The sequence below is a fragment of the Zingiber officinale genome, chromosome 4A (assembly GCF_018446385.1).
Source record: "Zingiber officinale cultivar Zhangliang chromosome 4A, Zo_v1.1, whole genome shotgun sequence".
In the NCBI taxonomy this organism is placed as follows: Eukaryota; Viridiplantae; Streptophyta; class Magnoliopsida; order Zingiberales; family Zingiberaceae; genus Zingiber; species Zingiber officinale.
Genome location: NC_055992.1, coordinates 32,155,991 through 32,228,079, shown reverse-complemented (window position 1 = coordinate 32,228,079; position 72,089 = coordinate 32,155,991). Strand labels below are relative to the sequence as shown.

At 36.8% G+C, this 72,089-nt stretch overlaps 2 protein-coding genes across 3 annotated transcripts in view; both read left to right on the top strand.

Annotated features, from left to right (window-relative positions):
• LOC121969785 (pentatricopeptide repeat-containing protein At5g50990-like) overlaps positions 1-1,879 on the top strand; it is a 2,113-nt gene extending 234 nt beyond the window's left edge. The window contains exons 1-2 of the mRNA XM_042520031.1: positions 1-1,511; positions 1,605-1,879. The exon at positions 1-1,511 is cut by the window's left edge and continues 234 nt beyond it. Coding sequence (XP_042375965.1) covers positions 1-1,511; positions 1,605-1,659 — 1,566 coding nt within the window. The 3' untranslated portion in view covers positions 1,660-1,879. The remainder of the gene's footprint in view (positions 1,512-1,604) is intronic.
• Positions 1,880-26,146: 24,267 nt separating this feature from the next.
• Positions 26,147-54,679, top strand: LOC121969784. 2 transcript variants are annotated; one of them, XM_042520030.1, is made up of 5 exons: positions 26,147-26,344; positions 26,434-26,577; positions 50,722-50,837; positions 53,908-54,200; positions 54,294-54,679. In XM_042520030.1, exons 1-5 carry the CDS (start codon positions 26,198-26,200, stop codon positions 54,491-54,493), a joined length of 900 nt encoding a protein of 299 aa, XP_042375964.1. In that variant the 5' UTR covers positions 26,147-26,197; the 3' UTR covers positions 54,494-54,679. The 2 variants fall into 2 exon arrangements, with proteins under 2 accessions (XP_042375964.1, XP_042375963.1); XM_042520029.1 differs by having other exon boundaries at positions 26,147-26,362.
• Positions 54,680-72,089: the final 17,410 nt, after the last annotated feature.

The following is a 72,089-nucleotide window of genomic DNA, read 5'->3' as shown; positions in this document are numbered from 1 at the left end:
CGCTTCACCTTCGTCCTCGCCCTCCAAGCCTGCCTCCGTTCCTCCAACCTCACTGCCGCCGCCCAGCTGCATGCCCGGATTCTCAAAATTGGATTCCAAACCGATGCCTCCGTCGTCCCTCCCCTTTCTCACCTCTACCTCAGGCACCGACACGTCGACGAAGCCCTGCTGCTTCTGGCCGAGGCCTTCGCCGGGTCCATCGATGTCGTCAGTGGCAACCTCCTGATTGCCGAACTCTTCAAGAACCGAGAGTTCGAGAAGGCAAATCGAGTCTTCAAGCAGATGCCGACCAAGGACATAGTTTCCTGGAACTCCATGATCGCCGGGTGCGTCCAGAACTCGCGCCCCAGGGAGGCCCTGAGCTTCTTCGAACGTATGCTCGCTTCCGGATCGGAGCCCGACGGCTTTTCCTTCTCGGCGGCGCTCTCTGCATGCGCTCGCGTCGGCGCCCGCGGTCTCGGCGAAAGACTCCACCGCCTGATGCTGGAGAAGAGGATCGACCTAAATTACATTCTTTGCTCGGCCTTAATCGACATGTACGCCAAGTGCGGGAACATCGACGCGGCCAGAGCAGTGTTCAACGGCGTCTGCAGAGACAGTATTTCAATCTGGAATTCGATGATCACCGGCTTAGCAATTCACGGGCTCGGATCTAACGTGCTGGAGTTGTTCTCCCGGATGCAGACCGAGGGGCTGGCACCAGATGCAGTCACGTTTCTCTCAGTTCTGACAGCGTGCAGCCATGCGGGTATGGTCGAAGAGGCTCGCCGTCATTTTAGAAACATGAACGAGGTGCACGGAATTGAGCCAAGAATGCAACATTATGGAGCGATGGTGGACGCATTGGCTCGAGCAGGCCTCCTAGACCAAGCCTACGAGACTATAAGGGGAATGCCGATGGAGCCTGACAGCGTAACATGGAGGATACTTCTAAGTGCTTGCAGGAGGCATCACAGGGCGGACTTGGGTGAGATAGCAATCAGTCACATGGTGAATCATGGCAGTGGAGACTACGTAATGATGTGGAGAATCTATTCAGCGAAGGGAAAATGGACTGACGCAGCTGGAGTTTGGGACTCCATGAAGGAGAACAAAGTCCGGAAGAAACGAGGAATGAGTTGGGTGGAAGTGGGGGGAGATGTGCACCAGTTCAAGGCTGGTGACCGGCTGCACGCCGAGGCGAAGGATATCTACAGAGTGTTGTATGGCTTGACCCAAAGAGTAAAACTGGAAGGATTCCGCCCTATGACCGAGCTTGTGTCCATGGATGTTTTGGAGGAGGAAAGGGAGGAGAACCTCAACTTGCACAGTGAGAAGCTAGCCATTGCTTATTGTGTCCTGAAAACTGGGCTTGGCACAGAGATCAGGGTGTCAAAGAACCTTCAGACATGTGAGGACTGTCATGAATGGATTAAGATTGTATCAAAGGTGCTTCATAGGGTGATTTTAGTTAGAGATAGGATCCGTTTTCACCGGTTTGAGAAAGGTACTTGTTCATGTAATGACTACTGGTAAGCTTCCAATTCAAATCACTGATTCGAATTTGATCAAGCTGCTTAATCTCTTTGATCGACTGCATGTGTTTGTTTCTGACCTGACTGTAGTTCCTTAGTGAGATGGATTTTCTACTTCTCTCACACTTCAGAGATCTATTCTTAACGAAGACCTTTTTCAAATTGCTGCAAAGAATTGAATTTCCTAGTGATAGTAGCTGCAACAAAACTGAAGAGGATGGAGAGCCAACCAAAATCAACTCCTCAAGGTTGATTCATGGGGAAATCAGATAAATTATGTTTGGGTTTTATTCATCTCTTCAGTTTAAAAATATTACATTGGAATTATGTTCTGGACAAATTACTGATCGGTAAACAAAAATTCCTTAATTTCATAGGCATCTCTCATAATATTCCTATAGCTCAATGTAAGTTTCTTTTCTGTAGTTCGTAGCCGTACTAGAGCAAGAGAAACCATTGATCTCAGCAACATGAGGAGGATACAATAAGATACCAATTTGCTAGAATAATTTTGTTCACATGCTCTTTATTAGCATATGGATATAAATGCATGACTAGTTACACAACTTTTAATTGTTTTACAAATGATTCCTTTTCTCAACTCCCTACTAGAACTATATTACCCAACTGACTCTACAAGCATGCCATTTCGTAAACACCCAAAATCGTATAGGATACCATATCAAAACATTACCAACACATTACAGAAAATCTTATTCTGCAGCTCTTAGTCATTACTCTGGCCTTGATGTGAGTAATTGTGGAAGTCTTTTTCCTTTTTTTTGTAAATGTGATATTTTCATTAGTCATTACTTTGCTTTGAGAATGTGTTGTATGCTAAATTTCGAAGCTCTGCAAAGTTAAAGCACTAGTATAATATCCAACGAAAAACAATCTAAGCAACAAAAAGTCTTCATAGAGTTTTTGTTTGTATGTGCTTACTAAGAAGCAAAACTTTGAAGGAGTTCTGATGGAAGGATGCGAGCTGTTATTTTACATATTATTATAGTCCAGAGACTCAATGGAGGGAAAAAGCTACCTAATTCATTCATTTCAAAACTTATAATATAAGAAGAAGTCATATTAAGATATTCCATTAGGTTGAAAGATTCATGTTCCATTGGATTTATGCAACAGTTCGAATGGCTTACTGACAACAAAACCAACTACCCCTTATATCTTCCATGTACTTGTGTTAAACATCTAATGCTCCAAAACATGAACTTTGAGTCATTCCCCCATTTTCTTGATGATCGCAAGCATAGCTTTGTCCAAAAAAGTCGCAGACCTAGATTCATGCCCATCTTGCATACTCATCCATTCCAGATAACATAAAATTTATCTGTGATGGAATATATTGTGTAAATTAAATAATAAGTATTCAAAGTTGCGCACAAGCCTCATTTCGAATGAATCCTTTGTTAGAATATTTGATTTTTAGCAGGCTAATTTGAAGTCTGGTCTCTTCTATGATTGGATGTAGTAATATTGCATCAACAATTATACATTAGGCATGTATTAAACCATATAGCCCATTTGTTTAAATATAGAAGAGGATATAATAAGGGATTGAGCCCAATGACATAGGAATATTCATATAGCCTATTTGTTTAAAGACTTGGTTGTTGTAGCCTATTTGTTTGCCACTTACAAAGGTCCTCCTATCATTAGCCTGATCTACTACAATTTCATTATAGAGGTTACTAAAAATTTACTTCCACTTGCTATGGTGAAACTAGTGAGAACAGAAACCAGTGAAACTTGTCCTCATATCTAGTTTAGAGATTCAGCACTTGCTATATGACCAAACCATGGTCACTACAAAGACATAAATTCGAAGTTCATGGTTCCTGAAGAATTGAGATTTAATTGTCCATTTACACTTTATGTATGTGTGTGCTTATATCAGATTTGCAATAGATGAATTATTTGATTACCTTCTGTATATCATTGCATTCCTTTGCATCTCTTTGGATATATTCTTGAAAATATTATGCTATTTCTATCCTGTTCAAATAAGACTCCATCTTAGCTTTTCAATTGGAGAACTTGGTCCCATCAAAGAAGAGTGGTCAGGCTGTGCAACGTTCCTCTTTCCTCTTACATTGTCATCTCTTGTTGTTGCTCCTTTTGCAATTAGTACTCTAAGAGTAGTTAAACTCTAATACTAGGATCGTCGAAGACACTAGAAGGGGAGAGTCAATTGCTCATTTGTGTTGCTCAATTTTATTTTTTTACATGAAAAGATCATTTACTTATGACCTTTTAATTTCTTTTTGTGTAAACCTTCTCTTAAATTTTTCTTTTTTTTTATGTATAACAAAGGAGGAGAATATGCAAAATTAAATTAGACCCTCCTTAATATGGATATGAAGTGAATTGAATTTTATGTAAACAAGTTATCAAATATCAGAAAATTTCATAAACCTCTAAAAAAATTTAAATTTTTTAAATTTTATAGAAATATTTGTTTAACCCATTTCTACTTAAAAAATGGATTTTACTTAAAAATCATTCCAATTCCCAAGTTGAACAACACTATCTAAATTGGTTTAAAGAACCTTGATCTTAAGTTATTAGTTTTGGTTGCTTTTCCTTGTGTCCGTCAAGTTCAAATTGACATGTGTTGACTTCATCTATTTATTTGGCATTTTACACAATTTAAGTCCCATTTCATGCTTCTTCAACATATATCCATGCTCTTTGCATGAAATTTAAACTAACTCCCTAGGATAAGCTCACTATTCAAACTCATGTGCCAATATTCTTTGATTATGATATCTAAATATATTGGCACTCTCTAAAACCTTTCTAGTAACCCAAGCATCACTTCTTTGGGATCATCCTTACTTGACTCATGAGTCATGAAGCTCTCCCAAGATCTTTCATCTCTAGTCATCTTTCTAAGTCAACATGCCTTCTTGGCATTGCTCCCTCCTAGATGGCTCCTCCTTACCATAATCAAATGTCGTCCCGACATAAAATGGTAACTTGGCCTTAGATGATGAGGATGGGTATCCTAGCCTTTGCCTTTCTAGCTTCCCCTTAGGGGGCCCATTACTGAATTGTTCAAGGTTTTTTCCAAGTCTTAAAGCTTTGCATTCGAAGTTTAGTTTTCCAATTCTAATTTTCTACTCCTAGAATTTTTCATACCTCCCTTGGACATTCCTCTTTCTAGGCATATGAGGTGGGTTTTTTTTTTCTATTTTGCTCTCCCTAAATAAAGTTGTCTTATCATGAGGTGTTCTCCTAGATATCTAAATGTATAATTTTGCATAGATAAACAACTATAAGTGTTACTCCTATGCATGGAGGAAACAACTCTTGAATTTAAATTCAAATTAGGGATTATCTTCTTTTTTATCTTATTATCTTAGAAGTTCTTATATGACATGAGCCTCCCTATGTCCCTTGGATCGGCTCCCATTTGGATATTGATTATTGTAATGTTTATCTTATTGCGTGCAAAGTATACAACATAGTCCTTGACCACCCGTACAATGGGTTCAACTTCCTTGAGTTTGCCCTTGATTCCATCTTTTGGTGTCACTTTGACTTTCTTATTTTTCAAAGTAAGATATATACTTTTGTAGTGCTCTTTCTCCCTACACTCAAAACATACAAATGACTTATTTTTAGAAATTGGAATTTATACACCATCTTTGTGTTGGCACCTCAATGCTTGGAGTGACATTTTCTTCTTCATCACCACTAGAAGGAGATGACGTGGGTGACTCATTTTTATTGACTCTAAATGTTGAGACTTCTTATATTTCTAGTGTTAAAGACCTCTCCTCTCTTGAAGTGGATGTTTCTTCGGTTTCTATCTTGGATGAATAAATTGATACTTGCTTAGCCTCCACCTTGGATGTTGAGTCTCTCACAATCTCTAAGTTTTTTTTATTCTTGGACCAATGAGTCTTCCTCCTTGGTTTCTTTCTTTGTTGTGCTAGTGATGGGATCTCATGAATTTTGATTAACTTCATCCATAAGTCATGAGTGTCATTGTATTCACCTAGTTTGCACAAAACATTTTTAGGTAACAAATTAACCAAAATCTTATTGACCTTATCATATGCCTTGAATCTTTGCACTTGTTCTTTTTGTTGGGATCGAAATATAGCTCGGCGCGATCTCGTGCTCGTCGTTGCTTGCTTCTTGCGATGATGTGCAGCGGAAAATACTAAGAAACAAATACACAACACTAACACTAGGGATTTACTTGGTATCCACCTCAAGAAGAGGTGACTAATCCAAGGATTCACACACTCACACACCCTACACTATGTAAACACTCCTTTTTGGTAACTACCGAAGGCGGAGAAGCCCTACAAGCTCACAATACAAGAAGAAAGGAAAGGAAAATACAATACAAGCAAAAGCTTAAAGATATGCTCAAGAAACTCTAACCCTAGCTTCTTCCTCGCCTCTTGACTTGGACGTGCAACAGCACAAGCCTCCAAGAACCTTCAAGATCTGGCGTGAGAGCTGTGGAGAAGTGGCTGTGAAGTCGATGTAGAGAAAGAATCGAAGCCGTGGGAGTTCTGCCGAGAGAAATGCTCGTCAACAGCTAAATACGACTCCAACGGTCGAATCCCAATCGATTGGATTGCTCCCAATCGATTGGGGAGGCTTTAGATCGATCGGTCGATCGATCCAGAGCGCATCTATGCTCTCGGGAATTGCCTGGATCGATCGGCCGATCGATCCAGGGCTTATCACGTAAAATCGCACCTCCCAATCAATCGTCCGATCGATTGGAGGCTCTCAATCAATCGGCTGATCGATTGGGAGGCTTTCTGTTCGCGCGACACTTCTTCTCAATCGATCCACTGATCGATTGGGAGGAGGTTTGTCGCGGGGACTCACCCAATCGATCAGCCGATCGATTGGGCATGAGCCAATCAATCAGCTGATCGATCCAGCTCCTGTTTTTGCCTAAAAAATAAGTCCAAAGTCCCCGACACCAACATCTGGTCAACCATGACCTGTTGGTACATCATGCCTAGCATCCGGTCACTCTTGACCTGCTAGGACTCCCTCACCAAGTGTCCGGTCAATCCCTTTGACCCACTTAGACTTTTCTCCTCGTGCCAAGTGTCCAGTCATACTTGACCCACTTGGATTTATCTCCACCAAGTGTCCGATCAACCTTGATCCACCTAGATTTCCCGTGCCAAGTATCCGGCCAATCCCTTTGACCTACTTGGACTTCCTAACACCAGATGCCTGATCAAACTTGATCCATCTGGATTTCCTGTGCCTGGCTTCTCTCACCAGGACTTTCACCTAGCTTCACTCACTAGGACTTCTCATTTGCCTGGCTTCACTCACCAGGACTTTCCATACTGCCTAGCTTCACTCACTAGGTCTTTCCATACTGCCTAGCTTCACTCACTAGGTTTTTCACCTGGCTTCACTCACCAGGATTTTCCAGCTGCCCGGCTTCACTCACCGGGACTTTCACCTAGCTTCACTCACTAGGATTTCCCATCTGCCTGGCTTCACTCACCAGGACTTTCTTTCTGCCTAGCTTCATTCACTAGGACTTTCCAGTCAACATTGACCTACTTGACTCTCCTTCACAATCTCCCCACATGAACAATCGCACCAACAATCTCTATGTGTTGTCTACATGTATTGTCAAACATCGAAACCCAAACATCAAGACTCGAGCTTGACCCAATTCAAGCTCAGTCAATCAGGTCAACCTTGACCTAGGAAATATTGCACCAACAATCTCCCCCTTTTTGATGTTTGACAATACCTTTAAGTTAGGCTAATCTCATAGCCTCAACTCTCTTTCATGCCAATGTAAGAATGATGGTTTCCTTCATTCTCCTCCTTTTCTAGAGGACAAACTCCCTCTTAGGTAATGAAGGTCTAACTTAACCACACATTCTCCCCCTATTGGTACATATCAAAAACTCTCCCCCTGAAAAGTTACCCAACGTTGTTTACAACTTTACTTGTTGTTCACAACACAATAACGAAGGTCTCATACCCTTCATTATTCTAAACGCTCATCCTTGAACATATACCACTTAGTATATTCACACACGATTCAAATGAAAGTCTCATACCCTTCATTGTCATCAAAAGCTCATCCGTGAGCATACACCACTTGAATAATGAAGATATTCACTCTCCATTATATTCAAATGCCCAACCTTGAGCATTTTCGCTAAAGAAGGTTAATCACCTTCCAAGGTGTATGAAAAATAGATTTTCATGTCCTTAAAGAGCAACTCCCCCTAAAGACATGCACGTAATTTCTGTCATTGCACCAACAATGACTTGGAATCCCTAAACCTTTAAGAAACTCAAATTTAGAAGTTTTGAGGTTCATAAATTCAATATAGAATCCGAACATCAACCTAAACCTCTACTTAGTCTTCCTTAATCAATCCATCCTTGTTTTCATCATGAAAACTCCCTCTAAATGTATACAAATGCGTCTTGAGGAGTAAGGAATGGTTATATAAACTAAAAATGGTTCAAGATGCTGAAAATAAGCTTTCCCAGCTAAAATCAGCATCCCCAATCGATTGGGGTTGGATCCTAATCGATTGAACCCTGCTGAATCGATCCATTGATCGATTCAGACTGCGTGAATCGATCGGTTGATCGATCTAGCGAGCTTCTGCTCGCAGGAAAAACTCCTCTCAATCGACCGCCCGATCGATTGAGGCACTTCAATCGATCGGGTGATCGATTGGAGCACTGAAAAACTGAAAATTTATTCCAATGAATTTTAAAAACTCCCCTAAAATTCTACAAAAATTGAAAAATCATGAAAATTCATGTAGACATTCCTTAGGGCATATATTATCAAGGAAAAATAGTTTTCTATGAAAATACTTTCTATTTTCAAAGATTGACACAAACTTGGAAACTTGTAAAAAGTTTAGTGTTTTCTTTCAAGTTTGTGTTCAACTATTCAATGATGATTACTATCAAAAGATAGTCTTCATCAAGGCTTTCCAAAAACATTTTAAAATCATTTTCAAAATCAATTTCCAACCATGTTCTTTGGGCTCAATGCACATGACTTGTACATTAGCTTTTACAATGATTGGAAAACACATAACTATGTGTTTTGATGAACTTAAAACTCAAAAAATGCACTAAATCAACATCTTGAGTTTTGTTCATCATCCTAACATCTCACTTGTATTTAATGTGTATGAAACCACATACAAGTCACCTTATAGTTCTTAGTGAGATGTAAACTTTAGTTTTGCCCTAATTTAGGGATCATGCATATCTATCTAAGCATTTTGAGGTTTGGAACATCCACCAAGGATGTTATTTGTTAATAAATGTCATTTGTTCTTAATTTCAAGGAATTTAAAAATTATGCATGATGCGATATGACATACATCAAAGATAAATAATTTTCAAAAGAAAATTTCCTAGAACTACATGATGTATGTATGACATGACATTGTATTTTTATGTTTTTCATAATAAGTCATGAGTGCAAGAATAAATATGATGTCATGACATATGATGGGCAAACAAAGCAGGACAAATTAGCATAAATAAAATACCTAAAATAGCTATATAAGTATCCTTAACCCTTAGCTAACTTAAATTTAAAGCCTAGATTGCTCATTACTTCCCAAGAAAATGCCAAACCCTAATTTTTGACATTTCTTTTGATTTTCCTAATTTGTGCCAATTTAAATTAAACATATTCCTCAAATTTTGACATATATTACTCTTTTAAAGAGTAACAAATTAAAATAAGGCTTAGACTTGCTTTTAACTTCCCAATAAAATGCCAACATCCCAACTTGGCATTTCTTTAGACTTGATTTCTTGTGCCAATTAAAATTATATTCAAATACTCAAATTATGGCACATCTTACTCTTTCCAAGAGTAACTCATTTATCCATATCATTTTCAAAAGTTAACAATAACCTTGAAAATGCTCTTAGAGTGTCAACTTCATCATGATTGGATTAACTACCCTTTCAATTAGAGTTGACACTTTCTAACCCATCTAAGAGGTAGAGAAAATGCTCCTAGGAACCCAAAACCTATTGGTGCTCCTTGGATGCTCTAGGTATTTACTAGGAATAGCCTTCCTAGATACCTTCCTAGTGACCTTGTTAGATTTCTTAGAAGCCTTGGTCACATCTCCTATGTCAACTCTAGGGATTTCTTCCCTTGTGACCTTCTTTGTGACTTTCTTAGACTTTTTAGAAGTCTTAGTCACGTTTGTTGTTGCAAAAATACTTCTAGGGATAACTTCCCTTGTATTTTTGACTTGACCTTTTGACCTAGGGTTGGTTTCATAATTATATGGAACCATATGGTAAGAAGGCACATCCTTTTTTGTTTTGGGTTTGTATCTCAAACCCCTATGGGCCTATGGCCTTTGGATGACCCTTGTTGTGCTAAGCCTAGGTTTTGCTCATTTTGCCCTTTTAGGATATTTTCCATCCTTTTTAGGGTCTTTTTCATTTTATCAAGCCTTGACCTTAAGACTTGATTTTCTTCCCATAAATTCCTAGATTTTGATTTTTCTTTAAATCCTTGAGCATTTTTATTTCTAGGCTTGTAAATATGGTCCTTAGTGTTATTGTCTAACCTTTCACCTACCTTCCTAACCCTAGTTGTGGTAGTCTTAGCATGGAGAGTCATATGTTTTTCTTTAATGCTATCATGCTCCCTATTTTTATGGTAAATAGCATTAAAATGATAAAAATTGGAATTAGCATCCTTTTTACCATTATCTAAAGGGTTACGCTCAATAAATGATACCTTTCGTTTTACCTTTGAGGCTCCCCCTTGACTCATGCTTCCTCCTTGAGCCTTGACCGCTTTCTTCCCCTTAGGACATTGACTTCTATAATGTCCTCTTTGGTTGCACAAAAAGCACACAATGTGCTCCTTGTTCTTCTTTGTTGTGGGGACGGTCTCCTTTGGCTTCTCCTTGCCCTTTGGTGCCACTTGACCCTTCTTCTTGGCCAATTTAGGGCACTTGCTCTTGTAGTGCACATGTTCCCTACATTCTAAACATATGATATGATCTTTATTTTTAAATGAAGTATTTATACCTTCACATGTAGGGATGACACTTGATCCTCCATTTGATGTCTCTTGATTTTTGGAAGATACATCATCTTCTTCTCCTTTTGACCCGGATGTAGAAGCTTCTCCTTCTTCTTGATCCGGCGTCACTGAAAATCGTTCCCCCTCAATCCTAGAGGTGGAGCCTTCATCATCTTCATCTTGTACATGGAACAGAGAGTATGCTCCCTCTTTGCCCTTTTCATTGCATTCTCTCGAGGATGATGCTTCTTGGACTTCTTCTTCGGAAGTTGAGCATCCCTCAACTTCGGAGTCCTCTTCCTTTTGATCTTGACCCACGGAGTCACCCTCTTTGGATTCTTCTTGAATTGGTACAATGGAGGGGATCTCACGAATCGTTGCCAATTTGCTCTAAAGCTCCTTGGCATCTTTGAATTCTCCAACTTGAGCCAAAATATTGTTTGACAATAAATTGACTAAAAGCTTGGTCACTTTGTCATTAGCCTCACACCTTTGGATTTGTTCTTGGCTCCACTTGCTCCTCTCGAGAATTTTGCCCTTTGAATTTGTTAGAGTCTCAAAACCTTCCATGAGAGCAAACCATTTCTCTATCTCCACCATCAAGAAATTCTCGATCCTTGATCTCCAAAGATCGAAGCTCATCATTGTGAACGGTGAAGGCACCCTTGTATCAAATTCAAGTCCATCTTGGAATTTCATTTGAAGTTGAGCTTCTTGAATGAAGTCTTCGACTTGTAAAATTGCTCTAACTTCTTCACCCTCTAGCTTTTTACCCCTTCCGGCGATGATTCCGGTAAAGAGCAACATTGCTCTAATACCACTTGTTGGGACCGAAATGTAGCTAGAGGGGGGGTGAATAGCTCGGCATGATCTCGTGATCGTCGTTGCTTGCTTCTTGCGATGATGTGCAGCGGAAAATACAAAGAAACAAATACACAATGCTAACACTAGGGATTTACTTGGTATCCACCTCAAGAAGAGGTGATTAATCCAAGGATCCACACACTCACGCACCCTCCACTATGTAAACACTCCTTTTCGGTAACTACCGAAGGCAGAGAAGCCCTACAAGCTCACAATACAAGAAGAAAGGAAAGGGAAATATAATACAAGCAAAAGCTTACAAGATATGCTCAAGAAACCCTAACCCTAGCTTCTTCCTCGCCTCTTGACTTGGACGTGCAACAGCACAAGCCTCCAAGAACCTTCAAGATCTGGCGTGAGAGATGTGGAGAAGTGGCTGTGAAGTCGCTGTAGAGAAAGAATTGAAGTCGTGGGAGTTCTGCCGAGAGAAATGCTCGCCAACAGCTAAATACGACTCCAACGGTCGAATCCCAATCGATTGGATTGCTCCCAATCGATTGGGGAGGCTTTAGATCAATCGGTCGATCGATCCAGAGCGCCTCTGTGCTCTCGAGAATTGCCTGGATTGATCGACCGATCGATCCAGGGCTTATCGCGAGAAATCGCACCTCCCAATCAATCGCCCGATCGATTGGGAGGCTTTCTGTTCACGCGACACTTCTTCTCAATCGATCCACTGATCGATTGGGAGGAGGTTTATCGCGGGGACTCACCCAATCGATCAGCCGATCGATTGGGCATGAGCCAATCGATCGGCTGATCGATCCAGCTCTTGTTTTTTTTTTCCAAAAAACAAGTCCAAAGTCCTCGACACCAACATCCGGTCAACCATGACATGTTGGTACATCATGTCTAGCATCCGGTCACCCTTGACCTGCTAGGAGTCCATCACCAAGTGTCCGATCAATCCCTTTGACCCACTTAGACTTTTCTCCTCGTGCCAAGTGTCCAGTCATACATGACCCACTTAGACTTATCTCCACTAAGTGTCCGATCAACCTTGATCCACCTAGATTTCCCGTGCCAAGTATCCGGTTAATCCCTTTGACCTACTTGGATTTCCTAACACCAGATGTCTGATCAAACTTGATCCATCTGGATTTCCTGTGCCTGGCTTCTCTCACCAGGACTTTCACCTAGCTTCACTCACTAGGACTTCTCATTTGCCTTACTTCACTCACCAGGACTTTCCATACTGCCTAGCTTCACTCACTAGGTCTTTCACCTGGCTTCACTCACCAGGATTTTCCAGCTGCCCGGCTTCACTCACCGGGACTTTCACCTAGCTTCACTCACTAGGATTTCCCATCTGTCTAGCTTCACTCACCAGGACTTTCTTTCTGCCTAGCTTCACTCACTAGGACTTTCCAGTCAAATATCTAGTCAACTTTGACCTACTTGACTCTCTTTCACAATCTCCCCACATGAACAATCACACCAACAATCTCTATGTTTGTCTACATGTATTGTCAAACATCGAAACCCAAACATCAAGACTCGAGCTTGACCCAATTTAAGCTCAATCAATCAGGTCAACCTTGACCTAGGGAATATTGCATCAACACTTTTGCCCACTTATTCTTCTTAAGCAGTGTTCCTTTCTTATCTCTTTCAAACATCTTAGTCATTCAATGTTTATTTAAAAGAATATTTTCATTCATACCTTCCAATAAACAAATCATACCAATTAAAGGACAGTGGAAATCATGTGTCATAATCGTGTTCATCTTTGAACTTCATCTTAATTCTAGCCTTGTGCCCCCTTAGTAGTTAGTTCTCAAAGAGAAACCTATTCTGATATCATTCTTAGCATGATAGATAGTAGCTAGGGGTGTGAATATATGCTTTAGTAATTTATTTACTTTTGTTCTCACCTATAATGAGTTAGAACAGTGGAACAAAAAATAAATAACTTAAAACATGAACAAATAGAAACACAAATCATTTACATGGTTCAAAAACCTTGGTTTATACTCCACGGCCTATGATCTTTTAGGCTAATCACTCTTGAAATCCCACTACTTTTCTCCTTCAAAAATGTTTTACAAGTGAAAAAAATGTTTTACAAATATGTTCAAGTTACAATAACCACAAGAAAATATAAATAAAAGAATACAATGTAAATGAAAAATTACACAATGAAAACCTTTCTTATTATTGCTTCTTGATCACTTGGCTGAGCATTAGAACCTTGGTTAGGCCATTCTCACAACCCTTGTAGAAGCTTTCACGAAGCACTACTTGAGCACTTTAAATGGCTCCCTTGAAGCTCTTTTTATAAGGTTGTTGTTTGTTTGGATTATGCCCATCAATTAATTATGTACTTATCATCAATCAACTGACGTGTCTTGTTACTTCACTATTGTTCGTGTTGGCCCTGTGACAGGTTGACGGGGATGCTGGGGGCGAGCGTATTCGCCTTTTGCCATCTTATTACTTTACTATTGTTGTGCAACTTTTCATCAGCAGTCAATTATTCTAGCTCATGATATAGGCATTAGCCTATTGGGCTAGTCAATTTCTTTTAACTAGTTGACTAATATAGTCTATTGATCTTCAGTTAGAAAAAAACAAAGCATATGGTTCATTCTATTTTCTATTTGAGTCTACTATACAGTTGACTATCGTAACTCCAAATTTAACCTAACTATATCATTATGATTTTAGATTCATTAGTCAACTAATACTACTTTATCAGTCGGCTAGTATTATGATTCTAGCCTTACTAAGATTGAATTTGTGCCCAAAGAGCTTTTGTCTTGGGAAATTCTTTGTATCCCTAGTGCAAGTCAACTTCAATTTACTAAAACTTCAACTTTTTCTAATATTTTATTGACCTCAACATGTCAGACTTCTCATGCCTGGAGAGCTATTCTCGAACTTTAATATTGTATAACATTCATTCCACCCTAATATATTAGAACTTTCACAACCAAGTATCCATTCTTAGTGGACCTGTCTGAGCTCCCGTGGCTATGATGTAGCGATAAGATATTCAGGTTATCACTCAGGTACTCGTGATTCAATCTTCAGATATAGTGAATTTGTAGATTTTTTTTTCAAATGAGGCGCGCAACCAAAGGATGCTGGATTTCTTGCCCACTCGCCGCGAGTGCTTCCCGATTTATCCTGGTGGGCGGTGAAAAATTTTCATAGGACCGGACTAGTCATCTCAGAAATAGTCAATAAAACTAACTGAATTTATCATTTTTTTTAATAGACTTGTCTGAACTTTTATTATCTAACATATAATCATTATTGATCTACTAAAATTTTTCATTATTTACTAGACATTTGGTCCTCCTTAGCTTACCTAGACATTCTTTGCTAAAACCTATTGGATTTTTCATCATCTTCTAGACATCCAATTTACTTTGGCTTGTCTAGACTTTCACTACCAATACCTATTGGTCTTTGTTGGACTTTCCTGATAGGATTGTTGCCAATGTGGTAGAGGAGGTGAATAACAATGGTAGTCTACATGGTTAGTGTTCTACAAGACTATGTAGTGGAATATAAAATGAACAGATAAAAACTAGAAGATATCAAATTTTATATGATTTATGATTTGCTAGAGTGTTATGTCGATGGTCTATACGCACAATATCCATTATCTTTTCTCTTCTTTAGTTGAACATTAAAGGTTGAAAAATCTCTTATAAGATCAACAATAATAAGAAATAAAAATACAATAAAAATAAAGCAATAAAGACTTGAGTGGAGGAAGTATGTGAGCTTTTTACACTTGCTTAATTTTATTTCTCACAGCCCCTTGAGTTCCTTTTGTAGGCTTCATCTCGAAACGTCCTATTTTGTTGATCTTGCGGCCATTAGTCCATTAATCATAGCTCATCAATCAACTCCTATATATCTTATTTGAATCATGTCCTTGAAACTTCTATATTTGGTTGTGTTTAAATCAAATATTGTAGCATTAGTCAATTGATCAATGCTTAGTCTATTATGCAAATTAACCTGGAAACCTTCTATTCCCTCCCGATAAGCTGACTGACCAGTCAACTACAAAATATTTTATTTATTTTCAAATGACCCTCAACTAGAAAACTATTTGTTTATTTGTAAAAGTCTAACCATTAATCGACTGATCTCACCCACCAATAGATTGATTTAACCATAATACCCCCATCAAATTTAACTTGGGATATTTAGACCACCAATAAATTGTTCCCAATTTAGTAGTCAATTGAGCCCAACCATAAGCCCCAAACCACTTAGGACATTATTAATCACTCGACCACCATTCAACTTATATATATAGGGACCACCAATCAACTGGTCAAATCACAAAAGCCCTTATATATTTGGGATGTGATTTTCTCAGCCACCAATCGATTAGATTCCAATATTATTCAACTAGATCCCTTGATTTTTGACCAATTCTAAGGTTGAGTCCATATAAATTTATTGTCTGCCCTTGATCTTTGTATACAAGTCACTTTATTCACATTTCAAGTGGAATTTCCCTTGATTTTCAAATAGCATTTCTTGTATGTTCTAAGCCCTTGACTCAGCCTTAGTCATCATTCACGTCTTTGCTTATATAGATATCCTCCTCGACTTATCTTGCTATGATGTTTCTTGTTCTGCAATCCCTCGAATATGTCATCTTTCTTTAATCTCATGGACCTTAAGCCATCACAAATTTTGGTCATGTCGAGTCAATTTGTATACATGATCTTATATAACTTAGCACAAAAGTTAGACAAACTACAAATCAAACTTAAACCCTTTGTCTAACTTATCCAAACACTTGGTTGCTTAACCACAAAGGGGGATGAGAGTCATCACATTTCTCATCTACCAATACCTATTGAACTTTTATCAATGTCAACACTTCACCACAAAATATGTACCAAATAATGACGGAATAAATCCGTCGCTATAAATATATTACGACGGAATAACAACGAAATGCGTACCGTCACATAAATTTCCGTCGTTGACACTATAGCAACGGATTTATAAATATCTGTCTCTATATATAGTGACGGATATTTCAAAAATATCCATCGCTACTAGTCAAACAAAGTGAAATACCTGTTAAGGTATTAGTGACGGATATTTAAAATATCTGTCGCTATTAGCAACAGATATTTAAAATACCCGTCGCTATAATGATGGATATTTGATATATCTGTCACAAATAGCGATGGATAATTCAAATATCCATCGCTAAATCACAAATCCTTAGTATCGGAATGTATTGTAAAGGGTATCAATGTTTAGCCAATAGCGACAGAAGTTTAAGTGTTCATTGCAAGTTGCGGCGAACATTTAAGTTTCCATTGCTAGAGATGGATTTTTGAAATATCCATCTCTAATTGCGAGGATTTTTCAAAAATTCATCGCTAATAGCAACGAAAACTTAAATTTCTGTCGCTAATTTATACTACAGTGATCCTGTCTGAATCGCTAAATCAACGGACGCTGGGCACGTGGTGCTCTCCTGATTGCTGGCGTAGATCCCCGACCGACCGTACGACGCTCCGGTGAACCTGCAAAGAAGTCGGGCCAGGAAGGGGTTCTCGGCGACGACCCTCCGACGCTCAAGTCAGGCAAGCGGACAACAAAGAAGTGACTCCAAAAATCATATAATGCGTACCTCCGGCGAAGTATAAGGCTCCTTATATAGAGCTATGGGAGCTTGGTACACACAAACCGAGGTGTGCACGTGTCATACACCATACCACAGCATGGGCTTGTCAGAAGAGCATGTCTGACGCCATATTGCTACAGTCTGAGCGTCTCCTTGATGGAACAGTAGAACCTTTTGTCGTACGATACTGAGTATGGTCTGGTCTTCGAACATGCCTGTTGTCAGCAACAGGGGTTACTAAGATGACGTACCCGCTGTCCCATACTCTGTGACTTCTTCCCGGATCGGCCATCAAGTCGCTCGCCCAGACTATTCGCCTTTGGTCTGGCGTCGGTGCTCGTCCGTCCGGGATGGTTCAGAGTCGCCGCCTGCTCGGCTCTTATAGCCGGACACCCTGGCCAAGCGGGAAACCGCTCGGCCTTTACTCTTGATTTGCAATGCGGCCGAGCGGACTTTCCGCTCGGCCATATGATCTTTTTCCCTTATTGGAAATTTGGGCTCACGGTCAGATGGTTGTTTTCTCCAATGAAGGTCCTTGCCTAGTGATCAGCATGTCCCGCCCGCTCGTCGAGCCCCCTTTGACTGTTGACCTCCACGCGTCGTTGACCTTGCCCTCATGAGGGCCCCCCGGCCTTGTCACCGGATCATACAATTTACACATGCCCTTTTCTATTTTTCTATTTTTCCAGTTTACATATAAATCTTACTCACTCTAACTATCACAATCAAAGGTTTTCAAGATAAACTATACATAACAACAAAACTCACAACAAACTCACTACACATCAACAATTATAATATAATAAACTCACAACACATAACAAATGCACAATTCATCACAAACATCATAACAATCTAATTGAACTAAAATAAACAATAGATACACAATAGTAAATTCAAACACAGGTCTGAATCTAATACAAGATAAAGTTTATCCAATGCAAAGTAATTAAATACAATACATCTTAATCAAAATAAGAAACAAAATTATCTCTGGGTCTTGCATGAAATTTCATTGTCATTAGTTGTGAATAGAAAATGCAATGTTAAACTACAAAAGATATAACTACTTATCTTAAACTGATAACTAATTTAGCTAGTGGGCATTCTTTAAAAATACATATCTGTATCCTCGGGATAAAAATATGCCAAATCTAAAAATGATCATGGAAATGTATAATACAATCAGAAATGTATATAATTATTTAAAAAATAACACTATTTTTGACTAAAATTAAAAGTTAAAATAAATGATATATACCTCAAAATAATATACTCTGTAGAGGAATGATCGGGATCCTGGGTGTCCTGAGACTCTAAACGATGTAGGTGAAACCTCTGTGAATTCAGAGACAACGTCGCTGCAAATGCTTGCATATGATGAACTATCGCCTCACTCTGAGCCTGTCGATGCTACATCCCCTGTATCTCTACGTCCCTCCCGACCATTGTCTCCTCCAATGACGATAGTCGAGTCCGCAAGTCCTCATTTTCCTCCCACAATTCTCGCACCTCACTAGATGAGGAGGAGGAGGTAGGACGACTCCTAATCCCTATAGCCCTCATCCGCTCATATGTAACTTTGGCAACGATGTTGTTGGTATATTTTCTACTGTACTTAATTGTTATACTCTAACTTTGTACTTTTGCGAATTTATAGTGATTGCCCAAAGTAAACGCTCAACGAGCGTGAGTCTTGGAGTAGGAGTCACCCCAGGCTCCGAACCAAGTAAAACTCCTTGGTGTCATTTGTGTGTACTTGTGTTATTATTCCGCTACGTTTAATCTTAGTTTTCCGAAACGAAAAGTGAAAGCCACAAGTACTATTCACCCCTCCCTCTAGCACTTTCGATCCAACAGTCCTTACGCTAAAGTGTCAAAGACTCACGTGTTGTTCGGCCGTGTTATAAGTGAGTGAAGCCCTCGTACTGAAGGTGTCAAAGATTCATAAGCCGTTCGGTCATGTTATAAGTGAGCGAAGCCCTCACACTAAAGTGTCAAAGACTCACATGTCGTTCGGCCGTATTATAAGTGAGCAAAGCCCTCGTGCTAAAGTGGTAAAGATGCACGTGTTGTTTTGTCATGTTATAAGCAAGCGAAGCCCTCACGCTAAAGTGTCAAAGACTTATGTGTCTTTCGGTCATGTTATAAGTGAACAAAGCTCTCACGCTAAAGTGTCAAAGACTCTCAATCCGTTTGAGCGAGTTATAAGTGAGCTATGCCCTCACGCTAAGTATTAAAGACTCTTGACCCACTCGGGTGTGTTTTAAGTGAGCTAAACCCTAACGATAAGGGACTCGCGCACTGTTCAACTTTAATATACGCAAGCAAGGTACCCAGACTACGTGCCTAGGGCACAAGGGTCGTTCAGCCGAGCTTAGATCTCATTTGGCCTATTACACGGACAAATATAAAAAATCAAGTTAAGGGCACGGAGGATAAGCTGAAGGAATGCAAAGCACAACAACATAGAACTTAAAAGCACCCAACAGGTGCACTAGCATTCATACTTGGAAATTTTTATAAAGTAACTGGGATGGGTACAAGAAAAGGCTGAAAAACTTAAAGAAGAAACTATGCAGGTAGTCGAGCATGTCGTCGAGGAGAGAATCTGAGATTTTTTTCCCTCTTTATAATTTTGCTAAGCAGATCGGGGGAGATGTAGCTGCCATCCTTCAATTGTTAGAGGGTCCCATTGATACCATATTCAAAAAGGAGGAGAGTCCGGTCGGTAAATATTTCATTGAATTCCTAGGAGCAAAGGTACTTCACTCGGAAAGATTCCTGTCAATCGGATTCCTAATCCTTAAACTTGTCAAATATAGCTTTGGACTCTTCTAACTCAGTTTTCAACGTAGTCAGCTCAGTAGCTTGCTCATCGATTGTTCATTTTTGCTCCCTGATCTAGAGCTCACTCGTCGCCTGCTCCGCCGTTCGGCTGACTTGCTCGGTCGCAAGGGATTCTTCTGCCTCTTTTAGTTTTTGTGTTAAGACCCAAGTCTCCTTGTTCTTAATGCCCAGATCTTCAATGGCTTAGAGTTTTCTGGCATTGGTAGAATTTATCTTCAACTCGAAGTGCTGGACTTGCTTAGTCAGTCAATCGAGCTAGAGCGTCTGATCATGATTTTTGTTCTTCTCAATCGTTAGTGCCCACTCAGACCCCAGAAGTTACTTGGAGCTCATGTCCAAGTCTTTTTTTTTTAAGTTGGGTCATCTCGGTGATAAGCTGTTCAACTGAGCCCGTGATGTCTTTGGCTGCCCGGCCGACACTCGAAGCTACTGGTTCTCATGTTCGAGGAAGGCTATCTGCTAGCACATGACTAGGCTTTCCGCCCAGTACTGTGAGCTACATAAAACTTATTAATGCCGATTGGGAAAACTAAAGAAAGACTTCGCTTAACTAACCCCAGTTTATTTCTGGGTGAATCTGTCAGCAAGCTCCCCGGTGGGATTGTTGCTACTCAGGTCCTAGCGTTCGCCCAGACTTGCGCCAAAGGACCTTGGATTGTAATTTGATGATGGGGGAGCATGACTCGGCGTCGTCTAGTTGATGCCACTCATTGGTCGACAGACGGAGGATAACCTTAATGTGTCTACCATCATTCGGAGTTGAGCGCGCTGAGGTGGTCGGGCCCTTGGATTTACACTTCGGGGAAGAGCTAATGATGGACAGGGGTGCTTCAACGCCAGTCGATGGAGAAGGAAGATAAGTGATTGACGGCGTGATTACTGACTCGGATGGCAGTGCGGACAACAAGAGGAGTTCAGTTAGAATAAGGAGTTGGCAGCATAGCCTCCCTCTAGAGCTGTCAGACGGGCCAACCCGTGGCGGGGCGGGTTGGCTCGTGGCGTGCTAACCATTTGGCGGGGCGGGGCGGGCCAACCCGCCAACTTGGCGGGTTGGGAAATTTCCAACCCAATCCATTTTATGGCGGGTTGCGGGTTTGGCGGGCCAACCCGCGGGGCCATCAATTTTTTTTTAAAAAAATTAAAAAATATTTCATATCTTCAACATTTTACTTCGAAAAAGTTTTCTACAATTAAATGTATACATAAACATGTATTTTAATTATAAATGAACACAAACGAGTACTTATGTTGGATGAAAAATACTATTTTTATTTCAAAATTATAACAAAGAAAGATAATAAATTGGCCTAAAACTTAGTTTACATATGTTTTTCAACCCACGGGCCAACCCAAGCCCGAACGGGCTTACCCGCGCAGGTCGCGGGCCTAGGCGGGTCGACCCACGGTGGACTTGGGTTGATAAAATTTCAACCCAACCCGCTTAAATTGTTTGGCGGGGCGGGCCAACCCGACGGGCCCAACCCAAATTGACGGCTCTACCTCCCTCTCAGGAATCACAGAAGTAGAAGAAGATTTCCCTGCTCGGAAGAAGGTCGAGAAGTCGATGCTAGAGCGCAGCCTGAAGACCCGAGGTCTCTAAGCGAGAAGAGGATTCTATTCGGTGTTGCTTGCGCTGATGGATCAAAGGCTCGCCCAACGTAGCCTACTCAGATGGGACTGCGACTGACACCATGGATGGACGTTTGAGTGGCAGCTTGCTAGTATGAGCGGCTGCCTCTCTAACCGCCACCTGACTGCCTCTTGCCTCACTGGCAGTAGCTCGACTTCATCTTGCCTCATCAATAAGCTCGTCCAAGTGCTCGATTGGCAACAAGCTATGGCTCTGTAGCTTGGCCACTCCCTTGGTGTTGATGTCTACATCGGAGAGCCTGCATTTGTCACTCAGCAATGCACGGTTCATGATTCGATCTGCAAAAAAGAAAGAGAAATAAGTTATATTCAAAGATGGTAGAAAGAAGAAAGGGCATACCTAGGGGGATAGGCAGCCGTGTTCGGATTGGACTTAGCCCGAACACATACAAAACACCCTCCAAAAGAAGCCAATGTATGTGATACTTCTAACAGGCCAAACTTGAAGCTACTTTGAAGTAGGTCGGCGTGCTTCAGTACCGACTGAGCGAGGGAGGTTTGGATAGCTCGATCTGTCAGCTGGTCGGAAAGGCGGGTCGAACTGGTAAACACACATAGAAATAATGCTCTTTCCAGTGTTTATTCGAGGAGGACAATTTATCAAAAAATACAGCGCTCACTCAGGCTTGGAAGAGAAAGGTACTCGGCTCAAAAAGCTTCGGGTAATAGAAGTAATGAAAAATACGAGGCACAAGAGGAATTTCATACAGATGAAATAGTACCACAACCTCGCAGAGTAGTATGAAGGAATTGGGTACTAACTGATGAATGAGGATGTGAAAATATCTACAGACCTCTGAGAAAAAAGGATAAATGGAAAAGCAGAGGCCGATGAGAAATTGATCTTTGAAGAAAGGCAAAAAAATCAACGGGGGGCATGTGAGGGCAATCGTATACAAAGAGAATGATGATTTGATAACCGTCAGGGAAGTGATAAGTTAGTTTTATCAGATCAACCTCATTGCCATTAAATTTGGACTCGATAGAGGTATACCACAGCCCAAGGACAGCCGGAGTGGGGAAGGAGAGACGAACATGGAATAACTGATGGGAATCGAAGAGTGAAAGGAAGAAGGACTAAGGAACTTATTGGAAAGGAAGAGCCCGCTAGCGATGAACAGAGAAGGGGAAGCAAGGAAGTTATCGGGACGAAGACGAAGAATATGATAGGGTAGAGGAAAAAATTAAGGGTTTAAAAACCCTATGGACGATCGACTCTAGCTGTCCGATCGAGGGTTTTGGAAAATGAGACTTCATCGTGACCGTTGAATTTGAAAGGAAATCGTCACATTAAGATTCTACAGCGGTCTGTCACATCACACATGCGGTGGCATGCAAGGGCGACACATGACATTTAGTTACAGGTGACATTAATGAAGAAGCAGAGGGCATGATTACATGGCATGGCCAGACATGCTTTGTATTAATGGTTGGGAATTTGAACAACTTTCTAGAAATTATGGTGACATCAGCGGTAATTAAAAGGCACTACATGGGTTGAGTGGTTGGAGCAGAGATCAGAAAGAAGGCAGAAAACTGCTAAGTGTTGGTCATGATATCGCCGAGCGATAATGGAGCATTACAATTGAATGACGACTATAAACCCTTGAACAAAGAAGATCATAGTCGAGCAAGGACTATAAATCCTTGAGCATTGAATATCACAGTCGAGTGATGACTATAAACCCTTGAGCATTGAAGATCACAGTTGAGCGACGACTATAAACCTTTCAGCATTAACGATCACAGTTGAGTGGTGATTATAAACCCTTGAGCATTGAGAATCATAGACGAATGTTAGCTATAAACCCTAGAGCAGTAGACATCATAGTCGAACGACAACTTTGAACCCTAGCACAATGGGTCAGGACGAAAGAATGATAGGTTACACTACGTATCCAGTCAGTCGGACTTGCAGCCTCCTTTGACTAGATTTGAGAGGAAGACTTGTGATATAGTGATGAAGAGGGACCCATCAAAGATAAACCAAAGCAGGGAAGACCGACTGACGTGGAAGTTAAAGTTAAGAAAAGAGGCAAAGCGGGCCGAGTGGGCTAGTTATGGCCGAGCGGACGAGCAAGGCCAAACTGATAACTCGAGGTTAAGAGATAAACATATAGTATATCCCCCGACCACCATCCCTACTGAGCAGGAGGCGTGCCCATTCGGATGAGAGGCAACCATCCGACAACGAGAAAGCTAAGAGAAGGGACAGTGCTCGGTGTAGCATAACAGAGCAGGACCCACCCGTATATCTTCTCGTACTCTTTTGGAGGTTTATGTCACTGACAACAGAGTATGTTCCGTAGGTAAATCATACAGTAAAAGCTTTCAGAATGTTACATCAGATATATGCATGCTCTTTTAAGGAAATGTGCCAGGAACACTTTTTGACATATCTTTTCATAGGACACTTGGGAAACTTGCACATGCTCTGAGATGAGTGTGCAGGCACTACAGTGGCACTATAAAAGGGGGTTCCCATCTACAGGAAGAGGTATGAGCAATTTCATCATCCTACACGCTCTTTTGCTACAATACTCTTGCTATTCTCTACATCGCCGGAGACTAACTTGAGCGTTGAAGGGCCAATACCGGGAACCTCTTCCCGGCCAAACACTGACGCTTTTGTGTCGCAGGAGCATGTGGAGTCTTCACCGTGTCAAACTTCCAGCCACATTCTCAGCTTTCCATCTTTTCCACTTTCAGATAGGAACACAGAGCTTTCAGGGCATCCCTATAAATTCTTTTCAACTATGCTCTTGCTCTTAACGCTCTCATACTTTGGGTGTTGTGACAATGACACGCTGCAACTTCGTGCTACAACTCTAATCAGCAACACTACGTATATTCTTTTATTAGTACTATTGTCATATTGTTTATTTTTGTGTTTAATTTTTAGATTATGTTTTTTAAGGTTTCTTCACCTCCCGAGGCTTTCTAGAAAGGAGAAATTAGAAATAACAATCATAAGCTTTTAGGTTACGTTTGGCTGGGTGTAATGTAATGGAGCTTGTAATATAATTAAATTTGTAATGTAATGTAATGTAATCTTAATTACATTACTACGTTTGGCAATATAATGTATGTAATATTTGATTACAAGGGTGATTACACTCTTTTGTTTGGTGTCCATTATTTTTTATAAAAAATGTAATTCATATTATTATAAAATGACAAAAATATTCTGCGACTTTTACCGACGGGTCGTCGCACCTCTGTCGAAGCTTGCGGCAGCCACTGGCAACTAGCGGGGGGGGGGGGGGGGGGGGGGGGGGGGGGGGGGGGGGGGGGGGGGGGGGGGGGGGGGGGGGGGGGGGGGGGGGGGGGGGGGGGGGGGGGGGGGGGGGGGGGGGGGGGGGGGGGGGGGGGGGGGGGGGGGGGGGGGGGGGGGGGGGGGGGGGGGGGGGGGGGGGGGGGGGGGGGGGGGGGGGGGGGGGGGGGCGGCGGCGGCTGACTAGGGGTATATTCGTCATTCAAATTTTAGTTAAGCCGTGACCTCGTAATGTAATCGAATTACATAGTATTTACTTTGTAATCTAGATTACAAAACTTCACTACATTTTGTAATCGAGATTACATTACATTACAAGTTTAAAGTTAAACCAAACAAAATAATCAGCCTTGTAATGTAATTTTGATTACATTACAAGACATATTACACCATACCAAACATAGCCTTAAATGCTTATATTGTTTTGCTTCACTTGATTAAACCTGTGCTAAGTTATTCCATTGTGCCACTTTGATTATTCCATTCTTTTTAACTCATAAAATTCGTAATGATATTCATCTCCTCGAGTGTCGAGTTGGATCCTACAAGCTACAACTGTTCTGTCATGTACATTTACCCAACTGCCCTTCGGTACATTGTTCACTTTTGATATACGCATTAAATCCTGACATAATCATTTGTAATTGTAGTAGCTGCTATAACTACAATAGTTGTTTATAGTTGTAGCAGCTACGATTTCATAATTACTACAACTACAACAATTATACCAGCTGTGATTTTATAGCTATTACAACAGTGAATTAAATTATATTATAGTAATTATGAAACTATAGTTATTACAATATGAATATTTTTTGAACGTTAAATATGTCGGATGTATTGTAGTAGTTATGGAATCAAAACTGTTATAATACGTTCGATTGATTAAAAATTAGATAAAAATTTAGATAAAAAATAATAGTACTAAACAATACCTAGTATCAGATAATATTTAGATAAATATACATAATATAAAATGTGACATTTATTTTTTTTCAAAAATAATAAGGACGTCCGGATGATTTAGAAATAAAAAAGTATCATTTTAGAAATGAGGAAATGTAATAATAATATAAAATAGTATTTAGATTATAAATTTAAGAATAATAATTTAAAAATAATTTTTAGATTTATGAAAATCAGTTAAATTATCATTATATATGATTTCAATAAAGGTAAATTAATAAAAATTATAAAATCTGATCGGAAAGTGGACAATGCATTAAAATAAATAAAACAATTATATTGTCACGTGTCTGTTGTCGTGAAGCTGGGTGGGTAGAAACGAGCCCGAGAAGCGTGAAGCGTGCCCGTAGGGTAATGTGATATTTGTCGCGCCAAAGAGATCGTCTCCTCAAAATCTGATGGATCCAGAGGCGGTGAGGCGATCGCTCTCCAAGCCCTCCGCCGACTCCTTCGCCGTCCTCCCGGCTCATCTAATTGAGGGCATCGCCCTCAACGGCATCCGCCTCGACGACATCGAGCACGGCCGCGTCCTCTATTCTTGCACCGTTACTCCTCGGCTTGGCGTAACAGAGATACCCCATCCTTTCGATTTTTACCCGCAGTTTATGGGTTTATTCTCTTTTGTCCTCTGCAGAGTCCTGGCGGCGTCCTTATTGGCGGCGTCATAGCGACGCTCGTGGATGTGATCGGGTCGATAGCTCTATCTACTTGTGGACTGCCCACTACTGGGGTTTCACTGGATATCAACATTTCCTACTTGGATGCCGCCATGATTGGTGTGAGTAGAATATTTACATTGATTTTCATTTCTCAGTCAAAATATTTGAAACGAAACTTTTGAGTTTTCCTCTGTTGGTTTGAATCAAGTTATGAACTTAGTTATTATTAGCGCCACTTCGGGTGGATAAGTGGGAAGGAGAAGCTGGAAGGGTAACATATACCTAGGAAGAGAAGTAGGATAAATTGCATTCGGTGTATCACACGTGTCTTTCTATGTGAGATTACCACTTTTACTTGTATGAAAGTAAACTATATGGAACAAGTATAAATGCTACCATATTTCACAAAAAATTGAAGGATTTTGGATGTTTAGGTTAACAACAATAACAATCAAGCCTTTGCCTTATTAAGTGGGGTCTACTATATAAATCCTCCTACTGGTAGGCTCGATCCCCTACTATATTATCATCATCTATATTTAAATAAATTTTATCTTATTTTATTGTTGTTAATCAAATCTTCTTTGGTCTTTCATTTCCTTGATTAATGTGTGTATTTATCATGGTCTCACATCGCGGATATATATTGGTCGCTTAAGTATATGTTCATACCATTTTAAATGTGTCTTTTGAAGTTTTCCCTATAAATGTAACTCTGATTTTTTTTTAATGTTCTCATTTCACATTGACTAATTGGGGGCAAATATTAGATGCTTAGGTTTGTGGGAAAAATAATTATCATCAAATTGAGTTTGTCTGAAGTACATAATAAAAAAAATAATGAAACTTATGTAGTTCTAGAAAGTTTAATTCACCATTAGGAATAATACTATTTTCATTCAAAATGTTTGTGATATCTAATATATGCATTTGAAATCCTATTAATTTGAAAAGTTTAAGTTCTAAATAAGCCAATGAAGCATTAATAAATAAAATTTAAATAAAAGATCATTTAAGAATAGAATCTGCTTTGGGCAAAAATCAAAATTTTACAAAAAAGTCAAAGCAATACACGAACATATTTACATACTTCTCATCCTGAAAAACACTTTAATTGCAGCACTGTTGTAATAGTTATAGGGCAATTCATACTTGTTAAAATAAACTAGTTTAACTAGCTGCTACAAGTAGTAGCTATTACATAGCTACTACAAAATATATTTAAAGTGTTTTTGGCCATTTTAAAGTGATTGTGATCAAGCTTAAGTAATTTTAACCTAGTTGGTAAATAAATTTTATTTATAAAAGTGCTTTATACATAATATTTTTGACCAAGTTAAACTAAAAAGAAAAAGGATTTACTTTAACATGTTGTAGCTACTACAACAACGCTGAAATAAGGGTATTTTTGAGATGAGAAATATGGTGAGCTACTATTTTGACTTTTTGAATATGGGGCACCCTTTTGACGAAAATAGTAATTAAGAGCACCCTTTTGATATTTGACCATCTACTTTTGGAATAAGATTATTGAAAATTGATTTTGCTTTTCTTATATAAAAGAAGCCATTCTTTCATAATATTAGTGTTAACTCCTAGAGCTTGGGTTCCAAGGAGAAACATAAGAGAGAGCATCATTGCTATCTTGAGCCCCTTTGCCCCAATTGTTGTAACTTTTCTGTCCCTATGCCTCCTCTTCATGTAGTTGATGCAATCTATAGGCCTATCCTCATCTATTGCTTTTGTGTGTGAACGATACATGCGCAAACCTATGAAGAGAAGGTGGAAACTTATATCTTTCTAACCTATCCACTTCATATGTGCACCTTTATCAAGAGTTGATGATTTCCCCCAAGGGTTACTTATGCCCACTTGTTCTCATTGTCACTTTTATATGTCCATACAATAGTCATTCGTTTTTTTTCCATCTCGTAGCCTTATTCAACTGTGGCTCACTCTATTTATGGGATTTTATTCTTCGCTCGCTTCCTATGCTCCCTACCTTGACCTAAGTAGGCTCTACAATCATTTTATTCTAGAGATGATGGAGATTAGTATATGTCGACCAAAAATATTGTTGCAATGCATCTATGCATCCATGTTGAGGATTTTTCTCTTCTCACTAGTGATTGAAGGACGTGGTGTGGGAGTAGGGAGAAATTGTAGGTTGAATCTAGGTAAAGGTTCTCTATTTGCCTCTTCATCCTCCTCATCCCCTTTTTGGGTAGAGTTGTCATGGCTAATCTTTGTGAGAGTTTTTCATTAGAGCCAGAGACGAATCTAAGATAGGGCTGTCTTGGGCTCTAGCTTAGCCCAAAATAACCCTTCCACACCCAAAGCCTTGTCCACCTCTAATTCCTAGATCCACGACTAGAGCTTGTGCCATGTGTGATTACATAATGCTCCCCCATGTCTTGGCCATTTGCACTAATGGCTAGTAGCCACCCGTGATTTACCTCCTCCGTGTTGGCCTAGGGACGGGTTGGTGGGGGCGCTGGGGGCGAGCGAATCGCCTTTTGCCACATGTGTGATTACATAATGACAAACTATGGCCTCTCCCTTTCATCCCTTCGGTTAAGGTAGATGTGTTTAGAGATTGTTTGCCTAGGGTCTGCTTGGGTTTTGATTTGATGCCCTAGAGTCTTCTCTATCCATGTCATGTTTGTTTTTTTTATTGGGGGTTTTATTTATAGGTTTTGTGGGCTCTAGTTGACTGGGGTTCCCTTTATGGCTAGATGTTTAGTCCCTCTATGCCTCCCCTTCTTTAAAATAAATATTTCATCAAATAAGATATTATGAGATGCTCACAAGGTTTAAATTATAGTTCAAGTGTTAAAGCATGTTGGCACTCATCATGCTAGCACACCGTAAAGAATGTTGAGTTTATTTTATCTGTGTTTTAATCTTACAATCCCGTTCCACTTACCTTTATGTATCTCCAAACATAAGCCATTAAAAATTAAAAAGGTAATCAACAATAACAACAATAATTAAGCCTTACTCACTAGGTGAGGTTAACTATGTAGATCTTTATACGCCATTGGATTCTATCCTCTATTATGTCATTATTTATATTTAAATAACTTTTATCTTATTTTATCATTGCTAATTACGTCTTTTTTGGTCTTCTTCTTTCTCTTTTAATGTGCGTATTCGTTATAGTTTTACATCACCTAATTGGAGTATTTATTGATTGTCTAATTACATGTTCATACCATCTTAAATGTGTCTTTCAAAGTTTTCTCTGAATACGTGTTACCTGACTTTCTCTATAATATTCTTATTTCTTAATTGCCCATCTTTGCATGTCTACACATCCACCTTAACATTTCAATCTTTGTGATTTTCATCTTTTGCTCATGTGCTCGAGTTGTAGCTCAACATTTAGTTTCATATAACATAGCAGACTTAACGATGGTTTAAAATACCATGTCGGGAGTAATAAGCGGAATTTACCATTCCACTCTCCACTGACACCGCGTGCCCGTGGCAACCTCGTGAGGCCGTAGAGATCGTCACAAACTTGTGGTGACCTCTATCACAAACTTGCGGTGACCTCCATGAGGTCGCGAAGACCCACAGAGGACACCACGGACCCCTGACGACCTTTACGGGTCGCGACGGGGACACTTGCCACCCACGGTGGGATATTAAAATGCTTAAGTTTAACTTAGTTTAATAATTTTAATCAAACTCCTAACTATAATAGGATAATTTAAACAAGTTTAATCAATACCTAATAAAACTATCTCATTAATTTAATATATATTTTAAATTTGAATTTTAAAAATATAATAATAATTTATTTATTTATATTTTTTATTTTTTTAATATATATTTTTTATTTAAAAGATACTGGTTCGAAGGGGAGCCTTGGCGCAACGGTAAAGTTGTTGCTATGTGACCAAAAGGTCACGGGTTCGAATCCTGGAAACAACCGCTTGCAAAAAGCAGGTAAGACTGTGTACAATGGATCCTTCCCAGGGACCCCGCATGGCGTGAGCTTCGTGCACCGGGCTGCCTTTTTTTTTAATTGAAAGATACTGAAACCATATCGGTACGATACAATACGATACCGAAATCGTATCATTTCGGTCATAAATCGAAACTCTGTGAAGCTAAAAATTTTAAACCATAGGTTTAACTATTGTTTTGTAGAATTTTCCTTTAAGTTTTAGAGACATTTTATAATTACAAAGTGTTGGTCCCGGTGCGGCCGGCTAGAGGGGAGTGAATAACCTGAAATCAAAGTTAGAAGAATCTCTTACTATTTGAACAGAGCAAGGATGCAATATTTAATTAAGCAAAAATAATTAACATAAAAGAAATAACAACTTATAAAAACAATAAGTAAGAAGGCTGGGATTTTTACTTGGTTATAACCTAGGTGGTTGTTAATCTAAGACAGTTGCAAAGCTCCACTAAAAATATCTCCTTTATTGAAGACGAAGAAACCACTTACACTATTTGAAAAGCTCAGGTATTAGCTAGGAAATAAATACAGAAGAAGTTGTTGATTTTCTAGCTCCAGGGATCTTTTTATAGCCCTTGGAAAATTCTATCCGTGACTTGAAGGCGCTTCCAAGATGGTCCAAGGCGCCTTCAACAAGACGAGTTTTATTGTCAAAGATAAAACTTTATCTTCGGCTTGAAGGTGTCTCAGACAGGCGGGAAGGCACCTTCGACACTCTTCATAGAAGGCGCCTTCCATAAGGCAGATCAACTCCTTAGCTGATCTTCTTCATGTGGGTGATGCTCTAGTTATCCGGAGTTGAGCTCACCTGAACTCAACTCCGACCTTCTCCTCGAGCAGACTTCCTCCTCGGCTTCTCGTCTCTCGAACGTCGCACACGTCCTTCTCGTCTACCGGTGTACTCTTTCACAACTCCTTGTCTCTCCGATGCACCGAGCCCGTCGGCTCCTTTCCCGTGCCATCCTTCTTGTCCGCTCGACTTTTTGTGCTCCTAAGTTCCTGCACACTTAAACATAAGATATCAAACACAAACATGACCTAACTTAACTTAGTTGACCACATCAAAAGTACCACGGGGTACTTATACAAAGAACACCTGACACTTTTTTCCATTTTAACCATTGGCTTATAAGAAATCTCTCTCAACCCTTTTATCCTATTGCAAAAATGATCTTAACTACTTAAAGCTTAAATCTCTCAATTACAGACTCACCATCTTCTATTTTAACAATTGTCTTATTACGTCTAATATTTTTAAACTTAAATTCCATATATTCTTTTTATTTTACTATATCTAAAACCTTTCACTTCTAGTATTCTTGCTAAGATTCGAGCTTAACATTTACTTCTTCACTTGTCTCATCTACCAAAATAATATTATTTGTAAACATCACCATGATAATGTGTCTTAGATGTGTCGAATGGGTTCATTCACGATTAATATAAACAGATAGAGATTTGATGTAACCTTATTTTTTTTATAGGAAACGCTTCAGTTAATTCGCTCGAAGTTTGTACTATTGTCATTATATCCTTGTACATATCGTTAATTATTTTAATATATACTACGCTAACACATTTCTTTTCTAGAATTCTCCATATAATGTGCTTTGGGACTTTGTCATAAGATTTTTTAGGTCGACGAATTCCATGTGTAGGTCATTCTTCTATTGCCAATATTTTTCAATGAGTCGTATATATAACTTCTAGCAAGAATCCAAATTGATTTTTAGTTTCCTTGGTCTCTTTTGTTTTTTTTGTATTACTTTTTTCTAAACTTTGATGATATGACTCATTAGCTTAATACACCTTTAGTTCAGACAATTTAGTACGTCTCTTTTGTTTTCATATAGAGGACTAGAGTGATTACCTTTTATTGATTAGATATTTTTTTCGTTTTCAATATTAGGTTAAATAACTTTATAAGTCATTTAATACTTTGCTTCCCTAAACATTTTCATACCTATCATAATATTATGTCCAACTACTTCTCCATTTGCATCCCATTTGAAGTTTGTTATACTTTTGAAATTTGAATTTCATGATAAAAATTTAAATTTTTTATACTCTTATGACGTACTTATCTATTGTATTCATATTTAATGTATCTTATTTGGATAAGATCTCTTGTCTTCCTCTTTCTCTTGCTTAGCTATTCTATAAATTCCCATTTTTGCTTCTTTTGTATCAAACTTTTAATACAAGCGTTCAAAAGTTTCATTCTTTGCTTCATTCAGTGTTTTTTTGACTTCTTTCTTGGCTATTGTATACTTTTTAATTTTTTTTTTCATTTTTACAAGTGTATAATAACTTATAGACGGTTCGTTTCTCCTTCACTTTCTCCTCTACTTATTCCACTACCAAAATTCTTTACTTAGTGGTGTGCATCCTTTTGACTCACCAAGTATGTTTTTAGCTATCATTTTCAACTATATTGCCATCTTATCCTATGTCGTATTTAAGTTATCATGTATTTCTTTTAATACTTGTACTTCCATCTTCTTCTTAAATATGCTTTGTTTCTTATTTTATAACTTCTACCACTTGATTCTAAGAGTCATGCATGCTTCCTTCTATTGATATTATACTTAAGGTGTATATCCAACACTACTAACTTATTTTGGATAGTTATGTTTTTCTAGAAATGACCATACAATTTTTACAAATTTTTTTATCCTTCTTCCTAATAATAAGAAAGTCAATTTGTATAACTTTTTCTCCATTTCTTATTACAAAATTATTACTGTCATGCACCCGATCATATTCCTTATTTCTTACTTCTACATGCCAATTCAGATCTCATTCTATTAAAATCATTTTGTTTAGTGGAATTTTTTATACTACTTTATTTTAATCTTCCCATAAATTATATTTAATGTCTTTATCTAATCCTACTTAAGATGTATATATGCTAATTACATTAATAGTTTTTTTTTACCACCACCATCTTTAAAGTGATAACCTTATCTCCTTTTCTAACTACTCCTATTACTTCATCTTTTAATGAACTATTTACAACAATAACTTCATTCCTTATTTTACTTTTTATTATGTTTCATAACTTAAAACCCAAGTTCTCTAATATTTTTACCTTCTCTCCTACCCATTTTATCATTTTGCAAATATAAAATATTAATTTTTCTTCTAATTATCTATTTATTGCCTTTATTGCTTCAACCTATTCCATGTTCCAAATCTAAGACAATTGATATTTTTACGGTGTTTGTTCTTATCCAAGCTATGATGTGAACACTCTTGCATATTTAACATTGCACTCAAGTTCTCATGAATATAGTGGTCCTTATCGAGATGTTACAGTTAGACTCTGTAACGCGTTCATTTCGGGAACCACCTAGCATGAACACAATATGTTGATACATTCATTCTTAGAACATTTGCCAAAATCCATTCATAGAACATTTGCCGTTTGATGTTGGTTGGCAATTTAATGCAACCCTTAACATTTTTCATCCTGTCTTGGGATCGATATTGACAGTTTAAAATTAAAAAGGAAATTAAGTTAAATTTTTTAAACAATAAATTTGGAACATATAATAAAATCAATGATTATACATTACTAATACCAAAAAGACTATCATGTAAATAGGTGCATTAATTCTTGTAGCATCATAACATGATTAACCCAATAATTTTTAAGACACCAAATTAAATAATGCTTATAATATATCTCATTCCGCATGTTTATTAATATATTTTGGCTATTTATTGGGAGTTGAACTTATATTAACACAATTGGATTTAAAAGTCACAAGTATATGATAATGATGCATCTTGGCGCCACCATCTTTGATATCACTCTTTGTTGTAGATGTTTCTCCAAATGATGTTTACCCTTTTCCTTTTACTCTCTTTTTATAGTCGTTCATGTCCTCTTTGTGTTCGCCTAATAAAATTAAAGGATAAGTTACGACCTCTTTCCTTGTCTCTTTCCATGAATTAAAAAAAAAAACTAGATTGCTATAATTTGTAGCTACTGGTCGTCTATGATGGCCTTTAGTCCATTGACATAGTACAATGGATGGGAATAAAGAATGCCAATTAGATTAAATAGAAAGTTCAAAAATGTAATTTTATGCAAGTTTTTAAATATTATATATATATTTAAAATGTGGTTCCATAGCATTAGTTTTCTTTTCATCATCATATAACATTTACACTTGACATCATAAAACAATTAGTATCATCATATGATAATGATTTTAGACACTTCACTTATAATGTTTGGTTGAAACATGTTGTGTGATCATCATTTATTAATGTGGTCAATAGCATGTGGTACTTTATTTTTCTTAAAATTAATAGTTTTTTTCTTCTGTGTGTCAAAGGGGAAAAGGTGGATTTAAATTAGTAAAGTTCATCTCCTAATAAGTAAACTTGTAGCTTAGCGAACTTAGGAGTGTGCAAATTCATATATATCAGTCTTTGGGAGTATACTCGGATCTGAAGTATCCCCTAAAGGCCAATTCTTATACTCCTGATTTGTGTTATACTATTTTACTTATAAAAAAAAGGAAAGATCGTTGATGCAATTATACTACAAAGGATCATGTTCGATCACTATATTTTGATATTTTGGGTAAATAATTTAAGTTAGATTTGACTGTGTTACTAATATATGTGTATCATGGAGAGGATCATTGATATGAACTGGGATGCTAGGGGTGTGATAAGGTGTTCATTTGCAAATACAAATTCTTCAATTATCTTATACTTATGCAAGGCCAAAATACTTGTTAAAATTCATAGTTACTTAAGTTAACATAGTTGTAATAATAATGATAAAATAAGCACACTAAAGAACAATGCTAATAGCAAGATTATGTGGTTTAGGCCCTAGATGCTACTCCATTACCTATTGATCTTTTAGGTGGATCAAACTTGAAATCTCACTAATAAAATGGCTCCTTGATCAGAGGTGGAGAAACCTCATGCAAAGTTATCGTTTTTGCAAAGTATAGAAATGAGAAATGAAAGATGAGATCCTTTTGTCAATATTCTTTGGGGTCCAAAATTTATTGGTCCCAATTGGATTTATTAGATAATTGCTGGAAATGACTTTCCTAAATAACATGCGAGGTCCCTTATATTAATGTATATAATAGTCATAAGAGACCCTATAGTAACATGGTATTTCGATATTCCTTTTAGCATTTTTTTTGTAACCTAAATGATTGATATAATGGCTTAGCCCTTCCTGCTATGCTAAATTAAATTGTGTTATGAACATTCTTAGTTTCCCCTTGATCTGACCTTTTTTCCTTTGATCTTTTCCTTGTGTGCTTAAAGAGGAATTGATTCTAGGTTATCCCTTCTTTTCTTCTTGCATTTGGTCTTTTCTTTCTTTTTTTTTTTTTTGTAAACAGACATTGACTTTTATAATGTTTCTTTTCCATGTATTTATCATATGATCTTTATTTGTAGTCATACCTTGAGATGTTGAGACTGCAAGACTCGAAGTAATGCCAATGGTATTTCCTTGGTCGCTTGGTCTTGATATTGGTTCTTCAACCTCTAAGGTCTTGCATGTAGAGGTGGTAGGTCTTTTTACTTGTTTTGGTGTCAATTGTGTTTCATCCTCGGATTAATCTTTTTGCTTACCTTGAGATTCTTATGCCAATTAGGGGTTTTCATGGAGGTTGATCACCTTATTTCATAACTGTTTTGCATGTTTTGTAGCCGCACACTTCTTTAGGCAAAACAACAATTAATAAATTTGTGACCTTTTTGTTTATCTCGAATCTCAGTATCCATTATTGTGTTCTTTCTTCTTTCTTGGCTATTCTCCCTTTCTTGTCCTTTAGAGGCTCGAATCTGCTTACCATGACTCCAACATTCAAAGTCCATCTAGATGAAGTGCTCCATTCATGACTTTCAATATGTGAAGTTCATCTAGTCAGGTAGTGGTGTGAAAATGCATATCCTAGTTTTGTTACAATCTTCAATAAAAAGATACCCTTCTTGCTTTGATGTAGAAAATGATGGAAGTTTCAAAGCCTTTGACTTTGTCCGTTAGTACTTTTTAGTGATTCTGCTCTGTAGTACTAAAAGTAGTAGTTAAAACGAGGTGAATAGCCTCAAATTTGAAATTGAAAAATCACTCGAGCAAAGCTTGATTAAAGAGTCAGAGTATGTATTAGAATAATGAAAAAGATAAAGTAATGCTAATAAAAGACTTAAAGTGGTTCGTCAGCTCTAAATCCTACTCCACAACGTACTAACTCAAAAATCTTACTAGCTTTTCTCCTTATTAAACGCAAAGAAACCTCGTACAAAAAGTCATCTTTTTATAATAGAAATATAAGTAATACAATTGGTAACCTTAAGCTCTTATATAATGGCTATAAATTATGATAATGAAAAACAAGAGTGGAATAGAGCAATAGAATCATAACTTTTTTGCTTGATTGAAGTTGGATGAGCTCCATTTGCTCCTCTATTTATAACCTCCATGTGAGCTTGGTTAAACTTCAACTAGTTGTTCTCTACCATTTGCTCTGTTAAATTCTAGTTGACTTAGATTCTAGCTAGTTGATTGAAATTTTGATCACAAAAGCCTTATTTGCCAGCAGCTATCTCCAATAGACTTGTCTTGTATAGTTGACTCAACACTAGCAAGTCAAGTCAACTAGATAATAATACACGCTTAACATCTCGCTGATCATGATTTAGTTGACTTAAAACATACAATCAATTCAAATCCAGCCCAATCACCACAAATTCAATTTATTTGACCTAACACCTATCAATCAACTCAAATGGATAATATCCACTTGAACAATTTAATCGAACAATTTAATTTTTTAAAAAATAGTTGATCAGTCGATTGCCCAACGACTTAACTTAAATAAAAAAATGGCTAACTATTTTCATCATTCGACTAGGCTTTATCTTTGGGTCTTCTTTCATCTGCTATGGGTCTTACCTCTAGGGTTTCCTATGCTTGCCAACTGGCCTCACCTTTTGATCTACCCCATCGGCACCTGCCGTGCTTGAACTTTATGCCAACTCCTGTTGATTTCTTCATCCACCAAGAGCTTTTTGGACTTGTTCATCTGCTAATTCCAGTTGGACTTCTCCATTTACCAATTCCTGATGTTGAACTTACTTTTCTACAACACCTATTAGACTTTTCTATATTCCATCTGCTAGAGCCATCTATTGAGTATCGTATGAACCTTGACCTACTTTGACTTTTTCAACCATTGCATCTACAATTACGTGTTAAGTTTGCTGTACTTATATAATTGCAAAGCTTATTAATGAATATAACATTAATCTAACTTAAAGCCTTTGTTAAACAAATCAAACCTATTTGGTCGAACTCGACTACTTTGGGCATGATTTCTTTAATAAGATTGTAATCGTAGTTTATTTTCTAGGTAAGTCTACCTAGAGGTTTATATGACCAAGGAATTGGTGTTTTGGATCGTAGTTTTAATTTGATCTTGTGATTAATCAGGGTCGACTAACTAAAAGCTATTAAATTGCTAGAAATTCGATATTCTTTGTTAGATCGGATGACCTGGTTAAGGGATGAATTGACACATTCTGTAAATAATGCACTAAAAAAGAATGAAGGAGGAAGATTAAAATCTACTTTTTATTTATACATAATTCAGATCTCAATACAAAGTTAAATAGAAGAAAGAGTATAAGGGAATATTCTAAAATAAGGAAATATTTTTAATCCTAATAATTACCAATAATTATCTTCCTAAATTTATTTCAATCAAATAAAATCATAACATATTTAATTTAATAAAATCAGGCCTAATTTATCGACACTCCCCCTCAAGTTTGTGCAAAAATGTTCATCATGCACAACTTGCTAACTTGTGTTTCAAAGAGTTGTCTTGAAAGACCCTTGGTCAACACATCTGCAACTTGTAGCATGGTTGGAACAAATGGAGTACAAATTGTTCTTTCTTCCCTCTTCTCTTTTATAAAGTGGTTATTAATTTCAATGTGTTTTGTTTTACTATGTAGAACTGAATTATGAACAATATTGATTGTGTTGGTCCCTTATGCCCGACAAGAGGGGGTGAATTACCTGAAATTAAAAATGAACCTTTCTCCATTTTTCAAACCAAATTAAGACACACTTGTTTAATAATAAACTAATTAACAAGAAAGAAAGAGGCGAATCTTTTTACTTGGTTTGTAATCAGAGGATTGCTAATCCAAGGCAAATGAAGCTCACTAAAATCTCCTTTGGGCGGAGTAGCCTCTTACAACATTGACAGCTCATAAACAAAGTAGTAGAATAGAAAGAGAATTCGTTTACAAGTGTTATTTTAAATTATTGAGACCAGGGCTGTATTTATAACTCTTCTTTGGGCGCTTGGAAGGTTTCCGGGTGTTTGAGTGTGGATAAAACTTTATCCACGTCGCAACGGATCGTAATAGCTTGATCGGGATAAAACCTCTTTGGTCCGAGCCCTGGAACAACTCCGGGCTCCCGAACCCTTGTGGACTTTTATTCGTAGCGTCGCCGAGTTGAGGCGCCCGGACCAGGTCCGGGCACTCGGAAGCTGACTGGTTCGACTCCTTCGATCGCTTGGGTGATTTCAGCCATCCGGAATTGGGCTCACCCGAGTGTATCTTCCGGTCTTCTCGAGCAATCTTCCGCTCTGCCTTCTTGTCTCTCAGAAACACCGCATACTCCCTTCTTGTCCGCCAGCGTACTCTTTCGCAGCACCTCGTCTCTTAGACGCACCGAGCCCGTCGACTCTCTCCCATGCTGTTCTTCTTGCTAGCTACTTTTTTCGCTCGACTTTCTGTGCTCTTAAGTTCTTGCACACTTAGACACAAGGTATTAAAAGATCTAACTTGACTCGGTTGATCACATCAAAAACTACCACGGGGTACTTACAACTCCGTGATGTGAGCAATCCAAGTTAAGTTAGGGTAAAACAAAAACAAATAACAGTAAGGTAACAAGTATAAATTTTGCAATTAAAAAAATGTGCAAAAATCAAGATGTACCCCCTCTAGACTTAACCTATAGTTCTCTCCCTTTGATCATATTAAAAATCAGGGTATGCTATGAAAATAACTTGAAGTAAATTCTAAATAGAGTCTAAGCGATAAAAATACAGTGACTATTATCCAAAAAAATCATGAACTTTAAATTTCGAAAATCTGGATTTTTACAATTTATAAATCATTTTTAGAAAAAATAATTTTAAAAAATATTTTTAATTGTGGGAAAATTCTGAATTTTTTTATAACATTTAAACAGACATATCCAAAGCAGAGATAAAATTTTCATGAAAAATTGAAATTAATTTAAGTAGTAATAAATTCTTTTCTACATAAAAACATATTTTCTTTAAAAATTGCTTAAAGATAGTTTCTAAGCTCAAAAAATCGTGAAAATTTTTCTGAGAATGTAATAGAGTAAGTATTTTTACAGAAAAAATTAATTTTCAAAAATTCAATCTTCGAGAATTTTTAATATTAAAAATTAGCATTTGGATAAATAATTCATAGAAAATTCAATAACGGTTAAAAAAATTTGAAAATATTTCCTTGGATAGAGAATATGATAAATTTTGACAAAAAAATAAATCTTGCAAAAAATAGCACTGAGAAATATTTTTAAATTGAAGAATATATTTTTTATTAAAAAATTCATAAAAATTAATACAACGATAAAAAAATGTTGAAAATTTTCCTACAGTTAAGAAATAAAATCCTCTTTTTCGAAAAAATTAATATCTAATTAATTTCAAACAGAAATTATACGAAAAAATTTATTTAGATAATTCTAAGCAAATAACAAAAATTAAATCAATTTAACAATACGACATGTATAAAAATTTAATTTAAGACTATTTTGACATCCAATATAATCAAAAACTTTCTAGGAATATATTTTCATGATAATTTTTTAGTTTGGCTCTGATGATATCTAAAATGTCAATTTAGTTCATTATAATTTCTAACTTGCTGGACATGTGAGCATGCAAAATTCTTTAAATTTTTTATTTTTTACTTTCAATTTTTTATTTTCCATTTTTATCATGTCGAAATCTTCTAATCAACAAGATGTTGCTAAGGTTAATTTTAACTCCTCATTTTCTTTTTAAATTTTTCTATTTCTAATTTACAAGTATTTCTAGACAACATTTTTATAAATTTGTATAATTGGTCAAGAGGTAGGGACCGTACCTGACTTACCTTGTCGATTTCATTATTTGATGCTCCCCCTGTTGCTTCATTCTGACGTTGCTCCCCCTTCATCAATGCTCTCGATGCTCATTTCGGATGAACTTGCTTCGTCTTCTTATTTTTGGTGACTTGCCATCAGCGCAAGTCTGGCATGGGCTTCGATTTCCGACTTTGACGATATTTCGTCCCACGTCGCTTTTAGGTTTCTGTGCTTTGTTTGGGTCGACTTCTTGTCCTTCTTCTTGTTCTTTAATTTTGGGCAGTTGTCTTTGACGTGCCCTTCTTCATTACATTGATTGCATTTTACTTTTCTTCTCCTTTTCTTGGCATGCACTTGATTGAAATTATTAGCTTAAATTTTTTTTTTGAACTTACCAGAAACGCCGTTTCGTCATCGTCAAGGGATGTCTCGTAATCTGGTTCGTCTATTTTTGCCTTTAAGGCAATGTAGTGCTTTGACTCTTTTAGATCTATATATCTTGACATGAATTTCAAAAGTAGAGAACAATTCTTCTAAATTGCTTACCTCTAAGTCCCCAGAGATGAAATATGCATCTACTAGGGTTGGCCATTCAGGAGTCTTAGGAAAAGCGTTAAGCGCGTACCTTAGCGAACCTTGGTTGGCTATCTTTTTTCCGAAATTCGTAGTCCGGTGATGGGTTCTTGATTCTCGAGTGGAGGTGTGCAATGGTTTCGCCTTCTTCTAACGGGAGGTTGTTGATCTGATTCTGAAGCAGGTCTCGTCTCGTTGGTTTTGCATGCAGTGTCCCTTTATATAGTTTTAGGAATTTATCCCACAGCTCTTTGGTTGAGCTCGTAGGCTCTGATCCGGTTGACTTCTTGTGGCTGTAAAATGCTCAACAGATGGAATTTTGCCTTGCCGTTTGCCACGAAGTCGGCTTGCTCCTTTTTCGTCCATTGATGTTCTTCTTTGTCGTTCCCTTGCTAATCCTTCGGTGCTACAAAACATACCTCATTATTATTAATAATTCAAAGTCATTTTTGAAGAATACCTCCATCTTCTATTTCCAAATTGCGAACTCCCCCTCGATCTTAGGCGGGTAGATACTTGGTCTTGCTATCGTCTTCTGTGCTTTGGTCGGCGATTAGTCTTTCTGAAGCGGTTGGACTCTTATACCACTTGTTGGTCCCTTGCGGCCGACAAGGTGAATTGCCTGAAATTATAAATAAACCTTTCTCCACTTTTTAAACCAAATTAAGACACTTGTTTAATAATAAACTAATTAACAAGAAAGGAAGAGGTAGATCTTTTTACTTGGTTTGTAATAAGAGGATTGTTAATCCAAGGTAAATGAAGCTTACTAAAATTTTCTTTGGGTGGAGTAGCCTCTTACAACGTTGACAACTCATAAACAAAATAGTAGAACAGAAAGAGAATTAGTTTACAAGTGTTATTTTAAACTATTGAGACCAGGGTTGTATTTATAGCCTTGCTCCGGGCGCCTAGAAGGTTTTCGGGCGCTTGGGTGTGGATAAAACTTTATCCATGTCGCAACGAATTGCAATAGCTCGATCTGGATAAAACCTCTCTGGTCTGGGCGCCTGGAACAACACCGGGCGCTCAGACCCTTGTTGACTTTTATCCGCAGCGTTGTCGAGTCGAGGTGCCCTCGGGCTGCCCTTGGGGACCGGGCGCCCAGATTAGTTAGCTTCATCTGACTGGTTCGGCTCCTTTGATCGTTTGGATGATTTCGGCCATCCGGAATTGGGCTCACTTGAACCCATCTTTCGGCCTTCTCGAGTAATCTTTCGCTCCGGCTTCTCGTCCCTTAGAAACGCTGCGCATTCCCTTCTCGTCTGCTAGCGTATTCTTTTGCAGTACCTCGTCTCTCGGGCGCATCGAACACGTCAACTCTCTCTTGTGCTGTCCTTCTCGTTAGCTGCGTCTTTCGCTTGACTTCCTATGCTCCTAAGTTCCTGCACACTTAGACACAAGGTATCAAAAGACAATAGGATCTAACTTAATTTAGTTGATCACATCAAAAACTACCACGGGGTACTTACAGATTGTTACTTTGTTATCAAGTATAACTTCATAGGAAGGTTTATTGGTCTCTTTAGTTCATCCAAAATTCTCTTTAGCCAAAGAATCTCACATCCTCCTTGAGTCATTCCTCTAAACTCAGCCTTTGCACTGCTTTTGGCTACAACACTTTACTTCTTACTTCTCCAAGTTACCACGTTGCCCTACACAAATGTGCAGTATCCTGAAGTTGACATTCAATCAGTAATAGAGCCTGCCCAGTCTGCGCCTGGATATACTTCAATGTATCTTTTCTGAAGAAAAGTTCCTTTCCAGGTATTTCTTTTAAATACCTTAGGATTTGATACATTGCATCCAAATGTTCTTTGTATGGAAAATACATGAATTGATTGACTATGCTCACTGCGAAAGCAATGTCTGGGCGAGTATGAGACAAGTAAATTAGTCTCCCAACAAGTCTTTGATATCTTACTCTACTGGAGTGTCATTTTTTATATCTCCCAGATTTACGTTCACTTCAATTGGAGTATCTGCTGTCTTGCACCCACTCATCCCAGTTTCCTTTAAGAGATCAAGAATATACTTTCTCTAAGACACCATAATACCTTTCCTTGATTTTGCTATCTCCATTCCAAGAAAGTACCTTAGTTGACTAAGTCTTTAATCTCGAATTCCTTGGCTAGGTTTGATTTCAATCTGCTCATCTCTTCTATATCATCTCCGGTCAAGATTATGTCATAGACATACATGATCAACTCACAGATCTTGTCTTTCTTAGATGTCCTTGTGAATAAAGTATGATAAGATTGACCATGGATGTAGCCTTGACTTTTTACAAACTTTGTGAACCTCTCGAACCATACACTAGGTGATTGCTTCAATCCATAGAGAGATTTTTTCAGCTTACACACTTTTGATCCAAACTGATCAAAAAATCCTGGGAGTGCCTCCATGTAGATCTCATTTTCTAAATCACTATTTAGAAACACATTCTTTACATCTAATTGATTTTGTGTCAATCAAGAACTGATAATAAGATTCGAACAATGTTCAATTTAGCCACAGGAGAGAATGTTTCAGAATAGTCTACTCCGTAAGTTTGTTTCAAGCCTTTAGCAACCAAACGAGCCTTATGTTATTCAAAGGAGCTGTCTGAGTTGTACTTTATGGTGAATACCCACTTACATCCAACAATCGATTTACGGTGAGGTAGATCAATCTTCTCTTAGGTAGAATTCTTTTGTAGATCTCTCATTTCCTCAAAATTTGCTTCTTTCCATTTAGGTATCTTTAGAGCTTCCTGAATATTATTTGGAATATTAACACTGTTGAGTTGTGAAACAAAAGCACAATAGGAAGAAGACAAATATTTATAAGATACAAAATTCGAATGTGACCAAAAAGCAGGGTACAGTTGTTGCCATATGACCAAAAGATCACGGGTTCGAATCCTGGAAATAGCTTCTTGCAAAAAGCAGGGTTAGGCTGCGTACAATGGATTCTTTCACGGGACCTCGCATGGCGGGAGCTTCGTGCACTGGGTTGCCTTTTTTTCTTTTTTTTTAATTTGACAGTGGGTGTTGTATGCATGACCGAACTCCTTTCCTTAGGGCAATAGGAAGATCAACTTGATTTGAGGAATTTAACTCATACATACCTTGAGTTCTATTGTCAGGGATCTTTGAGTAGTCATTGATAGTCTCATGATTTTGCCTATGATAAGATTCATGGCTTTGTAGATGGACAATGTCTTTTTTTCTTTGAGCCCGACCTTCCCTTCTATAAACAAGACCTTTGAATCAATTATTACTCTTTTCTGTGATGTCATTATTTTGAAATGACACATATTTAGGTTCTTCCTCAAAATAACATGTAACGACCCGGCCCCTCGGCCCCTTGGGCAGCCCAACTGGCGGCCCAAACTAGCGACCCTTATGTCGTCAACCGACGACCCTCGGCCGTGCCGTTACTCACTAGGTCTTCCCACCCCTGACCAGTGGATTTTTTCCTTCCCTAGGATTTGAACTCTAGACCTCCAGGCTAAGTACTAGAGTTTATGAATTCTGGTAGCCAAGTGGACCTAGTGAGTAACGGCACGGCCGAGGGTCGTCGGTCGACGACATAAGGGTCGCCAGTTTGGGCCGCTAGTTGGGCCGCCCAAGGGGCCGAGGGGTCGGGTCGTTACATAACAGGTTAAGTCCGAATCATTTAAACATTCATCTTCCCTATCATGCTTCCCTAAAGATGAGAATCGTAGTAAGATTGTCCCTAAAAAAATGTCGCAGCCATGGATACTAAATTTTTTTTTTGAAATTGGATCAAAATATTGGTATCCTCTTTGATTTGTAGGGTACCCAACAAAGATGCATTTATAAGATTTTGGATCAAGTTTAGAATGTCTTGGGTCATTATTGTGAACAAAAACAATGCTACAAAATTTTTTTAGGGAAATATCTGTGAAGAGTCGAGAGTTAGGGAAATAATTTTGAAAGATTTTTATCGGAGTTCGAAAATTCAGTATCCTTGTTGGCAATTTATTTATTAAATAAGTAGCTGTTAGAATCGCATCACTCCAAAGATACTTTGGAACTTTAGCATGAAAACTTAGAGCCCTTGTAACTTCGAGGAGATGTTTATTTTTTTTCTTTCAGTCACTCCATTTTGTTGAGTGTGAATACAAGAACTTTAATGAACAATTCCCTTCTCAGCAAAAAAAATTCCTAGTAATTGATTGAAATATTTTTTCACATTATCACTACCAAAAATTTTAATTTGTGTTTGAACCATATTATAAAAATTTATGAACACATTTCCAACATCAGATTTATTTTTCAAAAGAAATACCCAAGTCATTCTAGTATGATCATTTATAAATGTGATAAACCACCATTTTTTCAAACAATATTACTATCCTAGAGGGACCACAAACATCATTATGTATCAAAGTAAATAGTGTTAATTTTTTAAATTGTTGTAATGGAAACATTGAACGATGATGTTTGGCTAATTCACAAGATTCATATCTAAACGATGAAGGACTTTTATTTAAAGATAACTTAGGTAACATTTGTCTTAAATATTGAAAGTTTGAATGTCCTAAACGATAATGTCATAACATAATCTCACTGTCATGAGAAGCAGAAATCGAGTTAAAATAGGTCTTGAGATCTTGTTTGACGAAGGTTGATCCAACATTGAAGATGTAGAGGCCATTGTCCTGCCTAGCATTGTCAATCATCTTCTCCGAGGCTAAATCCTGAAATTCAAAATGAGAGGGCAAAAAAAAAGTACGACAGTTAAGATCGAAGGTAAATTTGTTGACGGTTGACGGATAACATATTATATGATAAGTGAGGCACATGAAAAGCATTTCTAAGGACAAGGAAAGGAGAAACAACAACAGTTCCTTTCCTTGCGATAGTAGCAAAGGATCCATTAGCAATTTTAACCTTTTTATTCCCTACGCATGGTGTATATGAAGAGAAAAATTGTGATATGCGTGTCATATGGTCGGTGACATCTGAATCTAATATCCAGGAACCAATTTTGTGTCGGAAATAGAAGCTATAGGGAACATTCCTGTATGAGCTAGAGAGCAAGAAGAGTTAGAATTTCCAATAGTGTGAGATTGAAGCATTTTATGCGGGTGCTCTATTTGATCCTTTGTGAAAGGAAGAGATTCCGAGGTTGATGATTGTTGTCTAGAATCAATACCACTTGTTTGAAGGGCCCGAACGCCACTATTAGTAGCTTTAAAGTTGACTTTCTTTTATAATTTGCTGGTTTGTCATGGATTTTCCAGCATGTCTTCACAGTGTGCCATGGCTTGTGGCACCTTTCACACTAGAGTTTTGGCCTATCGCCTTCAAAACTGGTCCCTTTGGTGACAAGAGTGGATCCCTCACTCTCCACATCTTTAGTTCTTCAATTCCTTTTAGCATCACTTGGAGTTTGAGCCTCTTCTCAATGGATCTATGAGAAAACTTCTCTAATGGAAGGCAGGGGTTTTATCCCAAGTATCCGTCCCTAAACTTCATCAAGCTCCTTATTTAAACCCGCCAAAAACACAAACACCCTTTATACCGAATACTATCATTGGTGTTTTCCCATTCTTCTTCTTCAAATAAATCTAGTTCTTGCCATACAATCAGCATTTCATCGTAATAGGTAGTAACATCTCGGTTTCCTTGCTGCATTCTCCACATTTGAATATTTAATTCAAACAGTTGAGAATGATTCTCCATATCAGAGTAGGTTTCACATATCGCTTCCCATACATCATCGGTTGTTGGTAAGAATATGAAAGGCGCGCCAATGATCAGATCCATCGAGTTAATAAGCCAGACATTTACCAAAGAATTTTCTGAGCGCCATTGTTTGTATCTCGAATCATTCAAAGTTGGTGGCTTTATTTCTTCATTCAAATGTCCGAGATTCCCTTTACTATCAATCACCAAGTGTACGGATTGAGCCCATTCTAGTAATTTTTTTTCCATTGAATCTATGTATAGTGATCTGGAGGGAATCAGACAAGGGGATATTTTAATTTGGTTGGTTTCCTCCTTCCTAGAATAGTGTGCTGTCGCCGGTGGTTGATCCAGACGATTTTGAGTTTGCGCCGACCATAGCGGCTTTGAAATTCATGACCAAGAACTAGGCTCTAATACCATATAAATGATGCACCAAAAAAGAATGAAGCGGGAAGATTAAAATCTACTTTTTATTCATTTATAATTCAGATCTCAATACATAGTTAAATAGAAGAAAGAGTACAATGTAATATTCTAAAATAAGGAAATAGAATAAGGAAATATTCTAATCGTAATAATTACCAATAATTACCTTCCTAAATTTATTTCAATCAAATGAAATTATGACATATTTAATCTAATCAAATCAAGCCTAATTTATCAACACATTCACTTTTTCGGTGTTCCTTGTATAGTGCTTATTTACAAGATGTTAGTGTGCAATGAAAAATAAATTACAAACACAAATATAAAAGTATCAACACGAGACAATGGTTTTTATATGGTTTAGAACCTCAATTCCTATTCTCTGACCTATATTATCCATCAATGGATCAATCTATGAACTATTGCTATACTTTTTCCTCTTTGGATGTCTGAGGTTGAGAAACCTCTTGTATATTCGATTCTTACAACAACACAGCAAATACATCAATACGAGCAATATCAATAATAAATGAAATTACAGGAATGAACTTTGCTTGCTTGCTTTGGCTTGCTCTTTGAAAGTTCTGCAATGCAGCAACACTCACCCAAGAACCCTCATGAACATATTTAACAAATCTTCCGTGAAACCCTCTTATAAGGTTTCTGTATGTGAAGGTTATTGTTCATCACTTGAATTTGCCAATTAGTCAAATGCTCCATGACCTCTAGTTGACTGCTCTACTATAGATACTCGACTCTGACCATTGTTGACCGCTGCAAAATCTTTTGTTCATTTATAGCTCATTCTCCCATTGTGCTGAAAATATCATTCTTAGTTGATTGTTACCTATTCCCGGTCGATTGATACTGTTTAGTGGGCAGTCGGTCTGAGTTGATAGAATCTATACTTTTTCCCAGCCTGAGTTCAGTTTTAAGTTAATTCCCTAGTTGATTGCAGCCTCCAGTCGATTGTCGACCGATACTTTTATAACCCCTCTAAGATTGAAATTTCCTCGTGCTAAGAAACTCCATGTCTTCGGGGCATCCTTGTATGCCCAATACAAGTCGACCTCAACTTATCATGTCTTTATCCTGCCTAAAAACCTACTATCCAAGACTTTCCTTACCTAGAGACTCCTTATCTTGAGGCTTCATTCATTCCCCGTATCCGACCAACCTTGATTTATTAGGACTTTTACTTGCCCAACCTCAGATTAACTATACCTGCTAGGATTTGCACTACTCACCTATTGCTTTATATTCAACCAACCTCAGCTTACCAAGACTTCCACTTATCTAACTTTAGGTCAACCTTGATCTGTTAGAACTTTCATTGCCTCCGAATAACCTTGACCAAATTGGACCTTTCCACTATGAAGTATCCTGTCAACCTACTTGATTCATTGCTCAACCCTTAAACATATTGATTAAATATCGAAATCCAATCCATACTATGGTTAACCTTGACTAGGAGTCGATTACACCAACACGTCACTATTGGACTCGAGCCAATTGAAGAGGTTTTGAGTCGATTGAAAACATATTTGTTGAGTAGATAAGCTTGCATTCTTAGCCACTTCAATTAAAACTACGTATGAGTTGACTGAACCATGTGTGATTCGATTGAAAAAACTATTCATTGCAGGTAAACTTGCACTTTTATCTAATTGAGTTGACTAAATAAAGTTGACTAGATTCGATTTGAGTTGACCAAAAAGGTCTTCAGTTAGCTAGCAACTCACCTTTCCAAATAAGGTTTCCTTATGTCTGTTTTAGTCGACTAAATATGACTAATTGAAATCAAATAGATATATATACGGGTGTAAAGGGACGTCAAAATATAACACATCGGTACTCAATTTTTCTCATTCTTGTAGTCCCTAAGTGCTCTCAACAAACCCTAGAGCTTAAGTTAATATATATTTTTGCTTTTGTACGTTTTCTCTTTCTTTGTATTGTCTTTGTCTCATGCTTATTTTGTTTTCCTAGTTGTTAGAGAGCAACTTCTGTATGAGGTTTCTCTACTCTTAAAGGAGATTTTATAGTGGGATTTTTGAAGAGTGACTTAATTAACGAGTTAGTAGTTCATAAGGTAAACTAGGTTGTCCGAACCACATTTAAACTTTTGGCTAGCATTAATATTTGTTTTTTATTTTCGTTGCATTAATTTTTATGTTAGCCTTGATTTTTAACAGGAGTCAAAATTATTTATTTGGAACATTATGGCTATCCACCTCCCCAACTGTGCAATCTTACACTTTCTTCAAAGGTGACACTTGGGTGGCCAATCTCCTACTCTACGCCTAAGCATTTTTTAAGTTGGAACTTCTAGACTAGGCCAATTTGATATGGTCAAATAACAATTAACTAGTGATGATGGTTGGACCCATTTACAAGCCTAGATGTAAATTTTTCACTGAAAGAGGTAAACAATAGGACACCTTCCACCCTAGCATAGACAAAGTAGGACCAATTCAACTATGGCGGGGTAGTTTGGCCCACGTGTGGGTAGGTCAGCTGAAATATGCAATTTTGATGCATTATATTGTTCAATCAAACCGGTTCTTAGACTAAAATTGATCCTATGCTAGTAAGGCGTAGATTAATCAGAGTCAAAACTTCATGTCTTAGATTTCTCCCTCGTGTATTGTAGCACCTGGTCCACTTTTCTATCCCTCATGATCTCCTACAAACCATTCGTGGTGGGCCATATGCCTTTTTCTGGTGGTTTAGCTATAACTATCAAACTGCTTATTCTAAATAATGACATCTAATCACCACATTGATGAGTTTTAATTGTAGACAACTATATCCACATCAGTTACAATTGCCCTCCATTTATAGTTTCCGAAAATACCGTTGAGGTAGTTTAAAGTTGTAAGGGTTATACAAGCTGTTCTCCTAATATTGCTGAGGTAGCAAAAAGCTGGATCTGAGAGTTGACCAGCAAATTTATGTACAGGGAATGGTTAACTTGATCCATCATGGCATATTCCAGGTCCCTTCTGAAGTGCATCCCTATTCTCCTCTTTTGTAGGAGGCGGAGAGAGATGGGCAGGCAAGGTGAGAAATTTCTAGAAGCTTCTTCATGTATATATTTAAAATAATTACGTATCTACAAATTGTGAATCTTATCATACCTAGCACTAGTGGGGCAGAACAATCCCAGGATATTAGTGTTTCCTCAAGTTTGTGTATTAGCGATATAAGATTTTGCTATAACTGAATCCATTCAATGTCTGATGGTTAAATTTGTGTTGACTAATCAAAGCACTCTTTCTTATTCCTGATAAAATTTAATGATGTATTTGGAGAACTATTGATCTACTTTCTATCATTTTTTTTTTCTCGTTTCCTTTCGCAAGGTGTAAATATGATCCTTGGTGTAATTCTCATTACCCAGTTGTTTTTCCAGGAAGAAATTGAAATCGAAGCGAAAGTGTTGCATGTTCGGGAGCCAATCACGGTTATTTCAGTGAAACTGAGGAAAAAGGCCACTGGAAAGTTAATAGCTGAGGGACGCCATACCAAGTATCTTCCTGCATCTAGCAAACTGTGACTTGTAAAGGAACTCTTTAACTCAGCTATATATCAAATATATTATGTATGCATTTTTTTTTTAGTTAGCAGCAGGTATCCAACCTACACTATGCATTGCTTCATAGAGTTGTTGAGAAATGATTAATCTCAGTCATTCATTACCTAGCTTCACTGCAGGATCATGTTCACTTCCCCTTATGCTAGATTCTTTAAAATGTCATCTGGGAACCATCCACGTCAATCTATTTGTTAGATATTGAGTTTTATTGTATTTAAAGGTTTCCATCTTAAATCACTATTGTTATTGTTGTTAAAATTTTTGGACATGGAATTAGCTTGAACTGAGCTAACAAATTAGGTCTTGAGAATTGAGTTGAAGTTAGACTGAGTTTGAGGTAGAATTGAATTTGTTTTCACGAATTTATGATTGAATTAAATTGCAGCGTGGAATAATTCGGTTTAGTCGCATTGGATTGGGTTAGTGGAACTTTTTAGGAGTTAGGGTTGTATAGATTCCTCGCTATTTCTCTTTACACTCTTTCCTCACTGGATCACTTCTTTCCGTCTGTATTATCATGTCTCCCTCTAACAACTCCCTAGGACGGGTCTTTCGAGACGGTCTAGTGGTTAATACATAAGGTGCTATCAACTTACAGTATGAGGTTTGAATTTTAGTTATGTCGAGGTAAATGTTTTCTTTATGCATCAATCACTATTCCAAGAGTTAGTAGTCATTTGTAATTCATCTTCTCCGTATTAATCTTGGGACGCTTTGGCAGAGGCGTTGGGACAAGTGCAATCATCTTTTTATCAACTTGTCCTCATGAGACAGTTTAGTGGCTAGTGCATGAGGTGCTGTCAATTTAAGATTTGTCGAAGTAAATATCTTTTTCATGCGTTAGTCAATATTCCAAGGGTTAATAGTCATCTGTGATTTATCTCCTCCGTGTTAGTCTTGAGACGGATTGACGAGGATGCTGGGGTGAACGCAGTTATCTTTTGCCAACTTGTGTGAGTACTAGTGTCGTCCTCTCGGAACGGACAGTTGGTTAGCGCATGATGGAGTTGGCACCATTAGATCTAGGGATTAAATCCTATCTAGTAGTTGAATGTCTGTCCTTCCCCATGTGCTATTCAACTGTCTAAGGTTAGTAGTCATTCATGATTTAGGAGGTGTTTGGTTGATGGGTTTGGGAATGAGAGAATGGAATGATAGTAAACGATAGTGTTTGGATTGTGGGTTTGAGAATGACATTTTGGGAATGATTACTAGATTTATGAGAATCAACCAAACCCATATAACTTGATGGGTTTCATTTCCATTCCTATTCCCATTTCACCCTACTATCAAACTCATACCCATAGTCATTTTCATCATTTAACCAAACACTCTTTTATTTCTTTTGTATTAGGTTAGGGATGGATTGACGGAGATGTTGATGACAAACGAATTATTTTTTACCACCTTATGTGAGCATTGATGTCATTACTTAAGGCCAAAAGCATCCGATACCATTGTTAACCCTCTCTCTCTTCCTCTCTTTACATTTCTCGTGCGAACATGGCATTGGTGTCATTCACTTCTTTCTCATTTCTTGTGCTCGACTTCCTCATAGTACTCTAGTGTCACTATCATTGTTCCGAACTAGCGCAAGAGCTATCCCTTTCCTCCTTGTTCTCTCTCCCTTTACTATTCCATGTGGATATTAGTTGGCTCTCGTCCACACTAGAGTAGGTTTCTTGATCCTTACGATCTTGAAATTATCATTGCTCCTTGCCCCTTGGGCAAAGCCACAGTTGTCGCTTGTTGGCTTTGATCTAAGGAATCATGCTCGTACCTCATCTAATAAATCTTATCCTTACTAAATCTTATCCTACCTCATCTAATAAATCTTATCCTTACTAAATCTTATCCTTACTAGGTGAAGTCGATTATATATTAATTTTAATTATTTTTTTTTTAAAAGTTGGCTAATAATTTCCTTATTGATATTGCGAAGTGGTTATCAATTTTAGGCAAATAATGACTTGTTATTTGAGTTAAATTGACTCATGTGTTCCTATTTATATTGGCGTATTTGGTTTAGGATAATAAATTAATGGTTGTTGTTAATATGTACGAAGAGTTGGATTCTTTAATTTGGGTTGTATAATTATGGTAATTGGATCAGAATCGAACCATCAACCTTTACTTCCAATTAATTTTAGATTTTGTGTTATTATCATATTTAGTTTATCTAAAATTTTTATTATCATATTTAATTTGGGTTGTGTGTCTGTGTGGATTGACTTGTGAAGTTTTGGATCACTACTTATATATAGTATTTGAGGTGAGAAAATTCATTTATTTTTCTCATTTTATATATTACTTGTTGATTTTTAGGATTTTGGAATCAAAGCATAGGTGTTATAATTGTATGACATCTCAGTTATAATAGTTATAAAATTATAATTATTATAAATCTTAAATTTTAAGAGACCATAACTTTTAACTCAAATTGAATTACGAGACATATAATATATTAAATCAAAACTCATTTAGATATTTACAATTTGTTATGGGATGGAACCCATAACGAATAGGTTTAAAACTAAAAATATTATTCAAATCCTTTTTAGAATCTCTGAATAAATTTAGTCTTAATTTTTATCTTGTAGCTGTTATAAGTGTGTAACAACTACTAGTTCTTAGTTGTTACAACTTGTCAATTTAAACGAGATAATAATGAGAATAAATTACTATTTTATAGTAAACTTTTTAATAATAAATCAACATAGAACCTCCTTTGAAATTTAGGATTTAAGATATATGATTCAAAAGTTTAGGATTTAGGATGCCCTTTTATTTTTACCTATGAATAAAAGGATCTCTTTGAATTTTAGTGGGAATGATATTTGTCGGTCATCTTCGAATCAATTGAATCATGCTATCAGATAGTCGACACCTGAATAATAATAATAATAATAATAATAATAATAATAATAATAATAATAATAATAATAATAATAATAATGGAGTAGTTGGCTGGAGATTAATTATCTCAATTAATTGCTCCATCAGTGGCAGTGGCGGTGCCGCATCACTTCAAGCCCTGCGATGTACCATAAATGATGATCCCAACTTCTCCACTCATCCCCCTAAGACGGCGCTAGGTGTGGTTGCAGCTCTAATGGCGGTTCAGGGAAGGGGCAGTGCAGCTGCAGCAGTCGCTCAGGGGCTGGCCCTGCTTTGCCTCCTGCTCCATAGCGATTTCGCCGGCGCAGCCACCTACACCGTCGGCGACAGCCGCGGCTGGACCTTTAACACCGCCAGCTGGCCCAACGGCAAGCGCTTCAGGGCGGGAGACGTGCTCGGTGAGTGATGATGATTATATTTATCCTACGCGTTTTCATTGATTGGACGTTTAATTTGACGGTTGCCGAGTGGCGTCCGGCCGGTTCGGGCAGTGTTCAGGTACAGTCCGTCGGTGCACAACGTGGTGACGGTGAGCGCGTCGGGGTACAACAGCTGCTCAGTTCCGATCGGGGCGAGGACGTTAAGATCCGGCAACGACCGCATCACGCTGGGCCGCGGCACCAGCTACTTCATCTGCGGTGTCTCCGGCCACTGCCAGTCCGGAATGAAGATCGCCGTCACGGCCGCGTAGCCAGCAGTCCAGCTTGCTAGATCCGTACACCTTCTACTACGGATGTTAAATAAAGTTGTCGGTGGTGCTTAGCTGCTATGTACGGGCAGTCGCAACTGCCTTGATCTGTATAATGTTAATATGGTTAATGGTGTGATAACTGTCCTCAAAATCTACTTTTATATATATCTAAAGAGTTTAAAGTTATAAGTGTTTATATCAAATTAGTGGCGTGCAATCGATTTAAAACTGAACGAATGAATTAAATCAAAATTGAATAAATTAAAATATTTTTTAACTAACCGGATAAATTGATCATTTCCAACAAAAATTGAATAAATTAAATCGATAAAATATCAATTATTTCGATAAAAATTGAATTAATCGAATCACATTGATTTTAAGATTTAGGTTGAAATCGAACTGAATTATATACTTATCTTTTAAAAATTAAATTTGATCGATTCGATTAATTCGGTTTAATTAAATTTTTATTCACTCCTATATCAAATTTCTATTTTATTTTTATTTTTAAATTATTAGCTTTTGATGATGAATTTGAGGTCTAATTTGGATATGATTGAATTATACCGTTGGGTAAGTGGAGTGATTATGGTTAGGTGGATTATAATCAGACTTGATTTTAGATTGATTTTGATGACACAACTAACCCATTATAAGGAGTGGATCAATTCCGTTATATTTTGCTTGGGCTTAGAGAAATTATAATTTTTTTGATTTTTTTTTTTCTTTTTCTCTATACGTTGGCTCATTGATTTTGCCATATCTCATTCTCTTCACAACGATGGTCATGTTGATGACTGTTGACAACGATGGCCATGCTGATGAATGTTTTCGTTAGTTTATTTTATTTATAATTTTAGGAAAAAAAATAGTTTATCTACTAGTCTTTTTTTAAAAAATTTTCCATGCGTGTTATAAAATTCATTTAAGAGTCTATTATTTATTGAGTCAAATATTATAAATATATTTTTTTTTCTAAATACTTAACAAATAACGACTTATCCTCTTTTAAAGTCATAGAGGTTAAATAGGTGAATAGTCTTTCATATCAAGTATGATGTGTTTGTTTTAACCCCTCTCTCTCTCTCTCTCTCTCTCTCTCTCTCTCTCTCTCTATATATATATATATATATATATATATATATATATATATAGGACCGTCTATACATTCAAATTCAGGTGGTTGTATACTCATTCAAGATAGTCTAATTGGGGTGAGGCAATAAGGATTTGTTTTATATGTTGAGGGTTATTATTATGTATCTTCTATATCTTCTTCATTTTATTTATCTTCTATGCTTCTTTCTTCATAATTAGTTGTATTTTCTTCTTTAATTTCTTTATTAATAGAGGGAGACTTTATAAAATTGTCATTATTTTCATCAATTACTATATTAGGGGTTCTTCTATCTTTAATAATTTTTTATTAGGCTCTATTAGATGAAAAATATCCTATAACAATGCCTTCATTAGCTTTAGGTGAGAACTCTCCTAAATAATTCTTAGTGTTCCTAAATAGTTTCTTAATATTGAGTCTTCTACCAAAGTAGGGTGGTTTTATTAAGTATTTTATGTAAATATATTCTATTTTGTAATTGCTTGGGGTTACAAAATGATTAGATAAAAAGAATTTGTTAAGCATCGTCCTAGTTACTTTTTGTAAATTTTATTCCTTGCTATAACACCATTTTATTGTGGTGTCCTAGATCAAGAGAATTCATGTGCATGACCATTTTTACTATAAAATTTGTTAAGACTCAAATTCCTCACAATGATTAGTGATTATGAGTTTCTTTTCATTTTCTACTCTTTTACAAAATTTTATAGATATTTCACAAGTGTCATCTTTAGTACATAACAAATTAATCCAAGTATAAGTCATCATTATGACAAGACAATACTTGCTATTGTTAAAGGACAAAGTTTAGTGACTAAAGTTCAATAGTGCTGTTTTCTTAGTTTTTCAAATATTTAAGAATTGAGTCTCAGTTTTGACAAATTAACGAATGAATTTTTTTTAATGGGTAGTTGACTTAAGAAAGTTAGACTGATGGGCTGTCTGTCGTTATGAGCACTTTCCGATTTATTCTGACGGTCATTCAAAGATTAGTCAACGTACGCTGGATATCTTATGACAATTAAAAAGTGTAATAATTTTAAGGGTCTTGTGGTACTTACTATATTTTTAGTTTTATGAGTACTTTTAGTTTGTTTACCCTTTTAACAGCATCACTCAGTTTTTTTTAAAAAAATTTATTATAGTAAATTTGGATAATCCTCTAATTAATTTATGTTTACTAATTTAGTGACTAGTTTCATGTCAGCATGAGTTAATCTCCTATGCTATAACCAATTTTCTTATTCTTTGGATATAAGATCGTGCTTGTAATACAAGGTAAATCAATCATGTAAACATTATCACACATATTTTTTTTTTCCTTCTAGTAACATTGTATCTAAAAAAGAATGTTTAATTAAACTTTTTTTGCAAAAAAATTAATTTTGTAGTCTATATCACATAAGTTGGTGCTTGGTGCACTATATAGAATCCATGTTGTGATATATAATAAGTTTAAAGTTAGATTAGTTTGTAATCTAACGATATTGTTAAGTAAGAAGGTGCAGGTTGCTTGACATGATGCAAGTCTTATTGGAAATTAGGCAACGACAAAATCTAATTTAGCTTGTTAAATTATCAACTCGATTAATTTGTATAAGCTATTCATCCTCCCTTACATCATAAGTCAATTTACATTAATACCTCCCTTATGTGCTAGTCACTATTCCAAAGGCTAGTAACCGTCCGTGATTTATCTCCTCCGTGTTCGCCTTGGGATGGGTTGGCGGGGGTGCTGGGGGCGAACGTATTCACCTTTTGCCATAATAAGTCAATTTACATTGCTCCTAAGTCTTTGAGCTTGAGGCTGATGAACTTTTCTCGATCTTCTGTCATGTGTCATGAACATTCATTGTCTAGCATCTTTTTGTTCGTTTCTCACGAAACTTGCATTTAGAAAATGTATGACTGATTTTGGTATCCAATAATTATTGGGTCTGACTTTGTTAACAAGAAATTACTTGGGAATCCAAGCTTTAACAATTCTAGGTATTGCATTAGACTTCCTATTAACAAGTGATATATATAATTTTTGTTGTGCACTTGACTGATATTCAAGTTCAACTTTGTAATAAAGAGCAGTTTGAGACCCAAATATGATATCTAAATACTTAGAGGCTAATGTAAACTATTCTAGGGTTTTCTTAAAGTCTTCAACTTCTAGTCTCAAGGAAGAATTCTCTTCTTCAAGTCACCTCCTCAAGAAGTGGCCTAACTTTGTTCTTGGGTTTAGTTAGTGCATTAGTGAAGCATGTTATAGTTTGATATATTTTTCAATTTGTGAGTCACATACCTCATCTAGACTTTTGTAAGTAGCTGAGAATAGCATCGTCTTCAAATGGATCTTCTAAATATGACTTGGATTCATACTTTCTGGCTTCATCTTGGGCCATAAACGCCATGGAGCGAGTGGGCTAATTTGGTTCATCTTCTTCTAATTCCTCTTAAGATGCTCATCTAAGTGGCTTTTAGTATTAGAAATATTTTAAAACGGTAGAACGTGACATAAGCTTTATCCCATAATCAAGATTTCTATCGTAAAGCGGATCTTATCAAGTATATAAACGAATTTAGAGAATAAGAATTATTTGCGTTGAGCGCCGACATAATTGAAGACTTGATCTTAACCTCTTTCGCTCTATGAGGGGAGATGCATTCTCGTGTGTACTTCTTAGGGTTGCCGTAAGCCGTTGTGTGTAAAAGTATGTAAGAAGCATCCAAATTAGCTAAACCTAAGTGTCTATTTATAATAACAACAAACCCTAATTCTTAATAGGTAGAGCAAGAGGTGGGACCGACCCAATAAGAAATACAATCACTAGTTTGTCCATCAAGACTTTAGTGATTGGGCTAATTAAATAAATTATTAAGGAATACCCAACTAATTATAATATGAAGGCCAACATCATGGATTGGACCCCGTCGAATCCAACATTCTCCCACTTGGCCAAAGGACATAATTAGCTTCAAAATAAGTTTAATATACTGACAACATTATATCTTTAATAATTCACATCATCTAAATGCTTGATCGGATATAGGCCGAGATCTAAAATCATATGTAATAGATTCGTTCCTAACTCACAATCTTACACTGTCGATGTTATGGTTCAATAAACATAAGTGATCCTTCAGTGATTTATTCATAATACTTAACGTTAATGTGCAAATAAAAATAATAAATCACATGATCATAAATAGGATCCAAAACATTACAAATGTGATCACAAATCAATATCCAAATCAAATAAATGCCCTCTCTAAATTAAAGCTTGCAAAAAGTCTCAAGTTATGCACATGCTAGCAAAACATCTTGGGAGGCAAGGCTTTTGTCAATGGGTCTGCCACCATAGCACTAGTACTAATGTGCTCAATGGATATTAACTCATTTTGGGTCATTTCCTTCACAACAAGGTACTTAATGTCAATATACTTGGAAGCGCTACTTGACTTGTTGTTCTTAGAAAAGAATACGACAGCTTGGTTGTCACAAAATATTTTCAGTGGTTTGGACATGGAATTCAACACTTGAAGCCCCATGATAAAATTTTTAATCCATATAGCATGACACGATGTTTCATAACAGGCTACAAATTCTGCTTCCATGGTAGAAGAAACTGTAATAGTCTGCTTTGTACTTTTCCATGAAACAGGTGTTCTAGATAACATAAAAACATATCCAGATGTAGTTGTCTAGTATCGAGGCATCCTGCGTAGTCAGAATCAGAATATCTAATGTCCTCGAGAAATTCTGATCTCTTGTAAATGAGCATGAAATCTTTTGTACTATGTAAGTATCGCATAACTTTCTTGGCATTCTTCCAATGATCTATTCCAGGATTAATTTGGTATCGATCAAGCATGCCAACAATATATGCGATATCTAGACGCGTACACTCTTGAGTATACATTAGACTTTCTACAGCAGATGCGTAAGGAAATTGCTCCATCTCATTAAGTGCTAACGGGGTCCTAGGACACTGTGATAAAACTATCGCCTTTATAGACCAGTGCAACTGTGGAAGAATAATTATACATGTTGAATCTTTTTAGAACCTTTTCAATATAGACTCTTTGAGATATACCCAACATACCATGAGATCTATCCTGATGAATTTCAATGCCTATAACATAAGAGGCTTCACCGAGATCTTTCATATCAAATTTACTTGATAGAAAATCTTTTGTCTCTCGTAACATGCCTAAATCATTACAAGCAAGTAAAATATCATCCACATACAGTACGAGAATGATAAATTTGCTCCCACAGATTCGCATAAAAATGCATTGGTCGACAACGTTCTCCTTGAAACCAAATTTACTGATCACCTCTAGAAACTTCAAATACCACTGTCGAGATGATTGCTTAAGACCGTAAATGGATTTCTTAAGTTTGCATACCATTTGTTCCTTGTCCTCAACCAGAAATCCTTCTGGTTGCGTTATATAAATATCTTCATGCAAGTCACCATTAAGGAATGCAGTTTTGACATCCATTTGATGTAGCTTTAAGTCAAAATGAGTTACAAGGGCCATAATTATATGAAACGAATCCTTTTTAGACACGAGTGAGAAGGTTTCATTATAATCAATACATTCTTTTTGCGTAAACCCTTTAGCAACCAAACGGGCCTTGTACCGTTCGCTATTTCCTTGAGGATTCAGTTTGATTTTAAAAACCCACTCACAATCTATCAGTTTGAATTCTTGAGGTAAGTCTACAAGGTCCCACACATTATTTAATTTCATTGATGTCAACTCTTCGTTCATGGATTCAAGCCATTGAGGTGTTTGGTCGCCTATCATTACATCATTAAATGATGTGAGATCATTCCCAATAGAATTGTCACAACCATCGAAATAGATAAAGTCACAAGAGTAATTGGCTTTCTCACTCGTTCTGACCTTCGTAAAGTTGGGTCATGAACAATACTAGGAGAAGGTTCATCAACGTGGTATGAAACATTAGGCATCGTCTCATTATTTGATGATTCTCCTACAGAATTAGGGATAATCAAATCTCTTGAAATAATGGGAACATTTAAAATTTCACGTTCCTCTTCAAGAATATTTTTGCGAGGCGTGCTATCACCACAATTACCAACATCTTCCAAAAATATTGCATGTCTAGTTTCTATTATTCTTGTGGTATGTGATGGATAATAAAATTGATAACCCTTTGAATGTTCTAGGTGACCGACGAAATAACAACTTATTGTCTTAGGATCAAGCTTTCGTACATTTGGGTTGTAAATTTTAGCCTTTGCAGGACATTCCCATACATGCATATACCCAATATTTGGTTTCCTTTGTGCCCATATTTTATAAGGGGTTTTAGGTGTAACTTTAGTAGGAACACGATTTAGTATATGCATAGCTGTCTTAAGAGCCTCAACCCAAAGATACTCAGGTAAAGAAGTTTGATATATCATACTTTGTACCATATTCATAAGGGTACGATTACGTCTCTCAGCGACACCATTTTGCTGAGGCGTTCTCGGCATAGAAACCTGAGCAATAATGCCACATTCTTTCAGAAATAAGGCAAAAGGTCCAGGATTATGACCTGAGTCAGAGAATCTTCCATAATATTCTTCTCCTTTATCAGATTGAACCACTTTAATCTTTTGATCAAGTTGGTTTTCAACTTCAGATTTATAATCCTTAAAAACTTAGAGTGCTTCAGATTTTTCACGAAGGAGAGAAATATATCCATAACGAGAGTGGTCATCAATAAAGGTGATGAAATAGCGATGCCCATGAATACCAAGAGAATAAGGACCACTGATATCAATATGAATCAGTTCTAATAGTCCATTACTTCTGGTGGTGCCATATTTGTTATTTTGTGCAAATTTTCCTTTAATACACTTAATACATGTATCGAAATTAGAGAAATCTAATGAATGAAATATTCCATCTTTAATGAGACATTGCATTCTGTCCCGAGATATATGGCCCAAACGTTCGTGCCATAGTATTAAAGAATTTCTTTTGTTTATGATTTGGGCTGTATAATTTTCATGCATAGATTCTAATATGTTCGCAGAAGAAGCATTTAAACATAATTTAAAGAGGTCTCCCTCTAAAATACCAGAACCAACAATTTTATTGTTTAATGAAATGGTAAAACCTTTATTCTCGAACAAGATAGAATAACCATGAGCGACAAGTCAAGAAACTGAAATAAGGTTTCTTGTAATACTGGGAACATAAATAATATCAAATAAATCCAGTTTGAAACCACTCTCCAAAACCAAAGGGAGAGTTCCTACGACTTTAACTAGAACTTTATTTCCATTTCCAACCAAAACGTTGCGTTCTCCTTTATTTAGCTTCCTTGCGAAACGGAATCCCTGCGATGAACAAGTAATATGTACAAAAGCACCAATATCAATCCACCATGTATCAGTCGGAATATTTGTAAGAAATGATTCATCTAGACATTTTACTCTTTTTAGTTAACCACTCCTTGAATTTTGGACAATCCTTTTGAAAATGAGTAGGCTCGCGACAAAAGTTGCATTTGTGAGTCTTGGAACATGAAGTCTTTGCCTTATTTCCGTCATTATTTTTCTTTACATGTCTTTTGTCCTTTCCATGCAGTTTCCGTTTCTTTCCCTATTGTTGAGTGGTAAAGTGGGCATTATCAGGTGTCTCAGTCTTAAGTCTTTCTTCTTCTTCCTGATCACACATACTGATCAGTTCACTCATTTTCCAATTCTCCTTCTGAGTATTATAGTTGATCTTGAATGAACCAAACTGAGAAGGAAGAGATGTTATAATAAAATGAACAAGAAAACCCTTAGAGATCTCCATGTCCATGGCCTTAAGCTGAGCAACCATATCATTCATAGGATATGCCCACGAATACCACCAAGGCTGTTGTACTTAGAAGTTACCATTTTGATGATCAGTGTGGTAGCAAGTGCTTTAGAAGAGCTCTGAAACTGCTCCTCAACGGAATCAAGGAAGTCCTTATCATTTTCAGAATTAGGCACGCCTCCTCGAATATCTGACGATATGGAACCTTTCGTTATCATAAGTGACAAACGATTGGACCTTTCCCACTTTTCATAAGAAGATTTTTCAGCTTGAGTGCTAGTGTTTGAAAGTGGGGTAGGTTTATCAACCTGTAAGGCATAATCAAGGTCTATAATGCCTAGAACGAGGCGAATCTGTTCGTTCCATTTCTTAAAATTGCTACCCGTCAGAGTTTTAATGGACGCGATTTGGCTCGTAATTGAAGCTGTGTTCACAGAGTTAAATCATGCTTATTAACAATAATGGAAAATATAAATCATAATCATAATACAAAAGTGATTGAAGAAGTACATTTTAATGTAATTATAGAATTGAATTTATATTACCGTTGGGCAGAAAATAAATTCATACTACAATTAAGCATTACATTAGTACCAAAAATTATGATGGAGAATAATGACATACGTTATCCATCAAGAAAATAACAAATGTTACAACCTTCCGTTGGGCTGACTGTAATAAGTGCACATAAATTTTCTCTGTTAGATTTTTGACTTAATCAAAGAAATAAATTCAAATCACCGTTGGACAGAATTGATTTAGAACTACGATTAAATTATGCGTTAGTGCTAAAGTATGATATAAAATTAAACATAAGTTTTCTATCAAGAAATAGCAAAATATTATAACCTTCCGTTGGGCCGATTGTAACAGATGCATGATTTTGTTTATCCATAAAAACTTTAGCATAATTATAGTTGAATTCACCCCACCATTAGTCAGAAGGTAAATTCATACTATAATAAATTTCATTCAATAATTAAAATAATAATTTTCGATTAGGCCAATTATTAATTTTAATATAAGAATGTAACATAAGTGTGATTTCATTATTCCTATTTATTTAATTGATAAATCTTCCGTTGGGTTGACTTATTATGAAAATAAATAAGAGTCCCACGTTAAATTTAATATATTTATGTCGTGTTTTCAATCATGCTATCATAATTATATACATGAAAATAATAATTATGATTTAAAATCAATTAAGGATATCGCAACACGTTAATACCTTAAATAACGAGATGACGAAGTCAACAATTAAAACATCAATCAAGCATAAATTCATGAAATCATATAAAGATTATATGGACTTCCTAATATAATTATGGTAAATAATTTATTGAAAGCACATTAATCACATAAGATATTTATCTTAATAAATAATATGACAATTAATATGACAACTATTAATGACATATGCTATAACAATATTGATAATTATGACAATTATCTTGATATTATGAATAAGTCATCTATAGAAATAACTTATGCAACATTTATTTATATTTATCAATTAATTTTGTTATTAATTGCCATCGAAATATTTTTGGAGACATAATTACTTTACCATAAAAACACAATGCTCCTGTTTAGCAAAAGAAAATTATTGTACACAAATCACAATTAATGCATACCTGTCATTTCAAGACTAAAATAAGCATATATATATATTTTTTTTATTTTTATCAATGATGATATTTGCAACTATAACATATTCAACTCCTTTTAACACTTAATAAAGACGAATCCATAAAACATCATAGCAGTCCATATTTTTGAAACAAACAAGATTGAAATATATTATTCATTGTGAATATAAGTTATTTACATTCATAATTTGTTGTAAGGCATCAAACGACTAGATATAACATGTCGACAGGTAATAACATATTATCTTAATTCATAGACTTGAATCAACAAAGCTCTGATACCAAATATAAGAAATATTTTAAGACGGTAAAACGTGACATAAGCTTTATCCCATAATCAAGATTTCTATCGTAAAGCGGATCTTATCAAGTATATGAACGAATTTAGAGAATAAGAATTACCTGCGTTGAGTGTCGACATAATTGAAGACTCGATCTTCACCTCTTTCACTCTATGAGGGGAGATGGATTCCCGTGTGTACTTCTTAGGGTTGCCGTAAGTCGTCGTGTGTAAAAGTATGTAAGAAGCATCCAAATAGGTTAGACCTGAGTGCCTATTTATAATAACAACAAACCCTAATTCTTAATAGGTAGAGCAAGAAGTGGGACCGACCCAATAAGAAATATAATCACTAGTCTGTCCATCAAGGCTTTAGTGATTGAGCTAATTAAACAAATTATTAAGGAATACCCAACTAATTATAATCTAAAGGCCAACATCATGGATTGGACCCCGTCGAATCCAACGTTTAGATCTTTCTTTTTTCTATTCTTATTTTCTCCTTAATATTTTCCTTGAGTTGGGGGCATTTTGATTTATATCCTACCTTCTTGTTGCATTCAAAACATATAACACTTTATTTTGACCATGTGCTTTAAGTTTGAGTGGTTTGCTTATCTTTGTTTTAGAACACTTTCTTAATATTCTTTTTAGCAAAGTTTTGATTTCTTCTTATTATCTTCCTGACCATGTTAGCGTTGGATCATCAAGGACCAACTAGAGGAGGGGGGGGTGGGGTGAATAGTTTGATCACAACTTAGGTGATTGTTAATCTAAGGCAGTTGAAAAACTATACTAAAAATCTCCTTCGTGAAGGCAAAGTACCATCTTATAGACTTTGAAAGCTTAAGAACAACTCAAAAGATGAATATAGTGATTGTTATTAAACTCCAAGCTCTAGGGTGATAATTATGACATTCTGGAAAAAGTTACCATTGGATGACGTGGCTTAGAGGCTCCTCCAAAGGTATCTAGGGCACCTCCAAGTGGATAAAGTTTTATCCACGTTACAATGACTACGTAACAACTCTTCTTCATTGGAGATGCCTCTAAGCAACTGAAGGCACCTCGGTTACTGTTCATCCAAGGCGCCTCCAGCCTATTCATTCGAGGCATATCCAGTCTGATCCGAGGTGCCTCTAGTATTGTTCATCCGAAAATGGTTAACTTCCATTGTTTACCATTCTTCGCTTCACTCGCTTGGGTGATGCTTCGGTCGTCCGAAGTTGAGCTCACCCGAACCCAACTTTGACCTTCTCTTCAAGAAGGTTACCTCTCCGGCTTCTCGCCCCTCGGATGCATCGCACATATCCTTCTCATCCACCGATGTACTCTTCCACAGCTTCTTGTCCCTTAGATGTATTGAGTTCGTCGACTCTCTTCCCATGCCATCCTTCTCACTCGTTGCGTCTTCCGCTCAACTTCTTGTATTTCTAAGTCCTTGCATACTTAGACACAAGATATCAAATCCGTAGAACTTAACATAATTCAGTTGATCATATCAAAATTATCTCGAAGTACTTATAATCGTTGCGTCTTCCGCTCAACTTCTTGTGTTTCTAAGTCCTTGCATACTTAGACACAAGATATCAAATCCGTAGAAATTAACATAACTCGGTCGATCACATCAAAATGATCTCTAAGTACTTATAATCTCTCTTTTTTGATATGAATAAACAAGAGTTAAGATTAGGGCACAAACAAACAAACAAATAAAGCTTGTAAAGATAATTATAACAAACAAAGTACAAGTATTAAACATAATTATTTAAATTATAATTAAATAAAATCTCTCATAAACTTAACATCTAGTTATTCTTTTCCTTTGATCACATTAAAAATAAAGAAAAATAAAACAAAAAAATCTAAATTTTTTTCAATGGGTAGGAAACAAATTACTCAAGAATGTGTCTTTTTACCGAAATTATTTTACAAAGAAAATAATTTTAACAATTAATCCTTAATTTTGCCAAAAATAATTTTAGAATTATTTTAATTTTCAAAAAATCATGAAAATTTTTATCAACGTCAAACAGAAGCATTTATATTTGTTGGAGCAATCCCAATGGTTCATACGACCGTGTTTTTTTGTGTTTGGGCAAAGGGTTTAAGTTAGGTTCACCCTTGTATTTGATATATGTATGTAAGTGTGCAGGTTTGCAGGATACACATATGACTCAACTTGATGACTTTGGGTCTAGTGAAGGATGGAGCATCCGAGGGACCGTGGATAAGGCAGTAAGAATAAGGGCCGAGGAAAGCGACTTCAAGGCATATGCGAAGGATAACATTGGGAACGAGCCGCGGGCTTGAATGCATCCGAGAGACGAGAGCCAAAGGAAGTAGCACTATTAGAAAACTAGGCTTTTGAGACACAACAAAATATGTCTTAAATTATAAATTTAGTGTCTCAAAATGTTTTCGAGACGGTGATGAGACGCCCCTAATACAAGCGTCTCAAAAAAATATTGAAACATTTGTACTGTCTCAAATGTTATTTAAGACGGTGATGAGACAGTTGTTCAATTGTCTCAAAAGTATTTAAGACAGATATTGTTTTGTCTCAAATGTTATGTCTTATCTTATGAAAAAACTAAAGACACTAAATTGAGAAGGTAATATGCTGTCTCAAATAGAAATGAAGATAGTAAATTATTACCCCTAATATTTTAACTTGTCAATAATTATGACAAAAATTAATAATATTAAAAGAACATTTATTATACAAATTAATCTAGATCAAATTTATTGAATTGTCATTTCAAGACAAAAGGAACAACTCTCTTTTTATAAATTAAAAATGATATACACAATATAAAATTCTATAATCATTAATTGAAGTGCATCCAACATTCATCCAATAACAGAAATATCTACATATCTATCATTAATTTGATAATAAAAAAAAAACTATTCCCATGAAAGTTATATAAAAGAAAGTCTAAAGAACAACTCCTCGTGATCTAGAGATAACTTCTATAATTCTTCTTCATCAGAATCCTGAACATAAAAAAAAACTCTTATTAGAGGTAAAGATGAATTATAATATATATTGTTAAAAAAAATCAATAAATAGAACTTTTCAATAAGAAATCTCATCATCTAACACATAATCTTCTTTCTTGCAACTATATATATACAACATAAATAACCCCAAGTTAAACAAACCTCTTCATCTCGTAATAAGAAATGATGGTTTATGTGTTTGTCAATATTTTTGTGCCTTTCAAGTTGTTGAACTTATAAAATAAATTTATCTATAGCTTAAAATATGTACACTACTACACCAAAATTGTTAATAAAACTTAAAAAAAATCTTATGAAAACAACTACTAATGTACATGTTGGTTATCCAATCCTTGTCCATGTGAAATAATATTATCTGCAACCTAAATAAAAAATAATGTATGTATCACAAAACTATCAAAATTCATTATAAAAAATTTCATATCACCGATCTTCATCGAGGAACAGTTTACTGATAAAAACAATCATTTATAAAAAAAATAGTTTGTCAGATTTATACGTTTATGAAAATTGAATTATTATATGACCGAATAAAACTTATTTCTTAGATCACAACTAAATTTTTACTACACAAATAGCACTTACAAGTACAATTAAATTTTAACTAATGAAAGAACAATACCTTTTCTAAAAGTTCTCTCCAATGTGATAAAGCTCTAACTTCAGAACTGTCAGTATTCAATGCCTATAAATGAAATTGTAAAAAATTAAAAGTGCATCATGACATCAAAGGATTGACCACCCATCTTCAATTGCAATGCAAAAAATCATCACTAGATCTATTTCTTTTCCAACTTCTTGTGTCTGTAAAGTTTTTCCTATAGTAAAACAACACAGGCTTTCTATTCCTAAGAGAAATACTAAAACTACTATTTACTTTCAACTATTGCATGCTAACATTTGGGGGCCATATCAGGTAGATTCACTTCATGGTTCTCATTATATCTTAAAAGTATGCTTGCTTTGTTTGGTATATAGTTAGTAGTAATATTAAAATTGTTGAGTTCTCAAAATTAATCATATTGACCTTTTATCAAACATCTTAATTCCAATAGGATGGGGAACTAAATTTCTTATCTCTCCCTCACATCTATAAAAACTACTAAAATCAAATCAAAAGCAATAAGAGATATACCATGTAAATTGATTTATTCAAGGACGGATCCAGGAATCAGAGTTAGGAGAGGCTTGACCCGTGTTCACAACTTTAAATCTAGAGTGCAAGAGACAAAAATGAGTGCAACAAACAAAAATTCAAGTGGATAATAAGACATAATAATAATTTCAATTTAGCTTTTATTTTTCTTTCGGTAGCATACCCATTTTTCACCAAGTATAATTAAAAAATTGATAGCATCTGCCATTTGTTTAATAGATTACCAAACAAACCACTCTATTTCACATATTGATAAAAGTGAAAAAAAATAAAGAAATACTTTTAAGTTAGCTATAAATTATCCACACAGACGCTAATATTTGACTGTGGCAGTTCTACCACTTTGGTGAGATGAAATGCACATCCAATTGAAGCCATATCTTGATATTCCTAACTCATCCAATTGAAGCCTTATCTATATATTCCTAGGTTAAATTAGATTTAGGGTATTTTTTTTCTGTGGTTACCAAAATTAAATCAAATGACTAATGAAATCCAAATTCCAGAGACCAGTCGGAACGCAACAGAATGCATAAGGCATCATAGCGAAGGCTCATGTGCAAGAGAATGCATACTTTGGCTTTCATAGAATTCTGTAGAAAGATTGTTGATACAGAAACTCAAATTACAAAAAAATTATGAAAATGGATATTAAGTGTTGGCACACAAACCTTATGTTGGAGTTGTATCTGAGTAAGCAAACTGGAAAAGAGAAAAATTTGGAAAACAGAGAACCATGAAGGAGGAATGGATTTGCGGTGTATCAAAATGCTTAGTTTGAGGCGTATGGAAATACTTTCCTTTAAGGTTTTATTTGCCCCCACTACTAAAAGTTTACTATGAGTTTTATCGGCAAATTACCCCAGATACAACAACCCTTTCAACATAATATCTAGCAAAAATATCGAGTTGCCAAACATAAAGAAATATGTAGAAATCTGAATATTTATAGAGAGATTGATGTCTTTTCAAATGATGCAACCATCACAAGATACTTCTTCATTTAAATAACTATCAAAATTAGTTATAGATGAAATCATCCAACCAAGAGACAAAATATGAAGAAAATGAAAATGCAAATTTTGAGAATAGAAAAATCAAAGGGAATTGATAGAAATGACATCAATGCGTTTTAAAAATCAAACATTAGAAAATTATTCAAGCTACTAGAAGAAGGAAGCAGAATATGAGTCACTACTGCCAACTCTTGTCGTGCGATGCTTTGGCCGCGGCAGTGGTCGCGTTGTGATCTTGGAAAAGCAGGAGTCTCCCATGGCCATGTACGCAGCAGGAGTCATGGCCAAAGCATCACGCGACACAGCGGTAGGGCAGGAGCTGGCCGCAGGAGCAGGGGTGCGAGTTGGTCGCGCGAGCGGCAACAACCACGCGACACCGGGGGATGCGGTAAGAGAGGCAATCTCAATAGGTTGGACGGAGAGAAGAGAAGAAATAAAAAAGTACCTGAAATTTGCCGTGGAGATTGTCGTTGCCTTAGTCGGGCCATCGTCCTCGTTGCCCTCTTCACTGTGTTCCCTTTTTTCGCACGAAAGAGAAAATAGAAACCTAACCCCTTCAAAACTAATAAGGTAAATAATTTAATGTTAAAATAAAAAACCTAAAACCTCTAATTATATTAATATCATCGATGATGTATGTAGATATACAATGAACTTATTATTTATTTCACTATCCTAGGCCTATCAAAAGATTAGTATATTATTAAATATTTAATATGTTTTTTTTATAATTTTTAAATTATCAATAATCTAAACATAAATTATAAATTAAAATTTTTTATTAAGTTATATATATATATATAATGTTAAAATAAAAAACCTAAAACCTCTACTTATATTAATATCATCGAAGATGTATGTAGATATATAATGAACTTATTATTTATTTCAATATCCTAGGAGATTAGTATATTATACCATATTTAAGATAATTTGAGACAAATACTTTTTTTACCGTCTTATTTGAATGTCTTATATAATTATATTTTTAACCATCTTTATTAGGTGTCTTATTTAGTTGAATTTGAGACAAAATCTTAAATACTATCTTAAATTTAATGTCTCCATGTAAAATTTTGAGACATCTATTATTACTGTCTTAATTACTCAGTATTTGAGATGAATTTTGTCACTGTCTTAAAATTTGTCTCAAAAGCCTAGTTTTCTAATAGTGTAGGCTTGAAGGCAAGAGGTCAAGGCTGTAACGAAGAGTCAAGTGAGTCGTAAGTGTTGGATCATAGAATTCGCCAGAGGGGGAGGGGGGTGAATAGCGATCGAAAAATTCTTAACAAGGTCAAGTCGAGTACGCAGCGGAAATACGAAAGACACAATGCTAATACAAACTAATTTTACTTAGTTCAGAGCCTTCGTCGACTGTAAAATACCGGAAATAAGCAAATATTAATAAGGGGTTTTTCCGGAATTTTTGGAAATTTTTCTGGAATTTTTCGGAGCCCGTACGGACGAGTTGACGGGGATAAAAACAGGGTCCGGAAAAGCCTGTTTAGGCTACCCATTTAAGTGAGGAAAAGATTTATTTAATTAATTCTTTTTCCTTTTTCTTATTTGCTTTCCTTCCCTCGCCGTTTCCCTCTTCCCCGAGCCCTTCTCTCGCGCCGACGCCTACCCTAACCGCCCATGGCGGTTTTACTCCCCCTCGGCAACTTCTTCCCTCCTGCGACTCCACAGCCCGAGCGCCAGCCACCGCGTGCCCTGGCCTCAGCCCGCGACACCCATCTCCTCGGGTCGCCACCGCTGGTAGCGACGTCGCCAGCCGAGCCCCTTCTCTTTGCCCTAGCCAATCCTCTTCTTCGAGCGCCGGCCACAGGTTTGCCGAACCACCGCCGATTCGACCGAGCCCTGGTGTTTTCCTGTGCGTGCCACTGCCGAGTGTGAGTTGCTTCTCCCCTCTGTTCTCAGCGTCTCACCACCGTGTCTCTACTCAGATTGGTTCGGACAGGAGCAAGGAGCACGGAGCCGAAGCCTCCTCTGCCGTCGCCCAGAGCAGTGCCGGCCACCAGATCTGACCCAGCGTGCCCTTTGCTTCTGCCCTAGGTGTCACCCTCTTCTGATCTCTGCGTGCCAACACCAAAGCCGCCGCAACCCTCTTCTTCTCCCGAATTGACCTCCTGCCCTAACATCGGCTGTCTTCTCTCGGCCTTCTTCCGATCCAGAGGATTGTTTTTGTGCCGGCACAGAGCCTCCACAGCATCGAAGAGGGCAGCAGCTTCGCACAACTCCGGCTGTAACTTCTAGCAGTACCTTCTTCGACTGAGTGTCAACAAGGGTGTCTCTGGATTGGGGTAAGATGAGTTTTGGAATTATGTTGATTAGAGGTTGTTAGGTAGGTTATTGCTTGATTTGTGATCCCCACTTAACGATACCAATTTGATCTGATCTGTAGGGAAAGATTTCAGCAAGGTTGTGCTGTGAATATTTAATTAAAGCTGTGAGGTGAAGTAGGATTTGTTGTGGGGTTGTTACGTGAGTTTCCAGCAGCTACTTCTTCCCACAACGACC

Bases quoted from the DNA above. Each gene is read 5' to 3' on its own strand.
- LOC121969784 (XM_042520029.1), top strand. From the start codon at position 26,198: ATGGATCCAGAGGCGGTGAGGCGATCGCTCTCCAAGCCCTCCGCCGAC. The intron at 50,838-53,907 runs GTATCTTCCTGC...TTGCTCCATCAG, and splicing joins GCTGAGGGACGCCATACCAA to TGGCAGTGGCGGTGCCGCAT. The intron at 54,201-54,293 runs GTGAGTGATGAT...CGGTTCGGGCAG, and splicing joins CAGGGCGGGAGACGTGCTCG to TGTTCAGGTACAGTCCGTCG.